The sequence below is a fragment of the Benincasa hispida genome, chromosome 4 (genome assembly GCF_027475165.1).
Source record: "Benincasa hispida cultivar pf3 chromosome 4, pf3_genome.v1.1, whole genome shotgun sequence".
In the NCBI taxonomy this organism is placed as follows: Eukaryota; Viridiplantae; Streptophyta; class Magnoliopsida; order Cucurbitales; family Cucurbitaceae; genus Benincasa; species Benincasa hispida.
Genome location: NC_143481.1, coordinates 42,059,430 through 42,131,518, shown reverse-complemented (window position 1 = coordinate 42,131,518; position 72,089 = coordinate 42,059,430). Strand labels below are relative to the sequence as shown.

Genomic DNA, 72,089 nt, shown 5'->3' with positions numbered 1-72,089 from the left:
CTAAAATATGGAAATTAGTGGACATGTCTCCTCGCTATAAAGAAGGGAATGTGATACATGGAGAGTGACCCTAAAGTTAAGGGTAGTAGGTAGTTAAACCCCAACTCCCCCACTAATTCCACAGTTTTTGCCTCCTCCCACCTATATAAATAATGATGGCCTTGGAGTGTCAAGAAAATCACATTCACTTTGCATTTTGAGAGCACAGATTGAATTACTCTCCACTTGTAAACTCTCCAAAAGTTGGTCTTGTAAGTAGTGCCCATGTATTGTGGATTTTATAATACTTATAGAATAAAAGAGTTATTTTCACAAAGTGTTTTCTCTCCATCTCTTCCATATGTGAGCTAGTTACACAACCTGCTCTTGGGTGTGTGCAACTTGGTAGGTTCTCGCTTGGAAAAAACTTGGGTCCAAATTGTAGGCTGGTCTAGAGTGTCTTTACATCGCACAAGAAAAATTTTGAATTATACGCACAACCGCACTTCTGCCATGTGATACCTCCCCAGGTAGTTAGTTAGGTTGTGTAGTATGAGTTTTTTCTTTGTTGTCTGCTTGGGCCTTTTATCGAGGGGATTCAAGTAGGTTCTCTTCGACCTGTTTCCTTGAGTTGTGTGCGTCTTTTATATAGATATATATTTTTATTCTTGTTCTTTTCTTAATTTCTGTAGCTATGTTTGTCTTGACCTCGACTCTGCAATTTCATACTTTGTAAAAAAAGCATGATAATAAGAAAAGAAAAGATCACTATAAATAATAAGTTTCGAACATCACAAAAATATATAGGAATAGATTTGTAACTTCACTCATCTATGATGTTCATGAAAAAGTCAATTAACAATGTTTAAAAAAAAAAGTTGGACATTTTTTATTTTCAACCTCCAAAATAGTCACAAGTGCAATTTTCTCTCCTTATCGTGTGGAGTTGGATTTCGTCTCTATAAATTTTCTCAGAAATCGGAACAAATATTGTTCCCTCCCTCGAACGTATTGGGTGAAAAGAATGTTCGGTCGCCAAGAAATTGTTCCCTTGTGATTTGTGATTTCGAAAACGGAAGCTTAAGCGAAGGAGTAACACAGACACGATCAATGGATCTTCAAAATCAACCTCCGAAGGTTTGAAAATTTTCTCAGTTTGATAATCCCTTTATCAGGTTTTCGTTGGATTTTTATTGCAATTTTTTTTTCAGATAACAATCCATACTCCTGTTCGATTTTTCGATTGGGTGAGTTAGTTCATGGGAATTGAAGGTTTCTGCTTGTTTATTGCGACTATTTAGTGCGAATCGATTTCGACGATTCTAGGGTATTATTCAGGGTTTTGTTAGGAGTAATTCAACTAATTACTTAAAGATGCAATGTCGAAGGGGTGATGATTTCTATGTTAGAGAGTCGGAAAATATGGAACTACATGCACAGGATCGGCTTCATCTTGATCATGGTCGATATGGTAAGCCCCGACGTGAGGCACTGGATCGAGCTCCGCGTCTTAGGAGAAGTTTGAGCGCTCACAGAATTGGTGGCTCCCGAGGCGAAGTGGGTTTGCTTCATAGGGTTGATGTCTCTGAAAGGAGGAACGGGGATTGGCATCTGAGAACTGGAAGGAACAATGAAATCGGGTCAAGTTCTCATTCTTATGGTCAAGCGAGGAAAATGCCCAACTACAAGGAAGTGTTTCTGCACAATGATCACGGGCAGCTTTCGGATTTGCAACAGACACATGTTTTACCCGAGCCAAGGAAATTTTCTGCCGACAACAAAGTGGTCAATTATAAGCATGATGTTCGGTATAGGCATGATGATTTGAGAATTAGGAAAGAGATGGAAATTATTGAAGGGAGATGGTCAGATGGCCGTGGACAGAGGATGATGGGTCAGAAACTTTTGGCTATGGAAGAGGGCACTGCGATGGGATTGTATAATTCACATCTTGATATTGGTCCCAAGTCAGTTTATAAAGACTTCTTACCATCTTCCCAGAGTTTGGATGTGCGAAGTCATGACAATGAAAGACTTAAATTTCAAAACCATGTAGTTTCTGATAAACCTCAGGTCACAGATTCACGTGAAGTTGAAGAAAGCCAAAGGTTTAATTCAAGGAATATTGGATATTCTGCAAGTTCAGGATTTTATTCTAGAGGAAATGAGAGCTCTTTGTCAGGACCATTGACAAGCAAGTGTTTGGAATCTTATCGTGATGGCCATTACTTTCAAATTTCAGATGAGTTTTCAACAAGGAGCCATGGAGACCTTGTGGACCCTATAGAATTTAATCCATATGGGAAAAGGACCCTTGTAGACTCAGCCATTGATCTTGTAAGCGGAAAAAGGAATCTTACTCCTCATCAACGAGGAACTAATAGTCCTAGGAGGGAACATGAGAGCTATTTTTATTCTAAACCTGAGAGAACAGTGAATATTTCAAATGAAGATCCATGTCGAGTAATGCAGAAAACTACTCAAACACATGACTATGTTGATTACGATGGTACAATTGTTTCTGATCCTGGAGACTTTTCAAGACCTAAAGTTACGAACACTAGTATGCTGAAACTACAAAATGCTGACGACTTATGTGTGAACTATAGAACTGGAATAGCACTCGACCATTATTGGCTTAGAAAACAGGCAGTTTTAGATTACCCTGATATAGGACCAAGCACAGAAGCAATAAACAATGACAATGAATATGCCGGTGAGGGATCCATCCATGTTGATGTGGGGAGGAGAGTAACTCAAGATTATGAAAGGTCACACATTAACCTTTCTCAGTATTGTCAAACATCGTATGCAAGATCAGATTATGGGTCCGAAAGAGAAGTAGGTTCATATTGTTTGAAAGAGAGGTTGCATAGGTCCTCCATGTCTAAGTGTGATGGAGTGGCTTACAGAAATACTGAAAGAGTGCAGAGAATGACAGAGGGCGTTCATACTTATAACTTGAGGGAGGGCCATGTGCCAAAAAGAAAGTACTTTGAGGAAGATATGAATTTACTTGATGATAGAATAGCTACTTCATGTGAAGATACACCCAGTAAGGTTGTGGATCTTTATGATAATGGTGAACAGTGGATGGATGATGAAAACAGTTGCAGATATATATCCAGGAAAGAAGAATTTGACCACAACAAATACAAGAAGCCAAATACAAAATTCAATCGTCAAAGTTTGTATGCTTCTGCTGATTCACATGAAAGCTATTTAGATCATGTTAAAAAATATAAACCTGGTCCAAAATATATGAAGGGCAATAGAAGGCATGGTCCTTCAAGCTGGATCAAGTCACAAAATGTTGGTCACAGAAATAGTTCTCACAGACCAGTTAAAAATTGGAAAAAAACTGAAGAGAATGATTATGCTTGTGTAAATGATGATGACTTGTCAGATGATTTGGTAATATCTACAGAATCTGAACCTCCTGAGGATTCTGAAGAGTTCAAACAATTGACTCATGAGGCCTTTTTGAAGTGCTCAAAAATGTTGAATATGAAGTCTAGTGTCCGGAAAAAGTACACGGAGCAAGGAAATGCTGGTAGTTTATATTGCATCATATGTCGCAGAAGGTCTGTCTTCTTCCCTATTTCCTAATCGTGGAGACTCCATTTCATATTTTGACTCGAGAGTTCCCTAATTGCTATAGTGCAACCGTATTCGAATAAGATTATAAGAACTAACCTTCAAGGTTTTGTTCTGTACGTTCCCTTGGGATGTAAGATTCCAATTGTATGGTATCTGTGCTTCTATTATTTTGTGTTTGTATCATTCTTTTTTGGGGGGTGGGGGGAGGAAGGGAGGGATGGGTGGTGAGGTATTAAAATCTTGGAGCTTTTGAGGGTTCCCTTTCACTGTGGCAAGGTGTGGATCATTAGAGCTCTACTTCAAATGACAGTGGCTTCTATTGTGTTGTTTGAGAATGATGGCTACCCACATACCTAAGCCTACTGCTTACAAACAGGTTCATCATTTGATTGAGTTTGGAGACTTGGAGTTGTTCAGAATAAGCTTTGAGATTGTATTTGCGTTGGTCACTTTTCCAGTTGTAGCAATGCCTCCTGTGAAATGTGCAATAATATCGTGGACTTCAACTACTAATGAAAGATATAGATGTTCAGATTAACCTTTACTGATGTATGTTTGTGTGTGCTTTTTAGTTTATCACTTGTTGATGGTGGTGGTGATCATATTCTATAAAGCACACATCAATGCTTGGATCTTAAGGAATTTCCTTGGACATACAACAAAGGTAGTCAGGTGAGATCATGGGGGGTTCTGGAAGGCCACCATGGTGCACAGATCAGCCCATTTTCAAAGTTTTAGAACTTCAAGAGCAGTATCAGCTCGTTGTATAGAGACCCAGCTACAGGGTGTTTCTTTCTAGATAAGAAACAATTTCATTAATGGCATGAAATTACAAAAGAAGGCCTTCATATGTGGGATTTACAAAAGACTTCTCCAATTAGGGAGGAGGGAAGAAAAGCTATAGTAATGGAGAAGAGGAGAGCATTTACACCAAGCCACAACCAAACTAACTGTAGCTTCAAAGAAATTCGGGTTATAGAGTATTTGATTTAGTTGTTATTTTCCTTGTGATGTTACTAATCTCATGTGTTCTGTTTACGCAAGTTGTGGATGTCTGTCCAGTCCACTTTAGCAAGTGTTAGTTTTGTGTGAAGATACGGTCTCTTTTGATATTTATAATCGTGCCAGAACTTTGCTTTCGGAAATGTTATTTTCCTAGCTCATTTTGCGGAATTTAGGAGAGTATATCAATAGCTTGTACTTTCTGCCACTACGATGCTTATGGTCTCCATTGCTGCCTGTCAACTTCGTCTTTAGTGATAACAGTCATTCTTTGACATGCGTATTAGTTTTAAATGGTAGTATGGCAGTGAACATTGTTGGAATGGCTGTAAAGTGGACCATCCCAAGTACCAGCATGACAAAATTGCTTGATAGATATTTTTCCCAGAGTGTTCTAGTGTTTAACTTTTGTTTTACTCAACAGGACAAATCCTTAGAAAGCAGAGTTTACCATTTGATCGGGCAGTTTTAGATGTTAACCTAAAACATTATTTGATGGTAGCTTGTTTTGTCATATTATCTTCATTTTGTACTGTTACGCCCATTTATTACTTGTTAGAGATGTATGTCGCATCTGACTGGAAGAGAATTGATGGTAAATGAGAGGACAATTAGGAGCTTGCATCTGAACTTTTTGTTTTGGTTCGTCCTCTAATTTCTTTATTTCAGCCCCATTGAAGTAGAGCCGTCTATTGCTTTAGGGGCTTTTGTTTTGTCCCATTTTTTGTACAACATATTTGCATTAAAAGTGGTTTCAGGTTCGTCATCCTTCAGAAGTTGAAAAAATCATGACTCACTTGTGTGGTCTTTGAAGAACCATGAGAATGTACAGGTTAACATGGTGGTTAAATGTTCATGGGTGTAGCTAAATTTAAGACTGCTTTGGTATTAATTTTCTTATGAAGTTTGTCGACTGCCAAGTATTGCAAGAACTTCTGATCCCCAATACTTCGACTCCATGAGAGTGACAGTGGAAAAAGTCTGGATGTTTTTTAATAAAAGAAAAATCATGATTATGAAATCATGGGGTTTAACTTCTTTGAATTAGATTTCCCGGGGTAGTTCTGAATGTTAATTGCTGAAGTTATGACGTGCGAGTATGATCATCTTTGTGATTCTGATAGTTCTTCACTTCTTTAAATACTATTCAGTTTGTTGTCGCCTACTGTCTTGACCTAAATCTAGTACCTTTTGTAGACGATGCTTCATTTTATTGACTATGTACCACTAATTCTAGCTTGCCTGTTTGTGCCTTTGCAGCCACTCAAAGGAATTTATGAATACTCAACGCCTGGTAAAGCATGCTTATATGTCCCACAAGGTTGGGTTGAGGGCTCTGCATTTAGGTCTTGCCAAAGCCATATGCGTTTTGATGGGGTGGAATAGTGTCCGTCCCCAAGACACTGTAACATGGGTTCCTGAGGTCTTGTCCAAGGAAGAAATTGTGGTTCAGAAGGAGGATCTTATTATCTGGCCTCCTGTTATTATTGTCCGCAACCTTTCTCTGTCATACAGCAGTCCTGATAAGTGGAGAGTTGTAACAATTAAAGCACTGGAGTCTTTCTTGAGAAGTAAGTGACGTTTTATACTTCAAACTTATGATGTTAAACAGTATTTGACCAGTTCCATCCACGATGAGGGAGGGCCATAAATCTGACGAATGTTGCTTAATCTCAGAGCATGTCTAGTGTTCTCGATCAGTACTAAGTTCTTTTTGTGGTGCCTGTAGACTTCGAATTAGCAGTATGGTATATGCATGGTTGTCTTTTGTCTAACCAACTTGACCACAATTCAATTAGTTAAGACATGCTATTGACCAAAAATGTGAGTTCAAATTCCCTGCATAGACTTCGAACTAGCAGGCAGTATGGTATATACTTGACATGCAAAGAGAGTTAGTTTGAATTCTCTGCCTCCTGAACTCAAAAAGATAATAATAGTATTTTATCATTCTCTGTTGAATGACAGGCAAAAATCTGCTGAAGGGAAGAGTGAAAATGAATTTGGGGTGTCCTGCAGATCAAAGTGTAATGGTGTTGAAGTTCCTGCCTACCTTTTCTGGTTTGACAGATGCAGAAAGACTCGACAAATTTTTCTCTGAAAACAGACGTGGAAGAGAGGATTTTGAGCTGGCAAAGTGCAAAAAGGGTGGAGTGGGAATGGAGGGAGACAAAATAGAAGAGGAAGTGCTTTATGGATACTTGGGAACTGCAGAGGATTTGGATGACGTTGAACTCAATGTAAGGAAGTTGAGTATGATAAAGAGCAAAAAGGAAATTTTGGAGTTGTAAGATATTAATTAGTATTTCTCAAAAAGTGTAATCAAAACTGTTGCTTTTCCTCCTTCGAGTTAACAGGTTCAACAATGTAACAATTTTGAGAATTACACCATGGAACAAAAAATGGTACTCCTATAACACTTTTGTGATGATGGATGAGTAAATTAGAGTAGAGAGAAGCATATGATTTATATAGAGGATATGAAAGTAGTACAAACTTGGGTATATCTTTGACCTGGGAAAAATCAGGACATCTCATTGTACATAATGGGTGCTAGAGAGATTCTTCTAATCATACACAAAATAGGAATGTACACATTAATGAAATACTATACAATATAATTAAAAACAATTAGGTATTCCAAAGAAAAGCAGGAATTCTCGAAAATAAAATCTCATTCGAGAAAACAAGCAGCAGTTGCAGATTCTGATGATGCTTGAATTGCTTCGGCAATTCTGAGTGCTAACATGGCTTTGTAAGCTGCTAAATCTGCGTTCTCCAACAGCAATTGTGCCCTTTGCCGCTTATTGACAGCGTTTTCAAAGCATTTTTCTGCTGCTGCCTTTGCTTCTTCATACTTTTGCATAGCATTCTGGTCCTCCATATCATCTCGTCTCGAAATTATGGCTGCACAACGACCCCAATCTAAAATCACTGAGAGACTAATTGATTGTTTGAAATGAATGTTCAAGTGCAAAGTTCAAGCTCCAAATAGACGACAAATACTGTGCTAAATATGCTCTTTTTGCCTCTTTACTACCAAGTATGGCATTCGTCGATTAAAAAAAGGGTTCGGTTTCATTTAAATATATAAATGTGTACAAACTCATCTCATCCTTATAAAATCCTTATAAAATGGGTAAAATTAAGCTTGTAAATACTATTCACTCACATGTTCCTTTGTTTTTGTATCTAGTTTTCATCATTGTTCACAAAATCCAAACCATGTTCTAGGAAAAAAAAATTTAAAAAAAAAAAAAATAGTTTTATTTATTTTTATTTTATTATTATTATTATTTTTTTTTTTTTTGTGAATTTGGTTACTAATCCAAGTAGGAAGAAAAAATTGTGACAACAAACACAATTTTCAAAAATAAAAAATCAGATAGTTATGAAGTGGAAGGTTGTGCAAGAATTTTACCTTCTAAAATACTTAATTGGGTAGTTCTACCATTTCCAGATTGGCTAGGTTGCCTTTTGAGTGATCGTCTTCTTCGCATGATTGGTTTAGGGACCACAGGAGGTTTCCTCTTTGATTGATGAGCCTGGGAAGGAAAGATCATCCAAATTTCCTCAATAAATCAAGTCAAGCTTTGATAGGTATGCATCCCCAGTAAACACACAAACAGATTAACTATAGAAAGGAAAAAATACCGTCTTAGAATGGACAAGTATTGTACGGGAAAAGGGATACCTGGAAAACCCTTATCAAGGATGATTTTCTTTGTTTTCGTTTCTTTGTCCAATAAGCATATAACGACTCTACTATCAGCCGGCTACCGAGATGCATGCATATATCAGCAGGTGCTTTCTCATCAGAGAAGGCATCGGGATTACAGAAAAATTCCTTCTCAAAAGCATCGATCATCAACTCAAAATTCTCCTCTGAGATACATTCCCGGTGCTTGTCTGTTGCAATAAGCCTATCATTAAACTCTATTAGCCATTCCTCGTCATCAGAATCCATGTCGTAGTTCGCGGTACTTTTTGTCATCGCTCTACATACCTCATCGTCGTTTACAGAGATGTATGTATCTGATCTTAGAAAAGGAACACCACTACTGTCAACATAATCTGAAACTTCAGACACTCTTGGCACAGGAATAGCTTTAGCAATAGAACATGGTATATTGCGATCAGAACACTCCTTGTATAAATCCTTGAAAATAAACCAATCCCTTCGATTAGGAAACTCTAGCTTCCAACCGTTATCTACTGACCACAATATTGCATGTGTAAAACGATTGCAAGAAGAGGGTTTCATAACTCTTTCTGCTTTATGGGTGTATCTAGTTGAACCATCTTTCTTGATTGCCAGAAGCCATTCACACGATGCAGACAACTCTAACACAATGCTGGCTCCCTCTTCTCTCGAACATTTATCAGATTCTATTATTAATATATTTGCATTGCAGCATGATGAGTCAACATCCATTGCTGATCCCAATGCAGTAGAACTCACTTCTCTGATGCGCCCAGCAGAGTCCCTCGGGGATGAGTTCTTGTGCCTGTTGCAAGATGCTCCAGAAGAAAAAGTGACACTGCGTTTTATATCATCAACTGCCAATGAGCCAATAGTTTTTTGCACAGCAGCAAGAGAATGGCTTCCAGGTCTCTTCATTCTCAGTGAACTTCTCCTTTTTCGTATACCACGAGAGCTGAAACCATTTCTGTATTGCATGGTCCGACTACCTAACCTTGAAGCTCTAACAGATGGATGTGAAACAGATCGGGTCTTAGGACGATCAAATCCAAAGGCCATGGGTTTGTGTTCCAAGGAACTTACAAGAGAACTGGAAACATGTAGCTCTTCAACACAGTCTTCTTCACTATCACTACTTATATCTACATCTAACTGGTTGTTATTATATACAAGACGAGCCTGAATCCAAGTCACTCTAAGAAACATCTCGGAGTGCAAAAACATAAAAGGGAGAGGAACAGCGGAAAAATCCAAATGAAACATTGGAATTGATTGCCTGGCTCCAAAAATCACAAACATGCCAGAACTTCCAGTAGGAGGATAACCCTGAAGGACAGGTTAAGTTCAAAACAATGAAATGCCTTCCTTAACAGGAAAAAAAACGTAATTCCAGGCATAAAACTAACAATATTTACTTAGATCAAGAAACAAGCGAACAAAATCTCTAAACCCATTTCATAAATTTCCAACAGAGTACCCAATTATATTGAAGCCTAAAATTTTATTGAAAATCCTGAAGGACAACCCTGAGGACACGTTAAGTTCAAAATAATGAAATGCCTAAACAGTAATGGAACTAACAGTATTTACTTAGATCAAGAAACAAGAGAACGAAATCTCTAAACCCATTTCATAAATTTTCAACAAAGTACTCAATTATACTGAAGCCTAAAATTTTATTAAAAAGAAAACAAGTGCATCTGAACACACAAGTATTAAGAAGGTAAAATACCTGTAAGAAACGCATTCCCTTCAAAGCAAAAACTCCATTGATTGGATTAGATAACAAAAATGCAGAAAACTTAGCCAGACTCAGGTCAGGACTCTTCAAATGTCTAAGAACCGAGAGTATAAAATCTGAAAAACAGCCACCATCAAGACTACTCCCGGCAAAAATAGTAAGAACCTGATCCCGGGGCCGCGAAATCCTCTGCCTTCGGAAATGCAGTTTAGTAGAACGGCCACCTGCAGTAGACTCCCAATGTTCAACATCAGTCTTCCTCGACCTCTGTCTTCGAATGAACCGGAGTCCAAACATCCTATCCCCTGACAGAACATTATCACTCTCCATTTCATCAAAAACCTCCCCATTTTCCAAACGACCCCTCTTCCTCTTCCTTGTATAAACTTTCCCAAACATTCTATCCCCATCACCAGACTTGCCATCGTTACTAATCCTAGGAAAAACCTTCACTGGCTCAGGCACTTTCACAACACAAGCATCATCATCCCCACGAAAGCTAACCACCACCCTCTTCGGCTTGACATTTCGAACTGGAGTCCACTTACCATGGAGCCTACCATGGCCATTTCCTCTGCTTTCAATAACAGGGTACCAATCATTAGCGTCTTTAGACTTCTTAACCTTCACCTCTCCCGATTCAGGCCAAAGCCGTCTTCCAGACCTTAGAACTCTAGCTCCATCAACACCCTTTACCAAACCAAAAACTCTCGTCCTTCTCATCCCAGACGGCATTGCCGTACGGCTATAAAGAATTAACACCACCCACCAATCAACCTTCTTGTTTCTTCGAATTGACTCGCAACCAGCGGCCGGAAAATTACAAACCGGCCAGTGTTTAACAAGCACCCATCTCGTCAAAATCAGTGTCTGTATACACGATGAGCCAGAATTTTCAAGAAATGGAGACTTGGCGCGAAAGATTTCAAAGAGGGGGAAAAATTAAAAATCAAACATCGGAAACAAACAAAGAGACATGCAACACCAAGAAGAAATTACAAAAATCTTTACCGATTCGCACACTAGCTCTACAATAATCAAGATTCAAATCCTTAAAAAAAAAGTTTTAAAATATACAAATATCAAAGATCCATTTACAGAGGCTGTGAAAAAACCCCGAAAAAGAAGTCGACAGAGGACCCAAAAAGGAATTCCAAAGATTAGATCCGAAAATTTGATGAAGAATCGGTGAGAGTGAGAGAGTCTCATGCAAACTGACAGAGAGAAGACGGCTAGGGTTTATGATAAAAACCACTGGGGGAAAAGGCGGTCGCCGACTGACTAGAACCGTTGGATGGAGAGAATCAACGGTCGGATTCACCCTACGGGGACGAAGAGAAATTTTGCGAACATTGGGGCGTTTTCGATGATTCAGCTTCTAGGGTTTTTTTTTTAATTTTTATTTTTATTAATTTTGAAAAATTGATATTTTTCTTTTTTGCAATTTTTAAGGAGAGGGGAAGAGAAAAGGCGGGTTTGATATTTTAGTATAAACGAATTTAGATGAAATTACTAAAGTGGGTCTCGACGTGGCCTTCAAGTCGGATGACAGCTGGCACTAATTTTTTTAAAAATATATATTAATTATTTGTGTCGTGTATGCAATTGCATGGTCGGAATTGGAAAGCCGAATTAAAAAAAGGAATGATAATAAATAATTTATTTTGATAAATGTCATAAATCATGCCATAACTTTTTCATACTTTATGGGGAAAAAAAAAGGTCAAAACATAATATTTGGTTTAATGATTAAGCATATAAATACTATAGTTTTACGATTATGGATTAGATTGAGTTTTAATAAGTGCTTCATTCATATCGATGAGTTCATAAATGTTTTTACATGTTCTAGTAGAAACTAAAATAAGTAGTTTCAAAATTTGTTTTAAAAATCAAGCAGTTCTACTCATATAAATTTAATCCAAACGAAAGTAAATAGTTTTCAAATTTTGAATTTTTTAAAAAATTTAACTAAAAATTCAAGTATTTATTTAACAAAGACAAAAACCATGATTGAAAATTTTAAGAGAAAACAAGCATAGATTTTAAAAAAATTAAAACAAAAATCTAAAATTAAAACAGTTATCAAACTGAGGTTAAAGTTTTTAATGTGATAGTTGTATAATAAATGGTTAGATTTTTCTTTTCAAGAAAAAATAAATAAGTGAATAGAAAATGGAAAAAATTCCTTATTTGTAATATGTCTAATAATATGTTTGGTTTTAATTTTAAAAAATTAAATACATATTTAAACCTGTTTTTGTTGATGAAAAAAAGGCAAGGATCTTTCTGAATCTATTATATTACCATCTTAAATCTTCGATTGATTTAAAAAAAATGAATTAATAGTGGAAAGTAAATTGAAATTATATCAGTTTAAAGTAATTTTTGGACTTTTTAAAATACAAGCCATAAACTTATGAAGAGGAAGAAATCCTTCACAATAAGAGAAAGGAAACGAAATCCTTTCCCGCAAGGGGAAAAATAGATATTTTCTAATTCTTACGAGAGAATTAAAAAAAACGAAGAAAATAGATTTTTTGAGACCACAAAAAGAAAAAAAAAATCACTTTTAAATAGAGATTTATCGTGGGAGATTTATTTGAAAATTTTATAAAAATATCTCTATATAAAACATAAGCTAGATTTACCGAAAATCCACTTTTTGCAAATTTTTTTATGAGGAATTCATATTCAATCTATGCAAATTTTATTTTTTTGTTTTATTTTTGTGAAGACGAAAAATTATATGGAAAGAAAAGCACATCTCTAACGGTAGAAAGGAAGGACATCTTGAATCCAACTGTTATAGTGTGCAGAGTGACAGAAATTTTTGTTCCCTAAATTAAATTTAAAGTGAAATATTAAAATGAGTAGAAAATTTTAAATAACAAGTTTAATTTATGAATGGTCAATTCTAATATTATAGACCAAATTTAAAAAACATTAATAAGTTTCTAAATTTTCAATTGATGTTTTGACATATACGATACTTTTAATAAAATAATTGACCTATTTTATTGAATTGAATTTATGTTGAATGAAATTTAAATTTCAATTTTTGGGACGATTCATATAATTGGTTTTTGAAAAATTTACAGCACCATTAAATGTGTTATCATGGTCAAATATAATAGTAGAAGAAAGACAAAATAATTTTTTTTAAAAAAAAGTGTGTACAGAAGAATTCAAACCTGGGTCTATTGAGAGGGGTTGGAGCATCCTAACACTAATGTGAGATTATAATGTCTTTGTTTCATATTAATAAAAAAAAAAAAAAAAAATGTATTGAAGTTGAGGGGAACATCTATGTGCATATGATGAATTCACCCCAAGGCGCTGCATGTGATTAAATAGTTTTAAAAAATTAAAGAAAAAACTATAAAATAACACTAACTTGATTTGCTAAATGAGAGTAAACAACATAATCAACAATATATATATATATATGAAAATGCAGATGCCTTGTTTTTTATATCTAGACAAATAATAGGAAATAAACTTTTTTGGATATGAATAAGAATAATGTTTGATTTGATTTTGTGTTTAAATATAAAATCTTTTTTATTGTTATTATAAACAAATTAGATTCCTATTTGTGTGGAAGATGAAATATGAAAATTTTCACAAAATGACCCAAAAATCAAAAACTTTTCTACCAATGACCTCTTCCTAAAAAACTTTCTACCACTGACCTTTTGTCCATGCGAAATTCTAAAATTACCTCCAATTTTAAAAAGCTTTTAGACCGTTTGGTATCTGCACGCCTCTACGAATACTTACAACGATAGGTCCCTTCATTTTCTTCTCAAAGAATTTCTCTTCGAAGAATTTTCTCTCAAATTTGCTCTCGTTTTCTCTTCGAATTTCAACTGAGAACTCCTTGCAGGTTTCTTGCCGATCGTCTCTACACACTTACCACTGTCGTAGTGATTTGAAAGGTATGAGACTTTTCTCCTTGAAGAATGCATGTTGATATTCAAGGTTTGACTATCTTTTAGGGTTTAATCGCGTATTCGTTCGTAATCGATCATAGAGAGAATATTAAGAAATCAGATAGAGAATACTAAGCAAGCGTTTAGAGAATATTAAGTGAGCAGATATTATTAAGCGGTCGAATAAAGACTACTAAGTGATCAAATAGAGAATACTAAGCGGTCATTTAGATATTTATTGTGTGATCGTTTAGGGTTATATCCTGCGATCGTTTAGCTAACTGTTACATGATCGTTTAGATATCTGTTATGCAATCATTTAGCTAACTGTTACGCAATCATTTAGATATCTATTATGCGATCGGTTAGTTTTGTTATGCGATCGTTTAGTTTTTATTACGCAATTGTTTAGTTTTTATTATGCGGTTGTTTAGATTTTGTAGACATCGTTTAGATTTTCTTGTAATGTACACGATTATCAAATTGGTAAGATGGTGATTGTTCACAAATAAGTAATGTACACGATTGTCAGATTGGTAAAATGGTCGTCCCAACTGAGAAATATTTCCCTGCTACAATTGCTTGCCAAGTCCACAAAATTGCCCTTGTAATTAAGAATAAGTTGACAGAATAACAGATGAGACTGTATAGGAAAATGGCCTTTGGTCCACTGTTGGATATAGATATTGTTTTTAATGGGCAACTTTTGCATCACTTTCTGTTAAGGGAGGTAGCAGATGCGAACCCAAACGTTATATCATTCAACATTCTAGAGAAAAAAGGTAACATTCTCCCAAGAGGATTTTAACTTGATAATTGGGTTGTAGTCGACCAGGAAAACAGTAGAAAGAGAAACAAGCAGTGAGGGACTGCGATAACTCATTCTTGGATTGAAGGATCCAAATGGAAAGGATAGTTCTTGCAAGAATGTGGAGACCACATTCAAGAAGTTCCATTTTGACTAATGAAGAAGATGTTATCAAGGTTTCATTGGCACTGTTTATTGAAACAGTGATGATTGAAAATACAAAAAAAACCTAGTTCGATGTGAATATATTTGGGATTGTCGATGACCACAATGTCTTCGTACATTATAACTAGTCTTCTCTCTTTTATCGACGTACATTGAATAGCATGAAGACTATCATGCGCGGGAAGAATGGGGCATATGATTCAAAGAAAGCAGAAGGTGATCACCATGCCTCGCATTCCTGTCTAAAGGGATTCGTACTTGCTTTCCTAGTATGTACTTTTGTTTCTTATTCACTTTAATATACATTAAACTTGTGTGTTATGTACGTGTAACAAAGTTTCCATGAAATTTTATCCACATCAACTAAATTCGTGGCTACCAAAGTTAACAAGGTTGAAATTCCTAGAATTCTTAGATAGACTTGTTCTCATACTCCATCTTATAAATCATTGAGCAATAAAGTTTTCCACCCAAAAAAAGTAAGGTACAAAGAGGACCGACTAGAAGGACTAAATGTGGTTCTTGTTATTGGAGCAAGAAAGATTGAAGGGGTTGAACACTCCATCGATACTCACGAGCCCTTTGAGGGGCACAAAGAGCATGAACCCCATGTTGAAAGCTCTGTAAATGTGCAAGGTATAGAGTCAGAACCACTTATGTCGGTTCAAGCTAACCCAATAAAGTCGGAACAACGTAGGCAACAGAAGTGTTCAAGACATCGTCATTCCAAATCATACAAGATTCTTAGGGAGGAAATTAAAGAAGTTCGCAAAGATTTGGTGAACTTGATTACCATGATCCGTCATATGGGAGATACATTTACTGTCCAACATCATCTAATCGGCCAACAATTGAACGAAATAAAGATGATGGTCTATCGTCTTAATGAGATATGCATTTTTGTACAATCGTTTAGATATTCTCAAATGGACGATCGTTTAAATAATCTAAACGATCGTTTAAGACTATCTAAACGATTGGTTATATTTTATAGACGATAAGTTAAATATTCTTTAACAATCGTTTAGATCATATTAAATAATATTTTTTATAGTTTTAAGCGATCGTTTAGATTTTCTAGATGATCGTTTACATATTCTTAAACGATCGATTACCTCCCTTGACATAATAGTTCATTTAATTTGTTTAGGATAGTAATAATACATGGACTCATTATGATGAAAGGTACAATAATGAGGGACTTCGTGATGATCATAATGGTGATGGTAACAATAATAAGGGACCTCGTAATAATGATGATCCCCCTCAGATCGATGTAGAAGAACATGTCAATGAACATGTCTGTGAACAACTGATGGCGGGAAATTGGAAGTCAATTTTACTCGAAAACCAAAATCCCATGGACGTGGTATGCGATGCATATTCCTAAGATATGCGTCGATAGTCATGCGTCGATGGTCATACGTTAGAATGAATATGCGTTAATAAATGTATGCGATGACCATGCGTCTTGCCACAAGTTTTCTTGCATTCACGGCAAGTATAACATGGACGCAAGTTTCTTGGGTAATCCAAGGTCGAACATAGGGACTTGTAGCTATATGTTTGCGGTGATGTGCATACGGCGGTTGAATAAGAGAATGGAGGGGATGTTACTGAGTTAATCCTACTCCTACTCCTATCTAACAGACAACACAATGAGAATATGCATGAAAGGTAGAGATACGACAAACCTTGACATGAAATAAATGTATGGAAAATAGATAAAATGCGGAGATGTTTTCATTGCAACCCTTAAGAGTGACTGCGAGGGCAACCCTAGTCAACACAAGCCAATGCGCTCATGCTACACTCATGCACGACAAATCATTTTCCAATGGAAATGCAGTGCTTCTAAGTCTAGGACGCATGTGTTGAATGCAAAAGTGTCCATAGAGCTTATTCCTAAGTCTCTACTCTTTTCCTATGCGATGATGCAAAATGCACACAACGCTGCAGTGACCGCACTCAATTGTATCCTATCTCTAGGATGCATGTGATGGGTTAATAGCAAACAGTGATTATTCCTAAGCTCCTATCTCTTGTATTATGTGTTCTAATCTAACTCTCCCGAGCCTAGATTCTGACCTGACCTTCCCAAGTCTAGATCCTGTCCTTAGACTACCTTCTCGAATATCCCTAATGGATTAATGAAGCATACATACTACAAGACAATTGCATGAACTTGGTTGACGCAAGATTGTTACTATCCCTAGTGAACAACGCAAACCTTGCTTAATGAGTCCAACCACTTACCCTCCCGCCCAGTTGGTTGTTGCTGACTTCACTCATAGACAAGCAATGCATTAGCCTATAGACAGGCGTTGCAGCAGCTTTACACTAAGCAAATAAGGTTTTCTCACACACTCACGCAACGGACACCTCTCGGTGGTTTGCTACATGCTTCATATCCCTAATCCACATGACTAAGTATGCAATACCCAAGTAATCCCACTAAGTGTTGCAATGAAAGTAATGATGTTAAGCAAGAAGATAGAGATGGAGTCAAAGGAACAGAGAAATGCATTAAAAATATATTGTATTAATTATTTAATTTAAAATGTCATACAACACAATATAGAAAAAGAAAGGAAAAAGAAATGACTGGTTTTTCTTCCAATGGATGTGCGTCAAGGCTGCCGGTGGTGCCATGGATGGACGGAGGAGCTGACTCTCTCGAGATCTAACTCCGGTCGAAGGCTCCAATCGTCACTCGGAATGGATGAAGGAGGTGAAGAACTCTCAACCGTCTTCTCACGCGTTTGTCTGGATCGCAAGGATCTTCCATAGGCGAACCTCAGGCGAAAACCTTGGATAAAATGAATTTCAGCTCATCAGCTTCTATTTATAAAGCTTGGATCACCGACAACATTAATTGGACTGCTCTGAGTCTGACATTCGGCGCGTTAGTCCTTTTCTGAACCTCTGCCACTAATAGCGTGGTAGGTGAAATGTCAACATCATCTTTTTAGATTTTCTCGATGTAGATGCATTCATTCCACCTACCTTGCGTTGATCCTATCAGTTTGCGTTTTCGTGCAGCCGCGATCATTTAATGACCGCATTCACTTAATACCGCAACTCTACACAATGACTGCAATCGCTTGACGAGCGCAACTCCCATGCGATGGACGCATACGGCTGATTACCGCAACATCCATGAGTTGATCGATGCGTTTGCCTTTGCGATGGAGTGTTTCTCCGCATGCGGTGGTCCGATTTCCACATTTGCGTTCATTTCCTGCATTAGCTACAAAGATAGGACATTGAACGTATAATTAACGCAAAATAACAGGTTATCTGAGATTCAACATGCTGATCGACGCAAGCTCATATTCTTGTGAATTCCCATCATGATCGATGCATATTCTACCTAACAACCTTCATAATTCTAAGTAAAAGGCCTAAGATGACATGCATTTCTGCATGTCATCAACAACCAGTCAATGAACAACCAGTTGAGACGATCAGTGAAGTCAATGAACTCTCCACTCAAGCGTTCAATTTTAAGGGCCATTTCATTACGGATTCAACCAAGGTTGTGAGGACATCAACTCAGAAGGATCCTACTGAAGTTGAGGTACGGTTATTACATGAATTAGTCTTCTTAATAATTTATTTTCACTGACTTATAATTTAAATATAGAGAAAAAATGACCGAGAGCGCCGAAAAAGGAAAAAACCAGCCAAGTTCACACCTGAGTATTTGAAAAGGGGGAAAAAGGAGATTCTCAGCCCTAATCGGCCCCAATCAATCCCAACCCCTTAGTCCCTATACCTAACTTCCCCATAAGAACCGCTAGTTCCTATGACCCATGCTTCGCAATCCCAGATGTTACATGGAATGCATACAAAAGTGATGGGATTGGTGTCCTAATTATCCTGGAGTCTCGTTGTTTGTAATGATACACATTGTTTGATGAATAAAAATAATTGTTATTTCATTCTGGCATTTACTCATATCCAATAAATAAATCTCCATGGTTATATTATGTAAACTTAATCATGTATATGTGATATACAAATGGATCATGCCTTAAGTGATAACCTAAATAGGTCTGTAGTATAAGGATTAAGGTAGGATACCTGATCCTAGTGACACTACGGATACGACCCGCTTTGTAGAGGTTTGCAAGTGTTGTAAACTACTACAGATGGTAAATTCTGACCATTCATGTGGAGACGTACGAGCGGGGGTGTCCTATACAAAGAGTTTGTATAAGATCGGACCACGAGATGACTAAACTCTGTATATAACGTCGTTGATACTAGAGACATACATCTCACCTAAACGACCATAGATGACACGATCTCAATCCTGAGTGTTTTGGGAACTTCTACCTTTGAGGGCGGTCTTTTGATTAGTATGGGTGAGAGTGGTCAGATTGCCAACTCAACATGTCTACCTTTTTGGGGACTTGTCTGATCTAGGAGCTGGGAACTCACTTACACAAGATGGAATTCACTCCTTTCCCGAAGTAGGGGTAAATAGAGAGATTGCTCTCTTAAGGGCTGATTTCGGGGCTTGAACATAGTGGTCACAGCTTCTTTTTGGAAGAGAGGACTCAGTCATAGTAGGACTATGACTTATGTTCATTAGAGGGATCAGTGGTACTTAAGGAGTTAGATGTAACTACAGGGGTATAACGGTTATTGGTCGAACTTACTTACGAGCGATCTGTGAAGGATTATGAGATACATCTAGTGGAGGATTAATGTAAATGAGATTTACATTAAATACCATGGAATAGAAAAAGAGCTATGGTTTATATGTTTCATGAGATGAAATATTAAAACTATAGGTTATAAATATATCATGGTAAGTTAGTTATCATTTATATTCATAATAATATTAGTTATTGGATAATTAACTCCTTTTCTCTAATAACCAATTGAGTGGGAGGTTATTGGTGGTTTGGTAACCATGAGATAAAAAGAAAAATTGTTTTCCTAATTTTAGTAAGTTTTTGCAAAATTATTTTTGAGATTTTTCTCTCTCAGAATCTCACAGAAGTTGTCAAGTAAATAGGATTTATTAAGCGACTATTTGGATAAGGTAAACGATCATATAGTGTTTAGAGGCGACAGACACGTAGCTAAGCGATGACCTAAACGATTGCTAAGCTTTTGCTAGACGATCGCTTAGCTTTTGCTAAACGATTGGGCATCGACCTATACGATAGGTTCTACCATCTCCCACTTGCTCAATCATTTACATGATTGTTGTTTTTTCCGTCTTCAGCCTTGAACCAAGTCCACACAGAGCCAACCCTCTGGATTCTCACACCGAGAATACCAAGGTAGCCTTCTTGGTGGTGTCATACTCAACTTGACATCGTCGAGGTTCTGTGGAGGTTGTTCGTGTTGTTGGGGTGTTCGTGATCGAGGTGATCGCTGAGTTCGAGTGCACGGTGTTCGTGCTATGTAGCGGTCGCGTTGGATGAGTGTTCGAGGTTGCTGTGTTGTTGTGCTGCTGTGTTTGAGCATTCGTGATCAAGAAGCTTGGCGATGAGTCTACAAATGTGTGTAGCGATTTTCCTTGATCATTTGTATTATCATGTTGTAATTTCTGTAATTAATGCATAACCATATGCTTTTGTTTATGACTGTAATTGTAAAGTTCATATATGATTGTAATTTGTAATGATCTTTTCACTGCTCATGGAAATCTTCATGTTTGATTTCCTTCAATTGGTATCAGAGCCAGGTTGTTCTGATATTCCAAATTACAAGTTTGTTTTGAACTTCATTTTACAGTCTTGGTGGGTTTCTGCATTTGTATTTAATTGTTAAGTGCATTTGTGGATGGAGTTAATGAATGTTTCGGGTTTAATTACCTTTAGTTACAGCTTTGTTTAATTACAAAATGTTAATTTGTAAGGGCCCCTGTATTTTTTGGGCATAATTAACTTGCAATCGAGTCTGTAATTCAAAGAGTTTGAGTTAGTCAAGTTGTTCGTGATGAAGTTTGGAATCATGAAGATGCGGTTCTCAACAAGGAAGAAGACCAAGCGTTGGTCGTATCGTGTAGCCTAAGGTAAACGATCGTTGGGATTTATCTAAGTGATAGTGTAGATTTTTCTATACGATTGTGTAGTATTTACTAAACGATCATTTAGCTAATGCTAAGCAATGGGGTAAATCATTTACTCTATCGCGTAGGCGCTAGAGGTAGACGATCGTAGTGGGAACATGTGATGCTCATCGTTTAGTAAAAGGTGCGCGCTTGACGATCATGTAGTTAATAAGCCTCACGCTTAGTTACTACCTACACGATCGCGTGGTGTACAATACTAAGGCGTTCGCTAAGCGATTGTTTAGGTGATGGTGCTTTGCTGCATCGTAATCGTTTAGACGATCGCGGAAGGCGTGCATTGTGCGGAGTGCGCTAAGCAATTGCGTACCTCAAGCTTCATTGCTTAGTAAAAGGTACACGATCGTGTAGTATTTTTTAAACAATCGTTTAGCTTTGGAAGCGTTGGTAAGCAATAGAGCAAAGGTTTGTTTTATCGTGTAGACAATCGTGGGGAGTTTAGTACATGATGGTTGGAGACGCCTTACTTCGCCTGGACGGTCCAAGACCCAATTCGCTTGTTTGAACCAGAGACTCCTTGTTTTTGTAATAGTTAAATTTAATTTCGTGAATTTAAAGCAATTTTACCCGGTTCATCAACATTTATTTATTATACATGTGATGTATGGTGCTTATATGGCAAAGTGTTTGACATATAGTTTAAAACCCACCTTAGGTTGTGCAATTACTCATGCATCATGTATTATAAATGTCATAATCTAGTATAAAGAAATTACTTGAAAGCATGCTCATGCATCATGAAATATAAGAGTTATATTTTGCATGCAGTGAGCATAATCATGCATCATCCTTTATAGTCTAAGGGTGAATGGAAGCATGTTTTGCTTGTTTCATTGTTGTTTTGTATAAGTGTTATATAAAAGAAGTAGCAATGAAAGAACAATGCATTGAGCATGACACTTAGGTTGTTTATAATCGTTATGACCGCCTTGCATGTGTTAGCTTATCATTGTAGTTTTGGTGTCTGTTTATAGGTGTTATAAAGGATATTAGACCTAAACTCAATAAGAAAGAGTTGCATGCGGACTTAGGGTGAACTCAAGATTTTTACAAGGGTTTTAAAATTGGATTGAGATAGACCTAAGTTCAAATGGTTCTAAAGAGTTTAATAACCTAGATTAATCTTTTAAAATCGATTTAATAAGAGTAAATTGGTGGGCATAAAAGATTAAATTTGTTGTAAATCTATCTATAAGGGATATTTTGTCTAAGGTGGGTTTTAGCTAGGCTGGGGTTCTTAAGTTGATAGAAAAGTAGCAACCCTACCTGGGAACCTATCTGGAAAGGTGAATTAGATAGATTTTCAACAAGCATGCGACAATTTGGTCAAAGACTCCGTTAAAGAGTTTAACGGATGATGATCAAAAAGTTGTTTAACTATCCAAGGTAAAAGTTACTCTTGGGCAAACCTAAAAGTCACTTAATTAAAATCCTTAGCCGTGTTTTTTCTAAGTAAGCTAAACCCTAAGTTATAAAATACTCGATGGGAGGAAGAGATGTATCTGATATGTCTATGATTCCACTCACATTTCTCCCTGTATATTCACACCGTGAGTTTCATGCTTGGCCTCGTGGTGCCCTGAGAGCATCCCCCTTCAGATGGTGTTTTCTTGAGTCAATATCAAGGTGGACGGAGAGAGTGTTTATAGTAAGTTGGTGAAGGGTGTTTGTCAACATGTCCTATGGTTTCTGTCATTGGTTCACACCGTGAGTTCATTCTATACTCCCTCGTGATGCCTTTGAGCGTCTCCCTTCAGATGGGTTTTGTGCAGTTGGTCAAAATCAAGGTAAACTCCAGAAATGGATGGGTCACTTTAGGTTTTGCCCCAATCGGATTTTTTCCTTTCAGATTGGCTTTTTGGGGCGGATCTCTAGGGCCTAAAATGGTGGATCACACTTATGGGAGATTGTTAAGTAAGTTAATGATCTCTTGGACAAATCAATGATGGTTAGTCGTTATAGGAACAAGATTTGTTATGGTATTAATGACTAGTTGAGAACTTCTCAATTCAAAGGAGGGATAATCGAACTCCTTTCGACGGCTTTTGTCCTAAACCTTTGAAGCGTCATTGCGAAACTAGATGTCACACGGGGTTCATATTAGTTTTACTAAAACCTTATTGAATGTTGTTTTGTTTTACAACAGGTATCTACTTAAAACCTAACGTAGTTCAATGTGTTTTTTCTTTTTGGAAACTTGGCTAACATACCTGATGTTTTAGCCAAAAGGGTTGAAAACATGGTCATTGCACACGAGATCATGGACTCAATACAAGATTTGTTTGAACGTCAATTCTTACTTTTCGAGCATAAAGGGATTGATGACAAAACCAGTAGTGTCATATGTTTTGACACTGATCCCACTACTCTCCAAAAAAGGAGACAAGACAGTAAATCTGATTTATTGGTATTAGAGACGTGTTTGGTAGAGAATGATGATTCTGCCTATATTCTTGATTCGAGTGCTACCAATCATGTCAGTTCCTCTTACCAAGGATTCAGTTCCTGGTAAACGTTGCTACAGGGAGAGATGACTCTGTGAGTTGGCACTGGAGAGGTTGTTTCAGCTGTTGCTATAGGCAGGCTGAAGTTATTTGTTGACAAGAAACGTTATCTGTTACTGGATAATATTTTCATAGTTCCTCATATTAAAAAGAACTTAATCTCGGTTTCTTGTCTCATTGAACAAGGCTATACCATTTTTTTTTCTAAGAATAAAGTGTTTATTTTTAAGAATGGAATGGAGATTGCTTATGGTTCAATGGAAAGTAACTTATTGATAACGGGTAGAAATGCATGTTATTACAGTGCAAGTAAGTAAAACAATGAGGGAATGCAGCGGTAAAAATATACAATATCATGTCCAAATGCGTTAAACTGAGAAAATTGCAACCGCATGCGTCCATCGCATAAAAGCAGCCAATTTACTTATTTTGTGCAGGAAAAATGCGTTGGCACAAGTAAAATTGCGATCCAAGGAATTAGGCGTCCGCACGCATTGAAAGATTGCGATCAATGCAATCGTGAGAAGTTACTCAAGAAGGTGGCTGCATAAAGACTATGCATCAAGGTGACAACATAATAAATCATGATGGGAAGGAAAGCTGATGACGATCGAATCCGAATTTAGTTGACAAGTCGTTAAAAACACATTATAGCAAGTACACTCAACTTTCGGTGACCATTAATCGACGCATCAGAGCAGGAGATTTAATGACCACCCATCATTGCAATCATTAGAGAGAAAGACTGCTTCACCTTGAGCTTTATAAATACTAGAGGTCACCATTGTAAAAGGGGGTTAACAAGTTAGATCAGATACAAAATAGAGAGTCGTTAGTCTGTTCATAGTCAAACTTATACTTAGAAGACGGAGACGAGCCAAGATAAGAAGACGCTCAGAGATCATTCCCGGAAAGCTCGAAAGACTGCTGGGAAGCACTACAAAAGGAAAGAGGGCCAACTTGCGAAAGCAAGGATATTCATCTAGGCAGAGTTGGAGTGAAAAGACAGTGTAAAAGGCCATGGGAAGAAAGACATTACTACTGGGACTTTATCTCTACATTCTATTGCTATTCTGTATTCTACATTTAATTTATAGACAATGGAAATCTCATTTCAACTTATGTTCAATCTCTCCATACTTCACATGAGTAGCTAACTTTTCGAATGGGTTGAGAAGTACTTAGCTAGCATGACGTAAGATTTACACTTTATGCGATCATTTTGTCTTATGTATGCATCATTCACCCTTTAGAGATACTTGAGAGAGTAGTCTAAAGAAAGAATTTAGACTTGAGAGAGTCAGATTATAATCTAGGCTTGAGAGAGTCAAATTAAAACTGCATAAGCAAGAGATAGAAACTTAGACATAAGTTCTATTTGCTATCACGCATCGCATGCACCCTAGAAATAGGATATGATAGTATACGGTCACCTTGTGTATGTGTGCATCATTCATCATCACATAGACAAGAATAGAGGCTTAGACATAAGTCCTATTGACATTTTCGTATACATCGCATGCGTCCTAGAAATAGGAATTATGACATTTGCTTTGAGAGATGACATGTTGTTGTTTGTGTGTAGCATGATCGCATAACTTGAACGCAATCTTAGGAAGTGTTAAACCCCTTCTCAACTCGTTCATCGCATACTCATTGTAATTCTCGATTTCATCAACTCTTTATTCGAAATATACTTAATCAAAACACCATCCAACTTATTTGTTTTCACCACCGAAAGGGATTCAAAATTTATTGTCGCATATTAACTCAGTAGTCCCTGTGTTCGACCCTGGACTTACCAGGAAACCTAGTGAGGCTTATACTTGGGTTTTATTAGGAAAACTTGCATGTGCAATGCATAACACATCACCGCAACTCATACCATAATCGCATTACCATTTACAACGCATCAAGTTCTTGACACCGTTGCCGGGGACTACGGCAGTACATATTGCGCTAACAGTAAACCTTTTGATTTTCTTTACAGCTTTTGACCTCTGTGCACTGCCACTCCTTTGGTAAGGGAAGAAGCAGGTGTTGCATGAGCGAAGGACGTTCCTGAGCCTAACTATGACCCAGAGATTGAAAGAACGTTCTGAAGAAGATACAAAGCGGGTATTTTTGGCCGACTCTTTTCAAGAATGCAAGAGACTATTTCATGAGATGCGACAAGTGCCAACGCATAGGAAACATTTCATGGAAGAATGCGATGCCAATGAATATTATATTAGAATTGGAACTCTTTGACGTGTGGGGCATAGACTTCATGGGACCATTTCCACCATCAAATGGTCACAAGTACATTCTGTTGGCCGTCGATTATGTCTCCAAGTGGGTCGAAGCGGTATCATGCGTCGCAAGCGATGCGACGATAGTCTCTAGATTCTTGTGAAGAAATATCTTCACTCGTTTTGGCACCCCACGTGCCATAATAAGTGATGAAGGCTCCCACTTTTTCAATGGCATCATCAACAAACTATTGCTCAAGTACAATATCCACCATAAGGTCACCACCGCATATCATCCACAGACAAACGGCCAAGCCGAGGTGTCTAGTAGGGAAATCAAACTTATCCTAGAGAAGGTGGTGAATCCTTCACGCACAGATTGATCCATGAAGTTGGACTATACTTTGTGGGCATACAAGACCGTCTATAAAACACCTATAGGAATGTCCTCGTATGCGCTGATGTTTGGGAAGGCTTGTCACTTACTGCTGGAATTTGGAGCACAAAGCATTGTGGGCAGTGAAGAAGCTCAATTTTGATTTGAAGACTGCATGGGAGGAAAGAAAACTTCAGTTGCTCGAGCTAGATGAATGAAGAATTCAAGTATATGAAAATGCCAAGATCTACAAGGAACATGCAAAACGTTGGCATGACAAACGACTATGCGAAAAGAATATCCAGGTTGGACAGAAGGTCTTGTTATACAACTATAGGCTACGACTCTTTCCCGAAAAATTAAAGTCACGCTGGTCCGGACCATTTATAATTAAAAAAGTATTCCCACACGGTGCGGTCGAATTAACTAATGAAGAAGGGACCATTGCATTCAAGTTCAACGGGCAAAGAGACAAGATGTATCACGGAGGAGACTTTCATCGCGAAAAAACCTCCGTGAACTTGAGGAATCCTGACTAAAGAGCAGTCCCTGCGCTAATATACGATACAAGCTCATCAGGGACGCAATTTTTTGAAGTATCCTTTTGATATCTTTATTTCATGAACTTACTTTACCTTTTTGTACAAACACTACTCTTTAAAATTATCAACTCTATCTTTCATACTTTTTTTACCCTCTTGATTTTTAGCAACGATTATAGTGAACGATTATGGTGAAGCTACGCAATAACATTAAGAATGCGAGCAGTTTGTTCAATCTATCGCAATCGAGGAATCAACCTACCGCAAAGAAGGATGCAATCACAGATGATGCGGGCAATAGAGCAAATTTGGGGGTTGTATCTTTCTTTGACCTTTTTTTCCAAATTTTGCACTCTCGCATCTCATTTCAATATTGCTAATTTTATCATCGCATCCTCTTTAGTTTTGTGCAATCAGTAAATTTTGATTACTTTATTTAGTCACCGCATTCTTCCCCATAACAATTATGATTTCAATGATGCAACTCAAGCCTTTATTTCTGACCGCATGTACTAAAGTCAACTTAATTTCCTGACAGTCAATTCATAAAACATTTCTAAAAGTTAGTGGTTCACCAGCTTTCTTTCACAACAAATTTTATGAAATTTCCTAAGAGCATCACATAAGTTATTTCAGTCTATCAGCAATGAGGACATTGCTGTGTATAAATTTAGGGGTGCCAGTATTTATTTTCAACCTTGCTACTTTAAAAAAAAATATATATATATAATAACGTTGAGATTGGATCCTACTCATAGTTGAATGTCCGCATGAAACCCGTAGGGGCAAGCCAAAACGAAGGTGGGATCGTGATCAACGCATAAATCAAGTGATCGCAACTCTACTGCCAAATAAAATGGGCATGAATTTAGACTAAGAAAGAGCGCCTTGCTCATAGTTGGATGCTCGCATGACACCCGTGAGGACAAGCCAAAATGAAGGCTAGGCACTTAGATCAGCGCAAGGTCACAAAAAGAATATCTAAACCGTGCAAGGATAAAAATCATTTGGAAGTACCCCGGTTGAAATTTTTTTGAAATAAATCATGCGATGTCCTAGAAACAAGTAAAGTCTTTTTGAAAGTTAACCTTGCGGTCCCTAAGTATTAGAAATATTTTAGGAAGAGTCCAGGATAGAAATTAAGAAGATTTTGATTCATAAAATTTGAATAAGGCACCTCGAGAAATCTAGGTAGAGAAAAGGCAGTTGACTCTTTAAACAAAATCTCTAGTTTATGCTTGGGCGGTTGACTCTTTAAAGAAAATCTCTAGTTTATGCTTGAGGACAAGCATTGTTTTAAATTTAGGGGTGTAATAACGGGTAGAAATGCACGTTATTATAGCGCAAATAAGTAAAACAATGAGGGAATGCGGCGGTAAAAATATACAATATCATATCAAATTGCGATCGCATGTGCCCATCGCATAAAAGCAGCTAATTTACTTATTTTGTGTAGGAAAAATGCATTGGCGCAAGTAAAATTGCGATCCAAGGAATTAAGCATCCGCACACATTGAAAGATTGCGATCGCAAAGTCATGCGATTGTATGCGATTGTAAGAAGTTGCTCAAGAAGGTGGCCGTATAAAGACTACGCATCAAGGTGACAATATAATAAATCATGATAGGATGGAAAGCTGATGACGGTCGAATCCGAATTTAGTTGACAAGTCGTTAAAAACACACTATAGCAAGTACATTCAACTTTCGGTGACCATTAATCGACGCATCAGAGCAGGAGATTTAATGACCACCCATCATTGCAATCATTAGAGAGAAAGACTGCTTCACCTTGAGCTTTATAAATACCAGAGGCCACCATTGTAAAAGGGGGTTAACAAGTTAGATCAGATACAAAATAGAGAGTCGTTAGTCTGTTCATAGTCAAACTTATACTTAGAAGAAGGAAACGAGCCAAGAGAAGAAGACGCTCAGAGATCATTCCCGGAAAGCTCGAAAGACTGCTGGAAAGCACTACAAAAAGAGAGAGGGCCAACTTGCGAAAGCAAGGATATTCATCTAGGCAGAGTTGGAGTGAAAAGACAGTGTAAAAGGCCACGGGAAGAAAGACATTACTACTAGGACTTTATCTCTACATTCTATTGCTATTCTGTATTCTGCATTTAATTTATAGACAATGGAAATCTCATTTCAACTTATGTTCAATCTCTCCATACTTCACATGAGTAGCTAACTTTTCGAATGAGTTGAGAAGTACTTAGCTAGCATGACGTAAGATTTACACTTTATGCGATCATTTTGTCTTATGTATGCATCATTCACCCTTTAGAGATACTTGAGAGAGTAATCTAAAGAAAGAATTTAGACTTGAGAGAGTCAGATTATAATCTAGGCTTGAGAGAGTCAAATGAGAACTGCATAAACAAGAGATAGAAACTTAGACATAAGTTCTATTTACTATCACGCATCGCATGCACCCTAGAAATAGGATATGATAGTATACGACCACCTTGTGTATGTTTGCATCATTCATCATCCCATAGACAAGAATAGAGGCTTAGACATAAGTCCTATCGACATTTTTGTATACATCGCATGCGTCCTAGAAATAGGAATTATGACATTTGCATTGAAAGATGACATGTTGTTGTTTGTGTGTAGCATGATCGCATAACTTGAACGCAATCTTAGGAAGTGTTAGCTAAACCCTTTCTCAACTCGTTCATCGCATACTCATTGTAATTCTCGATTTCATTAACTTAGAAAATTCGACTACTAATTTTAACTAAGTGGTTTGTTTAATTTGCTAAAACAACACTTGCTTTCGATGATTAAACAAGTTTGATTCAAGTCTTATTAAACACTTTAACAAACTTTCATTAAATTTGTATGCATGTAACAAATCTATCTAATTCACCTTTTCAGGTAGGTTCCCAGGTAGGGGTGCGACCATCGACTTAAGTACCCCAACCTAGCCAGAACTAGCCTTAGCCAAAAGGTCCCTTATAAATACATTTGTTATATATTTAATCTTTTATTAGTCAATTTAATCCTATTAAACTGAATTAAAAGATTAAACTTAGATTTCTAATCTCATTAGAAATGTGATCTTAGGTCTATCTCAATCAAATTTTAAAACATTTTTAAAAGATGGTTTTTTATAAATCCAATAAACCTAAAGTCCCTTGACTATTACATGAGTACTTGAACTTTATGTAAAGACATAAAGTGGATCAGATTCGAATAAATAGTCAAAATGATCTATAGTATATGAATAAGGTTGGGTGTCTTATTCTGGTAACACTATTGGATGCGGCCTACTTTGTAGTTGTTACAAAGAGTTGTAAAGTGCTACAAACGAAGTGATCCTAATTCGTTCATGTTGGGACATAGGAGTGGGGGTGTCCTGTGCAAATGAGGTTTTTGCAAGATCGGACCACGAAACTAGTCATTCTTACTTTATAACGTTGTTTACTGTTTAAGATTGACTATTTCTAAGTGATGACCTAGGTAACTTGACCTTAATCCTGAGCTAACTATGAACTCCTGTTTGTTCGGGATTATCCTTTGATTTGCAAACGGTGAGAGTAGACCACCGTCTCTGCTCAATAAGTCTCCCATTTTGGGGATAAGACCGGATGAATAGCTGAGGACATAAGATGCAAGACGGAATTCACTCCTACCCGGTTAGGGTTAGTAGAGAGGTTGTTCCCTTTAAGTGATGATTATGGATCTTGAACAAGAGGTCTCACCCTCTCATTGGCCTGAGAGGGATTCAATTTGTTGATTGGATCACAAATCAATTGTTCATTAGGGGATCAATGAGACTTAAGGAACAAGAGGTAATTTTGGGGATAAAACAAAAATTCAACCCAACCGTTATTACAAACAACCTGTGAAGGGTTAACTTATTAATCATGGTTATATCGAGTGGACATAATATATCTACAGTGAGGGGAGTTCAACCATGGGCTTTAGTGGAATCACCCATTAGTTAACGAATGGGGGTTAGTTCAGTCTAATGAGTTTAGCCGATTAATCTTGGATCGTTGGAGCCCATGATCTGTGGTCCGCGAGGTCCCCCTACTAGCTTGTAAATGGATTAGCTCTAGAATAGCGTGATAAGTTAATTTGAAATGTTCAAATTAAAATTAAATGGAATTAGAGAAATAATACTTAAATATGATTTAAATATTTGAAGATGGAATTATGTAAAATTAATTTAATATTTGATATTAAATTAATTAAAATTATTTAAATTGTTTAAATAATAATTTATTAATTTTATTAAGAAAAATAAATTATGAAATTAATTTTGTAAAATTAATAATATTTTCAATTTTATTAAATGAATTGATTTATGAAATCAATATTTAAAAAATTGAAAAAGAAGAAAAAAACACAAAAATGGAAAATAGTCTTTTTCCATTATTTCTTCAAGTAGCTCACGAACAACCCACCATCTTCAAGCTTCATTAACTTCAAGCATGAGCTGCATCTCATGCAGCTAATCTCTTTACATGATGGTCTGCAATATATTGAAGAGATCAGAGGGATTTTGAGGAAATGCAACCGAAAGAATTTTTCTGAAAAATTCATGAGAAGAAGGGTGTTCTTTCTTTTTGGGTTGCTACTGTGAGTTTGTCTCCAAATTCCCTTAATTCAGGCTTATTTTGAGTCTCACTACTCAATCTAGAGCACCAAGAAGATAGTAGGGAAGATCTTGGGGTGGTTTACAACAAGATTCATAGGAGATTAGCAGCTGGAATCAAGCTTTAAGGAAGTTCTACAAAGGTATGTCACGAAACCCATTTATTTTTGCTGAAGCATGCTTTCATTTATACCAAAAATAATGAATTAGAATGCTTATGGATCCTGATCACTTCCACTGTGTGATGGTATGTTCCAACACATGCTTCATGCTATGTTCATTCATTACTAATATATAACTTTTATATAATAAAGTAATGAACTAAGAATACATTCCATGCTAACATACAACCCTATATTATAACATTTATAATATAAATGACGCATGAAAAAATGTATAACCTATGGTGGGTTTTAAAACTATATGACATACATTATGGCATATAATATAAACATACATCACATGCACATTTAATAAAAGTTGATGGATCAGGATAGTTGATCTCAAAATTTGGAAAAGAAATGCTAAACTATTACAAAAGTTTAAGTCAACCGATTCGAACAGGTGAACCGGGTCTTGAACTGCCCGTCTTGAAGCCTCGTGACTTAATCGTGTAGCAATCCTTCTGATCGTCGAGCAACAAACGTCGAGTGTAAATGATCGTGTAGCAATGATTGCATAGCTTAGGACTATGCGATGAGCATGAAGTCCACACGATCGTGTAGCGCGCTTCGAGTAACACATACCATGAGATCGTGTAGGTAAACGACTATGCGATGAGCATGATAGTCTACACGATTGAGTAGAAATCTCTGAATATCATATACTATGCGATCGTGTAGCTAATGACTATGCGAAGAGCATGATAACCTACATGATCGTTTAACATGCATGCCTTGCGTCGAGTATCAAATACCGCACGATCGCTTACCCTCAAACATCTATGTGATTATGCAGCCAACGCAACATGATCGAGTAAACACTTTACACGATCGCTTAACATTAACTACGCGATCGTTTAGCAAATGCTACACAATTGAGTAGAACAATTCTACACGAATACATAGTCTAATCTAAATGATTGTCTAGCTTAAGCTACAAGATGCGACCACCGATTCGACTTCTCCATTGAAGTGAACGACAACTCTTGCCACTGAAGCTTCTTCACGAACAACTCAAAAACTCTAAATGAATACAAACTCGATTGTAAGAAATTATGCCAAAAAACGTAGGGGCCCTTACAATTAACTTTTGTAAAAGCAAACAGAAAGCAATAAATAGAGATAACTATCCCGAAACATCCATCAAGAACATCCACATACATTCAACATTTAAACGCATTACAAAAACTTAAAACCCACCAAAACTATAAATGAAATTCAATATAGAAAATGAAATTTGGAAATTAGAACAACCTGGCTCTGATACCAATTGAAGGAACTCTTTTTACAAAGAACCTATGAGCGGAAGCAAATTGTCCAAATCCCATTTCGATTGAATGCATACATTTACAGTCAACAAAAAAAAATTATGCATAAAACTACATTACAACATGCTATCGAATAATAAACAAAGGTTTAAGAGATTATAACTTTGAAGAACTGTACATCAAGTTAATCCCTCGATCTAACTCATTCACGAATGCGTTGAACAAGTCACGAACTCTCCTTGAACAGCAGCAAACAACAATGGGAAACTCGAACCAAACAGGGACACTACCACTTGGTGACCTTGGTATTCTAGGTGTAAGAATCCAGGAGCGGTAGGCTCTGGCTAATTTTGATTAGAGGGAAGTTGGGAGTTGAAGGAGGAGGACGATCAAGAAGGGAACAAGGCTGTCATGTAGACGATCAAGTCTATCGCATAGACTATATTACTCGATCGTTTAGTCTCTTGAGGAATCGTGTAGAAGACTTTCTTTTACTCGATCATGAAAGCTTGTCTGTCGGAATAATAAAACCACCTTTTCATTTATTCCACATTTGCCATAAAAAAAACTAGTTAACTTCCCACTAAGGGCGGTTATAGAGAAAAAGGGTTAATTATCAAATAATTAATAAATTATAAATAAATATGATAACTAATTTATCATATTATAATTATAATCTATAGTTTTAATATTGCATCATATACAATATATAAACCATAGTTCTTTTTCTCTATTTTATGGCATTTAATATAAATCATATTTATATTAAATTTAATAACTATGAATCTTATTCATAGAAAATATATTTGAATCATATTCAAATATTTGTTCCTCCAATCAAACTATAATGTATCATATACATTATGACAATTATATCATATATAATTGAATTAATTTAACTATATCATATATAATCAAATTCCTTTGTTAATTTGAACATTTCAAATTAACCCAAAAACTGATTCTCAACTTAAATCCATTGCGCTACCAAGGGGACCTCATGGATCAGTAGCTTGAAGCTTCAACGGTACGTGAAATAACTGATTAAATTCTTTAATCAAATTATCCGTTATCCGTTAACTATCAGGCACTTCACTAAAGACTGGCAGCTGCACTCTTCGCACTACAAATATATTTCTGTGTCCATTGGATATAACCAATCAATAGTATGATGACCCTTCACAAATTGCTCGTAAGTACAACTGGGCCAAATTATCACTTTGCCTCTGTAGTTACATCTAACTTCTCAAGTATCACACGATCCCTCTAATGAACAATAGATCATAGTCCCACTATATCTAAATCCCTTTCGGGCTAAGAGAGGGTGTGACACCACATTGTTCAAGACCTGGAATCAGCCCTTAAGAGAGCAATTTATCTACTTACCTTTACTTCGGGGAATGAGTGAATTCCATATTGTGTAGCTGAGTTCCCAACTCCCCAATCAGACGAATCCCTAAAATGGTAAGCTTGTTCAGTCAACGATCTGGCCACTCTCACCCATACAAATCAAAGGACCGTCCTCATAGGCAAAAGTTCACAACTCATTCAGGATTAAGGTCATATGATCATCCTAGTGAAATGAAAGTCTTAATTATGAACAACGTTATATAACAAGACTATTTCGTGGTCCAGTCTTATACAAGCTTCTTTGTATAGAATATCTCCACTCACATGTCTAATACATGAATTATCAGGATCAGATCATTTGTAGCACTCTACAACATTTGTAACACCTACAAAACGGGTTATACTCGTAGTGTCACTAGGATAGAGTATCCAACCTTATTCATATACTACAGACCATTTAGATTATCACTTAAACATAATCCACCTGTATGTCTTCATATACATGTTTAAGTTACAACGATAATCATAGATGTTAGTTTATTGGTTTATGGTTAACGCAACTAAAATATCATATATTTCATAGATAGAGTGAATACAATATTGAATATTATAAATCACTGAAATGTTTGTTCATACATGGTTTACAAACTACAAGACTCTACGAGATTTAGGGCACCAACCCCAACAATTTAAGCATGGCAACAAGTGAGAAAATCTCCTCATAGTCAACTCCCTTAATGTGGGTATAACCCTTTACCACTAATCTAGCTTTGAAGGTTTGCACCTTCCCATCAACACCTCATTTCCTTTTGTAGATCCATTAACAACCTATAGGTTTAACCCCATCAGGTTGATCTACAAAATCTCATATAGAATTGAAGTATATAGACTCCATTTCGAGATCCATCGCTTTGATCCATTCATCTTTGTCAACATCTTCCATTGCCTTCCTATAAGACAATGGATCCTCAACTTCCCCATCAGCTACCATACCTAGGATTTCTGTTAAATCCATATAGCGAACAGGTGGGTTCACAACCCTCCCACTACGTCGAGGTTCCCTCAACACTTGAGGTGGATTTGACCTTCTGGAAGATCCTACTTCAACAAATCTTGTTGAGGTACTAGGTTCTTCAACAACTCTTGTTGAAGATTCAGTAGTTTCTTTGGAAATTTCATTCAATACAATTTTACTTTTGGGCTTGTACTCCCTTATGTGGTCTTCTTCAAGAAAAGTAGCATTTGTCAATACAAGCACTTTGTTTTCTTTAGGATCGAAGAAGTAACCTCCTCTCGTTCCTTTGGGGTAGCCTACAAATAGGCACAGTTTTGAACGTGATTCCAATTTCTTAGGATTAGCCTCTAGCACGTGTGCTGGGCAACCTCAGATTCTGAAATGATGTAAACTAGTTTTACAACCATTCCATAACTCCAAAGGTGTTCTAGCAACACACTTGGATGGAACGTAGTTTAGGATGTATGTTGCAGTCTCTACTGTATAACCCCAAAACGAATCAAGTAAGGAAGTGCAATTCATCATAGACCGAACCATGTCTAACTGGGTTCGATTTCTTCTCTCTGATACACCATTTACTGAGGTGTATCAGGTGCTGAGAGTTAGGATACTATTCCATGCTCTATCAAATAGTTCTGGAATGTTAAATTCATACACTCTTCACCTCGATCAGATTGAAATGTTTTAATCGTTCTGTTTAATGCATTTTCAAATTCAGTCTTGAATTCTTTGAACTTTTCAAAAGATTCATACCTATGTTGCATTAAATAAACATACCCATATCTTAAATAATCATCAGTAAATGTGATGATATATTCATAATCTCCCCTTGCTTTGACATTCATTGGACCACAGAGGTCTGAATGTATTAGCTCTAGAGGTTCTTTGGCCCTGTGACCTTTTCTAGTAAAAGGTCTTTTAGTCATTTTTCCTTCAAAGTAAGACTTACACACAGGTAAAGAATTTTCCTCTAACTCACATAGAAGTCCATTCTTCACCAATCTCTCAATTCTATTGAGATTGATGTGTCCTAGTCTTAGATGCCAAAGATGAGCATTTTCTTTAAGAGAAATTCTAAGCCTTTTATTTTGAGTTATTGTAGTCTTACACATTTCTGTGTTATGGAGGGCATTAGTTTCTAACGATCTCAGCACATAAAGATTGTTTTCCAATTTTGCAGAATAAATATCAACATAATTCTTAGAAATAAATACTTTATTGAAAAGAAAGTTGATACGATAACTTTATTTAATTAAACACTTTACAAAAACTAGGTTCCTTTTTAAATCAGGAACTATAAATACATTCTTTAAAATAATAAATTTGTTACGTAAATTCAACCGAAGACCTCCCACTGCCACAGCCGAAACGACGTTTCCAATTCCAATCTGCATTGTCATCTCACCAGCATCTAGTTGCCGTCAGGAACTAATTCCCTGAAATGAAGAACAAACATGATTAGTAGCCCATAATCTATAATCTAGGCAGAATCATAATTCTCCACTAAGCAAGTTTCCAAAACAAGTAAATCAAATTTACCTTGCTTGGCCTTCTTCTTTTCTGCCAAGTATTTGAGGCAATTCTTCTTTCAATGCCCATCTTGGTTGCAACAGAAACAAATTTCCTTTGCAGCCTTGATCGGTTTTCTGCCCCTTTAAGCAGCAACTATAGGGTCAGCTTTCCCCTTTCCACCCTTCTTCTTCTTCCACTTTTTGGTACCAAAGGAAGAAGGTACAAACTTAGTCCCAGAGGTCGAACCTCTATGGAATTTCTTAGAAGATGAAGCAATATTTTCTTTACCCTTCTGTTCTTTGCTTTTCATCAAGGATTGAAAAGTCTGTAGCTCATTGAGCAGAGTGGTCAGGTTGTAGTCAATCCTGTTCAAAACAACATTGCTACGGAAATGTAGGAAACTTTCTGGTAAAGATTCCAAAATGAAGTTAACCCGACTGGCTTCATCGATGTTTGACCCATTCATCTCTGCCACATTGAAGTGGACCATCATGTTGAGAACATGTTCTCGAACAGATTCCCCTTCTTGCATACGGGCATTGAAGATGTGTTTCAAAGCGTCATGCCTGAGCTGTGCGGATGGTTGTTCGAATATTCCCCTCAAGAACTCCATGATCTCACAAGCTGTGAGCATTGGCTCATGCTTCTTAGCCAAGACTTCGTTAAGACTTGCCAAGATATACGTTCAGGCCTTATCGTTTTCCCGTGTTCAACGCTCATAAGCTTCCCAGACGTTTCGAGGAGCATTAGGAGCTGGAATGGGAGGACAATCCTCCATGAGGACAAAACGAAGATCATCGATGATCAGTATTGTGATGATGGTGTTTTTCCAAATAGCATAACTTTCACCTGTTAATTTATCTGTGATAAGCAAATTTAATACAGCATTAGCCATAATAAAATAATTGTTGAAATTGAACTAACTATTTACAATTAGTTTACTTTGCATTAAACCACTCATACAACCATTCAGTTTTAGCAAAATTCTAATGTACCCTAAGTGACATCTAATTTTTCTATGATGTTTCAGTGAGATAAGACAAAAGTCATCGTAGGGTGATCAGGTATTCTTTCACTGAAATGAGACATTCTCAACCATTAGACAGAAACAACACCTCGTTACTGTGACTAACAGTCACCATTGTTCGGTCTAGAATTTGTTAACTTGCTTAACAATTCTTGTAAGTATAACCCCTTATTTTAGGTTCTAAAGTTCTGCCCCAATGAATCAATCGTAGGGAAAAACTGATTGGGATATGAAACTAAAGCAACCATATCAATTTCTAGAGATTGAATAAAGCGTCATGCAATATTGCCATCCTTTTAAGGGAATGCCCACGATGCCACAAGGCGATGCATGAAACTTTATTTCAACATAATGAGAGAGACCGAGGGATGTGTTGTCACACATCCCGCTCCCTAATAACTTGTAGAAATACAAGTTATTTATTCCACCTTATCTAGATATTGCGGCCAAAAGTTAGTAATTATGTGCCAATTGTATGAAAATTAGTCTAGTATTGCAATAATTATAAATGTTTGTGATTACACTCACTAACACCAAAAAGATGGAAGACAAGCCGAACTTTACTCTATTTTGCAGGACACCAAGTCACTGCTTGCGCTCAAGGCTCACGAGAGACTAATCAATGCATCTCTGTCACATTGCGCCCGTCAATCAACAATGAAGAGACGATTACCACAATGGCGGCACAATGTGACATTCGATCCGAGAGTTGTGTTTCAATCGCATGCGGTAATAAATACAAAGACTGCATACGAACCTGATCGAAAGATGTAGCTGAGCAATGCAAGAGCGAAGGATTGAGACACGTTACAACTAACGGTTGTGCAGAATTGACGGTCTGATTGCATAACAAAAGGAATAATATCCCTCCATCTTCGGAATTACCATAACCATGAGTGGGGACCACAAGGCTGGAGCCAAAGATCTGCACCTATAAATACCCCATTGATTTCAGAGAAAAACATGCTACTTGATACGGGGCTAAGTGCTGCTAGATTATAGAGAGAAGGTTAAGCTGGGTGCTTAAGAGAAGAAATCCGGGAAGAAGACGAGATAAGGTCGAGAGGTGAATCTCAGATCCAACCTATCAAACACCCGATCGGAAGCTCTGTGCAAAGATCCCTGCTACCGGTAGAGCAAGCCTGGGAGGGAAGCTCTTCCTACTATCAAATCCATCCTATCTGGCAAGCAGATCTCCATCGAATCTGTGTCAGGACATTGGCACTTATTTGTATCTGTTCTATCTCTCTTTCATTGTGTAATTCATGTTTTCTTTATCTCTTCATTCACACACCATGTATCAAACGCTTAGTAGACATATTAAATATTTCGATAAATTCCATTTACCATTTTCTGTCTATTTTCGTTCACCCACCAATTACTTTCTCCATGATGTCTTCTTAATCCCTTGATGAGCAATATGAATCACTACGAACTTAATCTGTATTAAAGATATAAAATACGTTTAGCTAAAGCATGCTAGACAATATCTTCACCTGTGAGAACAAAAGTGAAGGTGTCATTCTGATCTAACGAGAGAAGGTCTAGAGAACGCGTTAACTAAAGCGAGTAGTACTTCCAGACATGGAAGCAACCTTGCGTTCATTATGTTAGTCTCTATTTCACCACAGACATGTGGGAGCGCGGCCAATCACTGAGAGGTGTATGCCAAGAGAAGAGCAAAACAGTATTTGTACCTTCCATCCAATTAAGAAGTTGCGTTGTTTATATTATTTGTCTTTCTCTTTCTATTCTGTTCATAAGACTTGTCACCGCATCCCATGTCTTTGCATAACTTTCACAGCCAGCCTTAATCCTAGCATCTTGTACATGAAGTCTGTATCTTGTATCATCTAGCTTAGATTTATTGTATTTTTATGTTTTTATCACATATTTACTGCTTTCCTTTATTTTATTGCAATTTATATACTTGTACAAACATACTTTTAAAGATTGAAAACCTGGTCGCATGTATCATGAACGTACCGCAATAACCTAAACCAGTCCCCGTGTTCGACCTCAGATCACACCGAGAAACTTGCAGTGGAATTACACTTGGTTCCATCGTAAGGAAACTTGACAACGCATGGCATACTACATGAACATCCATAATTAACGCATAATTAGACGTAGTATCGCATTATTGTGAGCAATTTATATCAGCCATCTAAACCCATTACACTCTCACTTACTATAAACACTCTCTCTGTTCACCTTAATATTGATCTACCCAAATGCCATCCATAGAGGGACACCCATGGTGCCTCAAGCCGAGTGTAGATCTCATAGTATGAATTTACAGAGAGAAACGTGTAGAGAAAAAAAATGAAGTATCAAATACCCCATTTTCCTCCCACTAAGTGTTTTACCTAGGGTTAATTAACTTAGGAAATATCCGACTACTGATTTTAACCAAGTGAATGTTTCATTTACTAAAAAAACAATTGTCTTTGATGATTAAACAATTTTGATTGAAGTCTTATTAAACTCTTTAATAGACTTTAATCAAACTTGTATGCATGTAACACATCAATCTAATTCACCTTTCTAGGTGGGTTCCTAGGTAGGGGTACAACATTTCCATCATCTTAAATACCCCAGCCTAGACAGAAGCCGCTTTAGACAAAAGGTCCCTTATAGATACATTTATTACATATTTAATCTTTTATTTAGAATTTTATTAAACCGATTAAAAGATTAAACTAAGATTTCTAATCCCATTAGAAAAGTGATCTTAGGTCCATCTCAATCATATTTTAAAACATTTTTAAAATTTGATTATAACCTAAGGTTTGCATGCAACTCTTTATTATTGATTTTAATTCTAATTTCATTTAATTATAACGATTATAAATAAATGAAACAATTAAAACATTTATTGCGTGCTTGACATACTTTAGTTAATCATAACATTTATAAATTAACCTAAGGTAAAGTCATGCTTCATGCAATCTCAATTCTTTACTAACAAATATATATAACAATTATATAACAAGGTAATGAATTATACTAGCATACATCCATACAATCATTTAACTATATATTATAAGAATTATAATATAAATGGTGCATGGATATGCTATAAATGCATGCATACATATACTATAATATTTATATTATATGATGCATGAGCATGCTATGTAATTTAATTCATGCATATACATATATTATAACACTTATAAATCTTGATGCATGAATATGCTATAAATGCATAACCTATGGTGGGATTTTTAAATCTATATGACATACAATATGACAAATAAATTAATAAAACATACATCATATGCATATTTAAAACTAAAAAGTTGATGGACCAGGATAGGACACTAATAAAATAATAAAATCGTTAACTATTACATTAATAAAAGTCATCCAGTTCAATACAAGTGAATCGGGCCCTGAACCGCTCGAACCAAACTGTAAACCGATCCAACCGTCAACTGAACTACCCTCGAACCACTCGAACCGGACGAACCACGAGCAAACAAGAGAAGTTTTTCCGCATCGCAACGTCGAGATGCTGTGCCTAGCATCATGACACTACGGAAAAATTTCTCTGTTTGCTACTTGGAGCGTCACGATGCTGCGATGAAGTCTGCTATTGCACAACATCGATCTTCTTCGATCCGACGTCCAAAACCAGCCCCGAAATGCCAGAAAACCTCTGGGAACATCACAAAAAACTCGATATATAATGAAACAGACTCTATAGTAATTAAATGCCCCAAAACATGGGCCCTTACAGCCAAAATTTAAAGATTAAAGCTATAAATCTATGCCCTATTCCAAAAACATCAATCAACCAAAAACCACATTCAATAACAACCATTTATCAAATGAATTCTAAATAGAGTGCAGTGAAATAAAAACCCACCATCACTGTAAAAATTAATTCAAGAAAAATGGAATTTGGGATCTAAACTAACGCTCTGATACCAGTTGAAGGATCCCATTGAAGGAAAATCTTGAGCGAAAGCGGGATCGTCCCAAATCGCATCTTTACACAGAACTAAATTTTACAGAAAAGAAATATAGTTTATGCGTTTACAAAATTACAACATGCTCATTAACAAAAAAAATTTAGGGTTCCAGAAACTCTTACCTTTGAAGGCTGATCTTTGATTGAAAAAGCCCTCGAATTGGAATTGGGTACTAACATGAAGGAGTCCTTGGTATTCTGATGCATGGAAAATGGAGTAAATAAATATGCTTTTATCGTTCATCTCCATGCGTCGCTGATCATGCGTTGGACTAAGGGATATGCAATATGCGTCTAAGAATCTATGTGATGACCATGCGTTCCTACTAGTTTTCTTGCACTCTCGCCAAGTGTAACGAGATCGCAAGTTTCTTGGGGTGATCCAAGGTCGAACTCAGGGACTTGTAGCTAAATGTTATGAAGGAATGTGTTACGGCGAAGAATAAAAGAATATTGAAGGTTAAGGGCTATGCGCTACTCCTAAGGGCTATGCGCTACTCCTACTCCTAACTAAACAAATTAAGCAATAGAAGTATGACTATGAGAGTTAGACACATGGCAACTGTTAACGCGTAATAAGATGCATGAAAAAATAGATAAGATGGCGGGGATGACTTCACCGCATCAATAAGCTTGATCGTAAGGGTAACCCCAACCAACGTAAGTTATGCGATTATGCTATACACACTTGACAAAGACGCATGTGATGCATATGTGATAGTGTCGATAGAACTTATGTCTAAGTCTCTATTCTTGCTCACGTGCTCCCACACATAAACAAGGTGACCGCATACCACCGTATCCTACTTCTGGACGCATGCGATGTGACCGCATACTTTCATATCTTATCTATAGAGTGCATACGTTGTGTAATAGCAAACAAAACTTATTCCTAAGCTTCTATTCTTACTTATGCGTTCCAATTTGACTCTCTCAAGCCTAGATTTGGTTTTTAGACTACTCTCCCAAGTATGCCCAAATGATGAATGATGCGCTCATAAGACAAGGTAATCACATAAAGCATGGTTGACATAAGATTATTCCTATCTCTAGGAATGCTACTTACTTTGCTTAATGCGTTCAACTACTTACCCTCTCGGGCAGTTAATCGCTGCTGATTTTGCTTATAGACAAGCATTGCGACCGCTCATAGACAAGCGTTGCTACAACCTCATACAAAGCAAAGAGAATTTTCTCACAACACTTGAGCAACGCACACCTCTCGGTGGTTTGCTACATGCTTGATATGTCTATGCCGCATGATTAAGTATGCGATACTCTAGCAATCTTACTTAGTTGAGCAATGAAAGTAATGGATGATAAGAAGAGGTAAATGAAGATGGAATCGAAGGAAGTAGAGAAATGTATTGATCACAAAATGGTTTAATCTCTTAAGCCACAATGTAATACAATACAGAGATAAAAGAGATATGGAGGGCCAGATGGGCAATGTCTTGCTTCCATCAGATGTGTGTCAAGGCTGTCGGTGGTGCCATGGATGGGCGGTAGAGTAGTCTCTCTCGAGATCTATCTCCGGCGGAGCTCCAATCGTCATTCGAAATGGTTGGAAGGATGAAGAACTCTCAAGAATATCTTCTCACGCTTTCGTCTGGATCATAAGGATCTGCCCTAAGGTAGAAGCTCGGATGATTTCAAGTTGTGCTCTACGGCTTCTATTTATAGAGCTCGATCGCCGCTAGCATTAATGGTCCTTCTCTGAAATTCTATAGCTAACGGCGTGATGGACCTACTCTTAATCTTTGCTACTAACAACGTGGTAGGTGAAATTTCAACATCACCTTTTGATACTCTCGAGATATGTGTTCATGCTTGATTTCCGAAGTACCAACACATTCCATCACTCTTGCGTTCATCCCTCTATTATGGTTATTACTTTGTAGCCGTAACTTCTATGCGATGGACGCATGTGGTTAATGGCCGCAACATCCATGCGTCGAACTTATGTGATCGCCTTTGCGATAGTGAGATTCTCTAATGCGATCGATTCCTGTGTTAGCTACAAAAATGGACAATTGGACGCAAAATAACGCATAATAATGGGTTAGTCGAGATTTTCATTGCTGACCAACGCAAGCTCACTTTCTCATGAATTTTTAGTACAATCACCGCATATTCTACTTAACAGCCCTCATAATTCTAGATAAAAGGCCTATACTAACGTACATTTCTGCCTGTCGTCACACCCCCAAACTTAGAATCATGCTTGTCCTCAAGCATGCCTTATACTCAAGAAATTCATAATTCACCCTCTGGCTTTCCTTTGCGATGACCAGCCTCTCAGAATATAATTTACTCATACCTCTAACCATGGCAACAACGCTCTCCTCAACTTCGGCTACTTCTTCAAAGAGATCTTTTCTAAGCTTAAATTCGGCAAGCCTCTACTCAAAAACTTTTTACTCATGCTTTGCAACTTTGCTTTTAGCTTTTAACAATGCGTTCGTTTAAAACAATTCAAAGCTTTGTGATTTATTATTAGAATGCGGCGTTGAACCTGGTTACGCTCTTCGTTTTGGCTTGCCCCCACGGGTGTCATGCAGACAGTCAATCTCGGTTGCATGCTATATTCAACTTAACTCTTGCCTTGGCTTAATTTGGGCTTGCGCCAGACAGAGGAGTTGCTCTTATGCGTTGATCATGGCCACTTACTTTAGTTTTGGCTTACCTGCACGGGTGTCATGCGAAGTATCCAACTGCGGGTAAGTGCCTTTCACAATTTAACTCTTATCAGCTTGAGTTTCCCCTTTGCGCTGACAGTGGAGTTTTTATTCTCGAACATATATATATATATATATATATATATATATATATATATACATATAATAGCATCGCAATGTGATAGACACATTTTTCCGGGACCATTGCCACCCCCAAACTTAGAGAGCTGCAGCGCTTTAGCCGAAAAGCTAAAGACAAATTCATCAAGAATGCGGTAACAAATGTTTGAGCAGAGGTTTACACATAATAAAACTTAGACTGTCAAACCTTAAAGAAGCTATCAAAAGTGAGGTGAGCCTTATGATGTAAGTACCATCATGGATGCTAAATTATCAACGGAAAGGTAGGCAAGTGGACAAAAGAGAATTTCAAAAGGATAATGCATAAAAGATAACAAGAAAAGAACCTTTAAGTAGAATAACACTTGTGACCATGCCTTAGAATTCATGCAGTCAAAGCCATGCGTTGAATGATGGAGAAGATTCTTCCTTTGTAACTGCACACCGAGGAGAATTATTGTCGCATCTACAAGGAGCGAACGCAGCACATCCAAGAAAGCAGTCGCATATCCAAAATAACAGTAATGAAATTAATAAACTAAACTAGGAAAACAAGGTAAAGATAGAGTAGAAGACGTCCCTGGAGAAATTGGAGTGAGGCCATCGCAAGGAGTCTTCCATGCAAGAGGTTAATCTCAACTGCTTGGGTCAAGAGGCTCGTCCTGACCATTGGAACTTCCAGCAATTGTTGGATGCATGTTGGTCGTCACACGCTTATAACTGTTGTCAGCTCATGCGATTGATTGCCTTTTTATCTCGGGGTCAATACTGGCTTTCGGCGCATCGCCTACACTTCAAATATTGTTTGCAACTTGGTCGCACAAGCTACAATACTCCCAAGGTAAAAAGGTTGCCTGCAAAAACACAAAACTCAACAAACTATTAGCTGCCAAGTCTCCGGCAATGGCGCCAAAAACTTAATGCGTGGAAAATGGAGTAAATAAATATGCATTTATCATTCGTTCTCCATGTGTCGCTCATCATGCGTTGGACTAAGGGATATGCAATATACGTCTAAGAATCTATGCGATGACCATGCGTTCCTGCCACAAGTTTTCTACGACTTCTATTTGTAGAGCTCGATCGCCGCCAGCATTAATAGTCCTTCTCTGAAATTCTGCAGCTAACGGCGTGATGGACCTACTCTGAATCTCTGCTACTAACAGCATAGTAGGTGAAATGTCAACATCACCTTTTGATACTCCCGAGGTATGCGTTCATGCTTGATTTCCGAAGTACCAACACATTCCACCACCCTTGCATTCATCCCTCTATTATGGTTATTACTCTATAGCCGTAACTTCTATGCGATGGACGCATGCAGTTAATGGCCGCAACATCCATGCGTCGAACGTATGCGATCGCCTCTACGATGGTGAGATTCTCCGCATGAGATCGATTCCTGCGTTAGCTACAAAAATAGACAATTGGACACAAAATAATGCATAATAGTGGGTTAGCCGAGATTTTCATTGCTGACCGACGCAAGCTCACTTTCTCATGAATTCTTAGTGCAATCACCGCATATTCTACTTAACAGCCCTCATAATTCTAAATAAAAAACCTATAATAACGTACATTTCTGCCTGACATCATATTCTCAAGCTGAGAACCCATAAGGTGTGGGCTCTGGTGGTTTTGGTGAGGGAATGAAGGTGATTGAGAGGAAGGAAGAGATAAGAGCAATCAAAATTTTCTTTTTCTTAGAGAAGTCAGAGAATTGTTTTGTGTTCTATCAGAATAATAAAGAAAAAGAGAATCCACATCTGCCAACCACCCACATTATACGTGGGTGGAGAGAAAAGTGGTGAGGGAAGTTAATTCCCTACCATCAATTCAAATAAATAAAAAAAAATAATTTAAATTAATATAATATAATTATATATATAATTATATGTTATATCATATATAACATATAACCTATAGTTTCAATATTGTATCATATACAATATAACCTATAGTTTCTTTTCTCTCACAAATGGTATTTAATATAAATCACATTTACATTAAATTCAATTATATGAATCGAATTCACATAATTAATATTTGAATCATATTCAAATATTTATTTCTCTCATAGATGGTATTTAATATAAATCACATTTACATTAAATTCAATTATATGAATCCAATTCACATAATTAATATTTGAATCATATTCAAATATTTATTCCTTTCATAAATAATATAATATATCAAATACTTTATAACAATTATATCATATATAATTAATTTCCTCAATTAATTTGAACAATTCAAACTAATCCAAAAACTAATTCTCATTTAGTCATATTGAGCTACCAAAGGGACCTCATGGACCTGTAACTTGAAGCTCTAACGATACGTGAATAATTAATCAAACACTTTAATTAAATTATTCATTATTAGTTAACTATTGGGCACTCCATTAAAGACCGACAGCTGCACTCTTCGCACTACAGATATTTCTCTGTCCATTGGATATAATCAATCAACAGTATAATGACCCTTCACAAATTGCTCGTAAGTACAGCTTAGCCAAAATTACCGTTTTGCCTTTGTAGTTACATCTTATTCCTTAAGTACCATTAATTCCTCTAATGAACAATAGATCATAGTCCAATTATGACTAAACCCCTCTCGAGCCAGGAAAGGTTGTGGCACCACATTGTTCAAGTCCCGGAATTAGCTCTTAAGGGAGCAATTTATCCACTTACCCCGACCTCAGGGAAGGAGTGAATTTCTTCTTGTAGCTGCATTCCCAACTCTCCAATCAGACAAATCTCCAAAATGGTAGGTTTATTGAGTCGGCGATTTGGTCACTCTCATCCATACAAATTAAAGAACTGCTTTAATAGGCCGGAGTTCACAACTCACTTAGGATTCAGGTCATGTTATTTATGGTCATTTTGGTGAAATGTAAGTCTTTATTATAGACAGTGTTATATAATGAGACTAAACATTTCGTGGTCCGGTCTTATACAAACTCCTTTGTATAAAATATCATCGCTCGCATGTCTATACATGAATAATCAAGATCAGATTATTTATAACACTTTACTACAATTGTAACACCTACAAAGTGGGTCATACTCGTAGTGTCACAAAGATAAGATACCCAACCTTATCCATCTACTACAGACCATTTAGGTTATCACTTAAACATGATCCACCCATATATCTCTACATACATGTTTAAGCTACAAAATAACCTTGGATGTTCTTTATTGGTTTGTGGTTAATGCAACTGAAAATAGAATAAAATATCATATATTTCATTAAATAAACAATGAGTTTGTACAAAACATTTACAAATCATATGACCTTACTAGATTTAGGGCATCAACCTCACCAATGTTCACTCTATAATCTCGTCGAACATCCTCAATTATATCCCTCAGGCGGTATGTTCGACCAACTTGTTTGTATTTGGACTTGATTAAGTATCCAATAACCCAACTTTTTGTTTGTTGATGATTACACATTCTCATTTCAAAAGAACATGTGTGTTCGCTCGGATATTTCGTCACTTTGAATGAACACTTTCTTTCATTTTTTCGCAAAGACCCTCCACTTGCATTCCTTCACTGAACACCGGATAGTTAAAAACCTTTTTTTTGACTTTTTTACACGATAGTCAAAGTTCTTTCTTATTGCAAGCATCGATAATTTAATTGACAAATCATATTTCAAAAAGAAAATTTGACCGACCTTTATATCCTCGTTATTCAGACAGTCATGAGGTATTGTGATGAGGTCGTTATACCATAGGCTCTCTGATGGTCTTGGTATATCTACAAATGGTTGGGTTAGAATGGTGAAATGCATTTGAACCGAAGGCATCACAACTGGTAGGACAGAAGAAGGTGGGGTTGGAACATGGATATAAGGTGTTGGAGAAGTTTGTGGTCCTGAAGATTGTCCATATCCATGTTCAGTATTGAACTGTGAAGTACATTTGGATTCACTATTGTGACCAAACCAAGCTTCACTTCAATCATCCTCCAAGTTACATGGTTCAATATGATCATCTAGTGAATACGTGGTGTGAATATTACGTATTGGGATGGTTGCAAACCCACAGTTTTGACTGGTTGAAATAGGTTGATCGATTGGATTGCAATGCTGGTACATATTGTCTATGTGTACTTCATGACTTTCACAAAGTGTAACTGATACAAACAACGACATTCAGGATACATCACTGCCTTCTAAAAAAAAAAAAGTTAAAGTCTTCATCGTTGATTATGTCGATCTGGGGAGCTAGGACCAATAAACTGTAACAACATTTGGGGTGTATATCAAACATATTCATATCGATATTCAGTCGTTGGTGCATCATACTCACTAATTCACTGACTGTTATATAATTTTTTTACTTTCAGACCTTTCATATGACCCCCAACATAATTTCTTCCGAACTCATCCCAATCCCCACGAAATTGTACAAAGATGCAAAGTAGCATCATTGATCTAAAATGGGATAAGCAAATCTTAAGTAATGTCCCATAAAAGTTTAAGAAATCATGCAGTAATTGATAAGTGATCGTCCAACTATTTATAAGTATTCGCTTAATATTGTATATATGATCGTATATAAATTTTTGAATGATCGTTTATACAATACTACAGGATCGTGTAGTAATTTATAAACGATTGTGTAGTATTGTATAAATGATTGTTCAGAAATTTATATACGATCGCATATACAATACTTAGTATACAATCGTTTATAAACTACTACACGATTATTTATAAATTAGTATATGATCGTTTAGTAATTTATGATCGGTCGTTTATATTGTAATGAACGATTGTGTATATATTACTATACGCTTGTTCATTTAATGCTAAACGACACTTATTATGAAAGCGATATGGGACAAGAAATATTGTAGAATAACACTTACATTCTCTCCATTTCTGAATCTGAGGATGAAAGTGATCAACGAAGATGATGAGCTGAAACTCTGTGAGAACACTCTAAGAGAACAATGAGAGAATTTCATGGGAAGTTCAACAAAAAGTGAATACTAAGAGTGACCTTCCATTCTGTTCATACCAATGTTATCCAATGCTATTGGTAGAATACTAGTTGGGAATAAATGTTTTGGTGGAATGTTGGTGTTGTATTGAATACACATTGAATGGTTGAAGGAAGAAGATGGAAGACTTTAGTTTGAAGGATTTTTAAAACTGGGAGTAATTTGAAATTTCGCATGTGCAAAATGTCAATGGTAAAAAAATTTTAGGAAGAGGTCATTGGTAAAAAAGTTTTTGGTCTTTGGGTCATTTTGTGAAATTTTCCCATGAAATATTGACAGATATAAAAACAAGATTAAGTGGGCCACTTGAGTTTAAAAAAAAAAATTAAAATATTGGTTTTAGATAATAAATTTAAATGTAGGTTTGAAATAATAATAATAATAATAAATTTAAATTATTGTTTTAAAATTTGAAAGAAAAGTTTATGTCTCTTTTGGTAACTATTTTGTTTTTTTTGTTTTTTTAAAAGTAAGTCTATATCATCCACATTTCTTATCATGATTTGCATCTTTCTTAAATATAATGGTTGAATTCTTAACCAAATTCTAAATTCCAAAAATTTCTTTTTGAAAGCTACTTTTTTTAGTTCTCAAAATTTGACATTGTTTTTTAAACCATTGATGAAAAGTAAATAACAAAGAAAAAGTAGATAATAAAGAAAGAAATTTGGAGGTGGAAGTAGTCTCCATGGACTTAATTTTAAAAAAACAAAATGGTTACCGCCTTAGTTGTTCGTGTGAGGTCAATAAACTTTCAGTTTTATTAATAAAAAATCTAAAAACTTTTAGGCCTCGTTTGGTAATATTTGGGCTCAATTTGGTAACCATTTAGTTTTTTATTTTTGTTTTTAAAAATTAAGCCTATAAATATTACTTTCACCTCTAAAAAACCAAACTAAAATTTGAAAACTAAAAAAAATATAGTTTTTAAAATTTTGCTTTTGTTTTTTAAATTTAGCTAAGAATTCAACCATAGTAAATCATGGTAGAAAAGGGAGGAAATATACTTATTTTTCAAAAAACAAAAAATGAAATGGTTACCAAATGGAGCTTTGGTTTTTTTTTTTTTTTTTTTTTTTTTTTTTTTATAATTAAACCTATAGACACTAATTTCACCTCCAAATTCTTCTTTTGTTATCTACTCTTTTACCAATGTTTTAAAAAACAAGCCAAATTTTGAAAACTAAAAAATTAGCTTTTAAAAACTTGTTTTTGTTTTTGAATTTTAACTAAGAATTCAACCATTATAACAAATAGGGAGAGAATAGGCTTAATTTTCAAAAGAAAAAAAAAATAAAGAAACAAAGTGATTAACCAAATGGACTCTTAATTTTTTTTTCTTCTCAAAGATTAAAAACTTTTAAAATTAAAAGAATCTACACCATTTTAATTTCTCAAATGCCCCTTTCCAGATTCAAATATTCTTTCAAAGCTGACTTCTTTTTTTCTTTTTTCTTTTTTAAATTACAAGGTGAACACCATTGATATTGATAGCACTAAGCTATGTTTTAATTAGTATTGCTAAAGGGATTAAGTTTTTCGATTATTTCTTTTAGGATTATATATTTTTTAAAGACTAGATATTTCACTCTCACCTCCATATTAAAAAGATTTTTTTCTTAAATATGTTTGTTAAAAATAAAACCTAAAACTCAAGGCCCCATTTGGGTTTAATTCTTAAATATGTTAGTAATGACTATTTTAATCCTTAAATATGTTAGCAATAACTATTTTAATTTTTACGCAATAAAGTAAAGAATTATATTTTCATTTTTATTTTTGGGTTTCAAAATCTCTTTTTTTCCTCTATCCTTAATTTTATTTAATGTCAACCACTTGATATAAAAAAAAAACGTTAATATTTTTTATTGGGTTTAATGTTAATGTGGCAAAAAAATTACAATATTTTAGGGAAGATGTAGTAAATTTTACTCTTTTTAATTCTTTTATATATGTATATATTAATTTTAATTTCACCTAAAAATCCATAATTCTTCTCTTGCCTCAAATTGGTACTGAGCTGAATAACTGGCTCTCAAGTCTCAAGGCTCAAACATTGTGAGCTAAACTTGTAAGTTCTAACTAACTACTCAAATTTCGACGTCGAAGTAGACAAATAGGTGCCTTTTTTGACCTATGGTCGGGAGCGGTTTCCACCGTATCTTCGAGGGCTAGGCTTGGCAACATCGACAACTATCATCCAGCCATTGATGATCTGCATCAACCACAGAAAGTATATATGACATGAAGCAGAAAAGAAAGAAACAAGGGGAAAGGGAGAGAGAGAGAGAGAGATAGAACTCATTTTTATTCACCTTGCCATTCATCTCTTTGAGGGCAGCACTAGCAGCCTCCTCTGTTGTATACTCTATAAATGCATAGCCCTTGGACCTTTTTGAAATTTTGTCCATTATGATTTTAACTGTTTAGTAAAGCAATCAATAACACCATGATTTCACCTCATGAGAACTTCGTGTTAGAGTTTTAAATGACGTGATCAAATGCAACATACCTTCAACGAGCTCGCCGAAGCTTTCAAATGCAGCACGTAAGGTTTTCTCTGATGTATAAAATGAAAGTCCTGTCTCATATTGAAAGTAATAACCAGTGTCAAATAAGAGGGTAAGAAATTGCAACAAAGAACATGTTATGGTACTTAATTTTGTGCTAGACATATTTTTTAAAAGCAAAATATGGCTAGATCAGAAATGGCCTCAACCATTCTCATGAGATAACTGTCTTACCCTACTACATTTGATTGCCAAGAAAATTTGTACATTATCAAATTCTAGTTATGTGACTACTATGATTTGAACTCATTCCCATTCCCATTAAGTTTTGTATGTTTACATTGGCCTTATTGACCATATAGAGTGGTTAGAATCAAAAGATTCTGACTTTAGGAGAAGTGGTCAATCATTGCTTCCACCCAAAAAGTGCGTTCTCATTTAAAAGTGCTTTTTTCAAAAGCCATTTCAGAGTGATAAAACATTATCTGTTTGCTTTTTTAAAAAATTGGGTCAAATATCCTTATGTTGCAAATTGGCTCATACTGAGTAAAATCCTTTTATAAGATATCCCAGCCCCAGCCCCAGCCCCTTTTCATCCCATGATGAAGTTACTAAAGAGCCTTTGCATTCATTTATTAAGAACATCAAACAGAACAATGATATTTGGCTCACTAAGATGTTCATAGTCAAAAGCTACCCCTGAAATGAGGAATAATATCAGTGATAGTGATCATACAGGTGAATATAAAAATCTTAAAAGCTAGCATGTTTTGAATTGCCAATACCAGTTATAAATAGTTTCTTTGTTTTCACAGGAGTAGTTTGATTTGTTCCTGAAGAATCTGGTAGATCCAAAGGATTCTTGGCAATATTACCTGAAAAATGCAGGTAATTAATTGAAAGGAACTACTGGAAATAAATTGAGTTAATAATTACGAATAGATCAAATTACAATTCTAGAAAATATATTTTGCTATTTAAAGATTACATCCCCTATAGTTTCATTTTCAATTACAATCACAGTCCAGTACATTATGAATTACTTGGTTAAGAATTAACATGTAAATTTAACAAAAGTTCCGTGTTTTTTTAAAGCTGCTATCTCTCCAATTTCTAGCTACTTCCTTTTCTATTTTATTCAGTCATTCATCCTTGTCAAGAAACAAAAATATTGGCATACGAGAGGCTCTTATCTTTTTACTGTCAGAGATTTCACCTTGTCAGTAACAAAAATGCTGACATAAAAGAGACAGAAATTGGCAAAATGCTATCACCTGTCCTTGATCAACAACAAACCAAATACAGTAATAGTAATTTCAGATAACTTCATTGCCCCATTAAAGCTAAAGAGGATTTTAATTTTGGGGGGTGGGGGAGAGGAAAGCAATTAGCCATAACAAGAAGGGTGAGATTACAGAAAACCATTTGCCATTGTAAGGCCAACCTATTTTGCACATATTCTTCCCTATTATAGTATCTTATTTTAGCTTATGCTTCAAAACGAATGAACTAAGTTCCTGCAAGTTTTTCCTCTAAAAATATATTGGGCATTTATCAACAATTTATCCTAATAATTATGCCTTTTGGTTAATTTTTGTCAATCCAACCTATAAGTGACATCCCACTCGACTATCATATATTACCACGCAATTTTGAGTCATCTATCTAAGAAGCCAGCATCACACAGTCCAAAAGGTAATATTTTGAAATATAGGAAATCATCAAGTATGGTAGGATCAACCAAAGCAAAAAGGAACTGGAATCCTTCAAGTTGAAAAGAATGAGTAAAACTATAGTCCATCTCAAGCAATGCAACCACAACTAAGAATTGGAATTGAAAGATTTATTCAAGGTTATAACAGTTAACCTCCATAATCCTTATTCTCGGCCTCAAAGTTTGCATCTAGCTGAACAGATTTAACACCAGGAACACCTGCATCTTGTGAGAATTAGCATCAAACAACATAGAACTATCACTCACAGAATAAAGTATAAAAGTGTCATAGGAAACTGGAGATTACCGGCTAGTTCTTGTGCACATTCCTCATCCAATTCACAACAAAAGCCAAAGCTAGACTGCCAGGAAATATGATATATACACATTTGTGCATCCTTGTCACTACAGATAATTGGCATAACCATTCTTGAGAACAATGAAAATATCATAAACGAAATGAAGCAAGTGCTTTCCATACAATACAACAGAACACTTACTTTCCTAGAACTTTGGTCAATATCTCAACATAATAATCAACCATTTGTGCCTTGGTAACCACCCCAATACCTGGCTTGTCTATTCGAACAAGCCAATGCTTGGTATTCCCTGAAGGAAACAAGAGCCTACCGCCATTTTGCAAATATGATTTTGGATTCAATGGGGGAGTTGAAGAACCATTATCCATGTCTCTGGAGCTGAAGTTTGGGTCTGGCTTAACGGATAAAACCCCAGGTACTCCTGTAACACACACATGAAAATCAACAAAAATTGCAATGCCTGGTGAAAATTTTCATTGTCTTTAAGTGAAAGTTTGGAAGACGATCAGTTCAAACCAATAAAATAAGCAATGAATCTATCAAAAGGGTAAGTTCAGAACCACCTTGCCCATTAAAAACACTTTCAAAATCAATCTCCAAAACTTTCCTAGTGTGGTTAGATAACAAAAAAAGGTCTTCAAAATTCTTAAAACACTAAAATGCACTAAGGTGATTCTAGGAGAACTACTTACTAATTCTTTTTTTGAATGGTGCTTAAGAATACTTTCATTTAAGTGCTGTTTTCAAACGCAAAGATCCATAATCAAACGAGCGAACATTCATTTTTACTTACGGGCAAGCTCAATGGAAGTTTGTTCATCAATGTCACAACAAAATCCAAAGTGAGTATCCCAGGAAGCATCATAAATACACATCTGAGCATCCTTCTCACTGGCCATATAATCCCAATTAAAAAAAAATCGGCGGGAATAAGAAAAAAGGATGCAGAACAATCAAACTATAAAACACGACGAACACTCACCTGCCCAAAACTCTTTCCAAGGCTTTGACGTAATAATCAATGACTTCTGGTTTTGAATTGAGCCCTGATGGAGGTCTCTCCATGAGGACCCTCCAATGGCGGTTTTCGCCGAAAGTCGGAGACCAGACAGGAGAAGTAGAAGGAGTAGATGTTGAAGCTAAATTAACTGTAACAGAACAGCGAAGCGGAAGAGTGGAGTATAGATAAGAAGAAGAAGAAGAAGAAAGTAGGAATTTGTTCCTTTTACTTAGCGATGGAGGGAAATTGACGTTGATGGCGGAGGATTGGAAATGGGGTTTGAGGGAATGGAATGAGAAATTCCTGGATGTGTTAACTGTGGCTGAGGGAGAGAGTAGCTCCATTGGAGCACGCTTCAATGGCGGACACGCGCGGTTTGGGTTTGCTTGCTTGGTAAAATGAAACGATGATAACAATCAAGCAACACCTCACCGGTAATTGGGGTTACTCGAAAAAACGGCCTCATCACATTAATAATTTCCTGACATAATTCAATCGCCATTTGAGTGTATTTAGTAACTACGAGATTGGCATCTATTATTCATAAAATATAGAGTTAAAAAGGTTATGATCATTTATTTTTCAAAATTCAATAATCATAAAAGTGGGGGATGGATGAAACCTCAATACCTTGATCACAAATGGAAGGTTCGTTTTTTTCTTTTTTAAATTCAAAGTGGTTTGTTTCACATGTATCCGTATTTGTTTTACATAATTTTACTTTTTAAAATCTATGATATTATTTTTTAAACAACTATAGAATTCTGACATGAATTTTTTAATATCTTCCATAGTTGTGAAATTTTTATATTTGGAAGATGAATAAATTCTAATTAATTAATAAATTAATATAAATTAATTATTATATTAAATTTAATTAATTATTAAATATAAATATAATATTTAGACTTAATAAATTTCATCTAATACATTTTTAATTGATATTTTATGTTATCTTAACTATTTCATATAAAAATTTATTATTAATTATTAATATTCTTATTAATTAATATTTATGGGATTTTTCAAAAATAGAAAAATAAGAGGAAAAAATAGCCAAATTTATTTATCTTCCCCCTTCTCTGTCTTCTTCTTCTTCTTCAATCTGAACTCAGTCTCTTTCTCTAACCTACGCACTCTAATGTCCAGCAGTCACTGTACTCATACCCAACCGTCGATCCACTGCATTTGTATTTACATCGCAGATTTGGTTGTACATCACTGTCGGTGAGCTGATTTTTCTCTCTACCTGATTCACTCTCTCTCTTCCTCTAACTCTTAGATCCATACAACCCAATCTTGGTCACCACCAACGCTAGAGTTCGTCGGATTTTTTGCCATTAGAGGTAAGATTTTGAGTTTTTTTTTTTTTTATTAATTTTGTTTGGTTCTTGAACACCCATTAAGTTTTGGTGTTAAAATTGATTTACCATGAAGTTAAATGCTAGATTTGAGTTTTGTTACTTTTAGATAGTTGTGATAGACATTGATACAATGTCTGTCACAGATAGACGAGGATAAAAGTCTATCAATGTCTATCAGTAATAGAAACTGATACAAGTCTATCACTTATATATGTTGATAGTTTATCAGTGTTTATTAATGATAGAAACTGATAGAAGTCTATCATTGATAAAGGCTGATAGAAGTTTATCAGTGATACAAACTGATAGCAGTCTATCATTGATACTATCAAAGATAGAAACTAATATGAGTCTATCATCGATAGACGTTGATAAAAGTTTATCCATGTCTATCAGTGATAGAAAATAATAAAAGTCTATCATTGATATAAGCTGTAAAAAGTCTATCAGTGCCTATAGGTAATAAAAACTGATAGAAGTCTACCATTGATACTATAGTAATTGAAACCGATGCAAGTTATCATTAATAGATGCTGAAAGAAGCCTTTCAATGTCTATCAGTGTTCTTTTTGCTATTTTTGTGAATAGTTAACATTTTGGGTTTTTTTAAATATAGAAAAATAAACCAAAATATTTACAAGATATGACAAAATTTTAGAACTATCCATGATAGACACTGATGGACATTGATAGACTTTATCTATCAATATCACTGATAGAAGTCTATCAGTGTCTATCATTGATAGTTCTAAAATTTTGTTATATTTTGTAAATATTTTCAACAGTTTTACCATTTGAAATAATTTCCCTAACATTTTTTTTCTATCAGTAAAAATTTTCCTAATATTTATTTAATATTTTTATTAAATAAAAATTGATTGAAATAATGTTTAATTAAAAAATATTCAATACGTATTGGTATTTTAAGTGTTAAATAATTAATCAATATAATAATATATTAAAAAATTAAATTTAATTATGACTACATTACTTATTCTCTTACATTTGTTTAAATAATTACTTAGTTTTATTTTCTATATATAAAATTAGTAAATAAAAAACATTCATTTAACTTCAAACATTAATTATTCTGTAAATCTAAACACAGTTATTAATTATCCCAAATGTTTAAAATCCAGACATTTAAATTTGAAGCATTTAATACCCATATTCATGAAGTAATATATGCGATCCAAACGACCTCAAGAGTCGAAAAATCGAACAATAGATATTGAAAATGGTAGTTCTTATCCATTAAGTTAGGTGATCATCTCATGTGTTATTGTACTCTAATCAACAACAAAATTTTAATAAATACATAGACACATTTACGAATAAAGTTCAACTTGTATATAATATGTATTAGCGACTAACGAGATTGTGATTTGAATCCTATACCCTTTTTTAGTATATTGGACTAAAAATTCTCAATCAAACCATTATGATGTTAATATTTAATGGGACATTAAATAAACATGTAGGTGTTTCTAAGATTTAAAAAATAATTTGAGTATAATTCAAATATTAAACTTTTAATCGATATTATAATGTTTTAACTAACTAAAATATGAGTCTAGATGATTATAGTTCAACTAGTATAAAGAACGTATTATAAACCTTGAAATTAGAGGTTTAATTCCTTTTATATAATAAAAAAGAGGAGGGAAAAAAACTCACTAATATAAAGACCATTGATTAAATCTATATATACACTTCACTTTTTTTATTGAAAGGTTTTATTTGATTTTTCTAACATACCAAGATAAAATTGTGACTATTTATCCTAAAACCAAATTTGTCATGATCATTGATCATTATAGACCAATTTTATTATACCTTTTTTGACCCATAGTCCAATCATAGTCTAATTTTATTTTCTCAAAGAACTTTATCACTTCCCAAATTTCCACAATCAAACAATGAACTTCACACACAATTTTTTTTAAAGCCGTTCCATAGATTGATTGCTTCCGAGCAATCTGATTCAACAATAATTTTGAAAAAACCGAGTTTCAGTGATAATCTTACTCCTGCCAGAATCACAACAAATAATTCCAAGACCGAGCAACGAATGATATTTAAATTTGAGGATGTTTCTATTATTTACATAAAAATTAATATAACAGAGAATTAATATTCTCCAATTTGTTGGTATAAAGCTATTTATTGTTATATCAATAAACATTTAAGCATCGTTCAAAAGTGGTTCCTCAATGTCATCCTCCTCGTTTTCACGTCCTTTGGCCTTCAGTAGGCAACAACCATGCCACAAAGATATCACCTGTGCAACACCAAAACCCACATCACTCCCTACCATAAAATGTTCGGGTTGATTTGATTCAACATAAATGAATATTATGTTTAAATATCATCTTGATCGCTTTGCTAGAGCTTTCAAACTTGTTTCACATTTAGTTTGTAACTTTCATTATGTCCATTTTGATCCTTGAACTATTTTAGTTTGTTTCATAAATTTTCAAAAGATCTATTTTGGTTCCAAACTTGGAACAAAAAAATTATTTGGATCCTAGTTTTATTACTTATCCAATTAATATTCACTCATCAAATGCTTGCCTCTAACTTATATGACTTAAAATCATGCTCATATTAACATGCTAGTGCATATACTTAAAACCATGCTTTTAGTCAGTTGAGAACAAAATAAAGGTGAGGACTAAATAACTTGATTAATCCGAACCCTAATTGTAGGGTTAGATTGGGTTAATCAAGTTACTTTTAACATGCTTAAGAGAGAGAGAGAGGTGTTTTACCAAGCATATGGAGGCACAAACAATGCTAAAGCCTTTACAATCAAAAGGGGCATCACTAGAAATGAACCATGCTGAAATATCAGAACAGAAAAAGGGAAAAAAAATCAGTAAGCAAAAATAATTGAACGATCAGTTACAATTCCAACAAGTAGTGAAAAGAGGAGCAATGAATGAAAGCAACTCACAGGTTAAGGGACTCATCGCAAGTGGTGACAATAAACTTGCTATTGACTCCACGCCAGCAACAAATCCTTGGGCCTTCCCCTGTCATCAGTAAGTTAACACAATCAACACCAATCAGCACCAATTGCCAAAACCTCCTTTTTCTTTGTATTCCTACCAACAATGGAAGGTTATTAAGGCCATTTCACAGCGTTTTGTTTCTTGTTTCTTATTTTTCATTTTCTGTTCCCTCCTTTTTTTTTTTTTTTTTTTTTGAGAAAGAGTAATGTTTCCGATTTCTTTGTTCTTTGTACATTTTTACAACATAAAAAAGAATAAAAAAAGAAAATAAAAAGAAATGTTTCATTATCCTTTCTTATTTCCTGTTCTCCAGATGAAGTTTTCATTAGAGAGAGGAGAAATGGGGAAGTCTTCAATGGTCTTTAATTCAAAACTGAAAAAAGAAAAGTATCTTGGACCTGTTTGATAACCATTTAGTTTTTAGTTTTTAGTTTTTGAAAATCAAGTTTATTTCATCTCGATTTTTTACAATAGTTTTCATATTTTTTAAGTAAAAGAGTTGAATTGTTAGTCAAATTTAAAAACAAAAACCACTTTTTTCTTGAGGTAGATAGAATGTTTGTAGGATTAATTTTCAAAAACTAAAAAAACCATATGGGACCTTGTTGTTTCCAAAATCAACAAAATTTTGGGAATGTTTATTAAAAAAAAAAAAAAAAAAAAATGAAACAACCATCAAACACTTGTGTTTCTAAAGGAACGGAAAATAAGAAAAAGAAACCAAAGACAGAAAGTTATCAAACTGGCCTTTAGATCTCTTTTTCATACAGATAGAGTATTCAGATATGACAATAGAATGGACAACTTTGCCAACCTGATTGCTTGAGCTCGAAGCTTTGGAGACAATTGCATAAATCTGTATGACAATGGGAATGAACATGTAAGTCGATTGATGTTATTACAAAATGATTGCAAGAATTCAATTTTTTTCCTTTGATACTTACTGCAGGTCTTGCTAAAACATATACGACTTTAAATGAAGCAGCCAAGAATGCTACCTGAGAGAGGGCAAAAACATCTATTACCAATTTCAAAGACTCAAAAGATATCGCACTACTTTAGTAAAGCAAAGTTAAGTAATTTGTTTGAGTTCTAAAGTTCATATAGAATATGATGCATACCCAAGCTGCCCATGCCAAGCCATAGAACAATGCCTGTACAGCCAAAACAAAAGAAGAAACTTTAGGATTGAATTATTTTTCTTCAGAAGCTTCTCAATCCCTCTTTTTACTTCATTTTCTTGAGGATGGAGCTAACAGGAGAAATTTAACAGAAAGGGAGGTTAAAAATGCAAGATGAAATGACTCACATAAGCTACTGATGCAAGTATTGCCAAGCATAATATAGCTTCCTCCCCAATCAGTGGATTTATAAGTGGTAGCACCAACATCTGGAAGCAAATTTGAACAGTTTTCTTTCATTAAGCATTGAATTGACCAATCTAACTGATATGAGGGCGACAATATTCGTTGGAGAAATCTATGGGGAATCAGACTGATGCTATATTTGTATTTGTTGTATATTAGTTTGTTCTATGAGTAATTGGATTTGATTGAGTTTATTACAGAAGGAGGGGCCGGAAAGGAGTTTACCTGAGTGAAAATCGAACCTATACCGACGAGCATCAAGATTTCTGAGTTTTGGTTTTTATCAAATCCAAAAACTGCCTTCAAATAGAACTGCAGAACTTTTAAATTAGTAGCTAAAGATTAAAGTCCAATTCCATTGCTAAGCATCTCACTTTTGCAATTCAATGAACTACATATTTTTTATGGATAATAAAATTTACTTGATTAAAACTTACCATTAGGACGCTAGTGATGCCTGTCATTCCCAACTCTTGGAAGAAAGAAACATAAGTTATGCTCCTAAGTGTTGGACTGCAAAACAGAATGGAGCTCTTCAACAATGGACATGAAGGAACTTTGAATAGAAAATAGAGTCCATGAAACTTTGCAAACGTGACAGAAAAATAAATAAACTAGAAAGAAAGTACTTGTTGATGACTATTTCGGCTGCATCTCTCATAGTTCTGAATCGTCTATTGAGAACATTGATCATCCTTGATAAGCAATTGAGTTGTTCATCACTCCTTGGCACTGGTTTTACCGTTTCGTGCAGGAAGAAATACATGTAGATAGGACAAAAGATCAGAAGAACTATTGAGACCTGAACAGAGAAGTGAATTCCTGATGTGATAAATGGAAAATGAAATTATGAGAGTTAAATATGAACAGAGGTGCAGTTAGTACCACAAAAATGTACTTTTCGGGAAGAAACCGTGCTAGCATATTCCCAATAACATGGGAAGCAGAACAAAGGCCAGTGATCCAACCAAATACTGCAGCTCTCCTACTTTCTTGTACAAGATCCGCCTATAAGATGGAAAAGCTTTAAAAGACTGATTGATCTTAAATTTTTCTTCCAAAACTTCAGGTTAAGACCATGACTAATTGCATTTCAAACAGATTTTGTTCTGGTTTTCTGTTTCTAAAATTTGAGCTTGTTTACTACAAATCTTTTTTCTAAAACATTGTAAATTTTAAGAATAGTTTCCAAAACCTTTGTGTTTGTTTAAGATCTAAAAGTAGTATTGGAGTGGCCCATCAGTATTGAGCAAAGAAATTGCTTATAAAGAAAGGGAGATTCAAGTTATTGTATTTCTTTCTTTAAGTACAAAAAGTGTGGATGGATAACCTCCGACCTTAGTTGGATGAGTAAAATATCTTCACTGTCGAGCTATGCTTAAGTTGACATTATTGTATTTCTTTATCCAACAAAATAATAAAAATTAGAATCCAATTAAACAGTATTACAATAATAATTTTGATATAAAATTATCCTTACGGCATATGCAACAGAAATGAAGAATATGCTGCCTTGACTCAGTATCTTTGATATTGCACGAAGCACATAGTAAGCATATATAAAACCCTTGGATTGATCCCAAACAAGCAATGCTGAAACCAAAATGCATAAACAAAACTTCAAAATTTGGAAAGGAAAAAAAAAAGAATAATGCATCTGCTTTTCAGATTAGATACAGCAATTAGAAACATACCAAAAGGAAATATGCTAGTTGATACTGTTAGTAGTAGTAAAGGTTTTCGACCATACTCGTCCGCAAGCTGACCAAGCAGTGGAAGAACTACCATTTTGAAAATTCCAACAACCTGTAATTCAAAAGAGAAAGCTAAAACAACATTATTTTTTTAAACCTCATTATCAGTTCTACGGCATTAGGATATGGATAATCTAGTGCATTTTTCTTTCTAAGTCTTGAAGATAGGAACAGAGAGGGATTAAAAAACTAGTTAAAATCAACAAGTATAGTTAAGTCAGAACAGTTGAATGTGTAACTGTTGCAAAAAAGAATTTAAGTATGGCCAAACCAATGGAATAGTATTTTACTAATATAGAATTATTCATTACCAATGTAACTAAAGTTTCCACTAAAAAATGGAGAAATATTGGCCACAAAATTTATTAGGTTCTTCTTTATTGAAAGAAATATTTGTGGGTCCATTCAAAGAGTACAAAAGCATCAGTCTGGTTTAGTGATCTTGATGATTCCTGAACGGTGATATTGTGAATGTACTAAACCTTGTTTTTCTCATGAAATACTGGGAAGGAAATAGAAATGGCAAAGCGAGTAGTCAAAAATGAAAACAAAAAATTAACAAGCCGTTTGATAACCATTTAGTTTTTTATTTTTGATTTTTGAAAATTAAGTCTAAAGTAAAAGATTTGTATTCTTAGCGAATTCCAAAAACAAAAACAAATTTTTAAAAACTACTTTTTTTTAGTTTTCAAAATTTTAGTCTGATTTTTTAAAACATTGTTATAAAGTAGATAAAAAAAACAAGAAATTTAAAGGTACAAGGGATATTTATAGGCTTAATTTTCAAAAACTAAAAACCAAAACCAAAAAAGTTATCAAATGGACCAAAATTATTTACAAACTTGGAAAAGAAAAAATGGGAGAAGCATGCAGCATCACTGAAAAACAAACTTTTTGACTTTGGTGTAAAAATGGAAGCAAATGGTTTGCTGGCTTAGTTTGCTCTAAAACAGTGGCTCAAACAATGATGGAGGTTTGTAACGAGTTAGTCTCTTTAATTCTAATTTTGTAATAATTTAGTCTTTGAACTTTATTACGTAACAATTTAGCTTTTGTACTTTAAAATTTGTAAAGACAACAACTTAGTCTAATGAAAATTCTTTATGAATAAACTAATAAACTAATTAGATATTCAATATTTTTACAAAAATACAAAGTCCTCATTAAATAAAAGAAAATGGAGATCTAATTTTGATAAAAAAATTTATTTTAGAAACTAAATTATTACAAATTTAAAAGTAGAAGAACTAAATTATTACAAAACAAATTCCATTGACTAAATTGTTACTTTCTTATAAACTAAAAGTATTTTTCAACAAACTAAAAACATCAGAAATACCCATAATTACAGAATTGAACACAGAAAATAAACTAAAAACATCATAAACAAGAACAGAGAAGCAGAAACAGAAAAAAATTCAACAGCCCAAGTATCAAAACAGATGCAAAAATAAAAAAATAAAAAACCTACCGTTTGCTCAGTTCCATTGAAGTAAATAGCTTGAGGGCAAGTGGGGTTTCCAGGACAAAGAGCATTAGTGATAACATCAACAAGAACAGAAACAGTCATTTCTTCAGCAATCCAATGAACACATAAAGGCAATAACAAGTGAATCAAAGGCCTCAGCTCTCCAAACCCACTTTTCCATGTCGCAAAATGCATCTTCAAACCCAAAAATCTTGCCGTCTGAGCATCAATAAAGATAAATCAATACAAATATCTTAGGCGATTTTTGCAGAAAAGGAAATAGTGTGTGTTGAGTATTGTTCTGAAAAAAGAGATAAAATGGCTGTTCGATAAGAACAAAAACTAACTGATACCCAAGTTTACAGTGAAAGGGAAAGAGATGAATAAAATGAATTATTTGAGGTCGAAAGCTAAATTTAAAGGAGTGGGGAAGAAGAAGATAAAAGAAGAAGGGTGGGGCTGATGCAATATCCAAACAAATGCCACGTGCGTCCACGGTGGAATTTATGGGAAAACAATGTCACGGCAAAAAGGTAATATATAAACATCTCACTTGAGATATCATTTTAGTTGTTATATTTTAAAATTGGTTTAATTTTAACCCATATATTTCTATTTGTTTAAATTTAATAATTATATTTTCAATGAATCTTAAAATTAGTCCTCAATTTTAATTTATTATTGACTTTTCTTTCGATTGTGTCTGATCCTCTGAGGATTGAAGCTGCTCAAGATGGTGGTGAAATTTGAGATAGATAAATTCGATGAAAGCGGAGATTTCAGTTTGTTGAAGCGAAAGATGAAAGCTCTTCTCGTCCAACAAAAGGTTGCGAAAGCACTCCTCGATCCAAGTAAGTTATCTACTACTATGATTGAAGATAAAAACGCTGAGATGTATGAAATAACATATAGCATTGTTATTCTATCTCTCTGATAGCGTTTCGAGAAAAGTTGTTGATATTGATAATGTCTCTAACCTATGGAAGAAATTAGATGAAATGTATATGTCAAAATCGATAACTAATAAGATCTATTTGAAAGAAAAATTGTTTGAATACAAAATGGATCTAGTTAAAGATCTTGAAAAGAATATTGATGAATTTAATGAGATCTGCTTAGTAGTAGTAGATAGAGGGGAAAAAATATCAGGTGAGAATCATGCAATGATTCTTCTAACTTCGTACCTAAAAAATATAAGGAAATGAAGGTAGCTATCAAATACGGAAGAGAAACCTTGACTCTTGATATTGTTTTAGATTCTCTCGACTCGAAAGAGCTTAAGCTAAAATCTGGAAAAAAAAAAAACTCGAAGCATTGTTTTCTAAAGAGAAACAATCGAAGAAGCAATAATAGAAATCAAACAAACAGTAAGCAAAATCATCAAAAAAATCTGTAAATAAGAAGAGGGAGAAAATTACTTGTAATTGTTACAAGAAAGAAGGTCATACAAAACTTGAATGCCTTTGTTTGAGGCGTAAGGGAAAACTTCCTATTAGAGAGGAAAACTTCCTATTAGAGGTGAAAACAAGATATCAACAAATGCTGAGGGCTATGAAATAGTTGAAGTCCTAATGGTATCCCAGTCTGAAATGGATGGAGAGTGTATTTTGGTCACTGGTTGCAATTTTCATATGACTTCTTATAAGGTTATTTCACTGATATGAAGGAATTTGATGGTGGTGAAGTGATAGTTGGTGGCAACCACTTGTGTAGAATTAAAGGGATAGGGTTTGTTACTTTAAAATTAAGCAATGGATCCCTTAAAATCCTTAGCTCAACGAGATTTATACCTAACGTTAAAAGAAACTTGATCTCCCTTGGGAGCTTTGATAAAGTTGGTTACACTTGGAAGGCTCAACAAGGTGTGATGTCTGTATACAAGTCATCCATTTTGAAGATGACATGTTATCTAAAAAGAGGTTTGTACGTATTGTCAGGAAGTACCTATATAGCAGAGACAAATTTGGCCTCTCATAAATCTAAGAATAAGGCTCAGCTTTGGCATGGGAGATTTGCACATATCAGTCCAACTGGATTAAACCATCTCTTTAAGTAAGGCTCTTGGATAAAAGGCAGACGACAAACCTTGGTTTTTATGACCACTATGTAATAGGAAAATCTGTTGGGATTGGTATCCTAATTCTTTTGTGAGTCTCGCTAGTTTGTAAACACTTTGTGAACGTATTGTTATTAATAAAATAAGTGTTATTTTATAAGCATTTACTCAATCCAATAAACTAAGATCCGAGGTTATTTTATATAACTTAAGCATGTATGTGGAGACATACAAGTGTATCATGCCTTAAGTAACAACTTAAATGGTTTGTAGTATAAGGATAATGGAGAGATACCTTGTCCTAGTGACACTACGAATACGGCCCGCTTTGTAGATGTTACAAGTGTTGTAAAGTACTGCAAATGGTCTGATCCTGACCATTCATGTGGAGACATGCGAGCTGGGGTATTCTATACAAAGAGTTTGTATAAGACCGGACCACGAAATGATTAGTCTCTTTATATAACATCGTTGATAATTGAGACTTATATTTCACTAGGATGACCATAAGTGACATGACCTTAATCCTGAGTGAGTTAAAAACTCCTGCTTATGAGGGTGATCTTTTGATTTGTATGGGTGAGAGTGGCCAGATTGCCAACTCAACAAGCCTACCATTTTGGGAATTCGTCTGATTAAGGAGCTGGAAACTCAGCTACACAAGACGGAATTCACTCCTTCCCCGAAGTAGGGGTAAGTAGATAAATTGCTCCCTTAAGGGCTGATTCCGAGTCTTGAACATAGTGGTCACACTTTCTCTTGGGAAGAGAGAACTCAGTCATAGTAGGACTATGATTTATTGTTCATTAGAGGAATCAGTGGTACTTAAGGAGTTAGGTGTAACTACAGGGGAAAAATGGTAATTTGGTCCAACTGTACTTATGAGCGATTTGTGAAGGGGCATTGCACTGTTAACTGGTTATATCCAATGGACACAAAAATATATTTGTAGTGTGAAGAGTGTAGCTGTTGATCTTTAGTGGAGTGACCAACAGTTAATGAATGGTGGATCTTGTGGTTAAAGAGATTAGTTAGTTATTCACGTATCGTTGGAGTTTCAAGCTACAAGTCTATAAGTTCTCTTTGGTAGCTCAATAGGTTCAAGTTGAGAATCAGATTTTGGGTTAGTTTGAAGTGTTCAAATAAACAAGAGGAAATTTAATTATATGTGATATAATTAAATAAATTCAATTATATGTGATATAATTAACATGATGTATGAGATACATTAATTGGAGAAATTAATATAAATATGATTTATATTAAATACCATAACATAGAAAAAGAACTATAGTTTATATGTTTCATATGATGAAATATTAAAACTATAGGTTATAAATATAATATGATAAGTTGGTTATCATATTTATTTATAATATTTTAATTATATGATAATTATCCTTTTTCTTTAATAACCAAATTGAGTGGGAGTTATTAAAACAGTTGTGGTAACTGTGAGATAAAAGGAAAATGGTTTTCCAAAAATCAGGATGATTGATCATTTGTGTCATTTGACAAAAGAATTAACTATTGAGTAAAAGCGTCACACTAAACGATAGTGTCTTACAGCCTAAACGATCGAGTACCAAATTTACTATATGGTAGTTACTCATTTATTCGTTGCTACACGATCGAGTAGATATGATAGACATCTTCCATCTCCCACTTACTTAATCGTCTACATCTTTCATTCCTCTATCCAAAGTCATACAGAGCCCACAACTCCTAGATTCTCATATCGAGAATACCAAGGTAACTCTTGTTGTGGTGTTCTTGTTCCGTTCGAGGGTTGAGGATCCAATTGCACTCGATAGTGATCGAGGATTCATCAGTTCATACTCTTGGCTATGCTAGTCGTAGTGTTCGAGTTCATGTTGACTTGAACCAATTGCTGAACAATCGAGGGATACTTGAAGAAAGGTTCTTCAAAGGTTTGCATACTTTATCCTTTGTTTGTTCATTTATAAGAAGCATGTTGTAATTTATAGTATATGCATAATCGTTTCCGTTTAGATTGTAATTGTTTGAGTTCTTTAACAATGAAATTTGGAACGATCCATCGCTCATTGGATCTATGTTTAGATTTCCTTTAAAATCCACAAGGAAAAGTTTCACTCAGTCTAAATAAACGACTATTGATAAACTTGATTATATACACTCTGACTTGTGAGGACTAGCAAGAGTGTCCACTCATGGAGGAGCTAGATATTTTCTAACTCTGATTGACGACTTTTCAAGGAAAGTTTGAGTCTATTTTCTTAAATCCAAAGACCAAATCTACGAGAAGTTGGTTGAATGGAAGATCTATATTGAGAACCAATGTGGGAAGAAAATTAAAAAGCTAAGAACAGATAATGGGCTGGACCTAAATAGACAATTCATAGATTTATGTAAATTATCAAGAATTGGAAGGCATTTGACTATTCCAGGCACTCCACAACAGAATGACCTAGCTGAAAGGTCTAATAGGACAATCCTTGAAAAAGTAAGGTGTATGCTCTCAAATGCATCACTTCCCAAGGTATTTTGGGGAGAGGCAGTCAACATAACTGTCTGTGTTATAAGCAGATCTCCCTCATCTGCACTTGGTTTTCAAACACCTCAAGAGTTGTGGACAGGTAGTCCTTTTAGCCTAAACCACACGAGGACATTTGGTTTGCAGCCTCCGCACATATTAAACAAGGGAAATTGGAACCAAGAGCCAATAAATTCCTTTTTCTTGGTTATCCTCATGGAATTAAAGGGTATAGACTTTGGTCTCTCAAACCTGAAGGTAAAAAATGCATTATAAGAAAGGATGTCATATTCAATGAAACCTTGATGCCCTGGAAGGATCAAAAGTCCATAGAAGAAGATGCCAAAAAAGTGACATTTGAGATTGAGCTTGCTTCAAATAACTTACATTATGATGTTAGTACCGGATCTATTCCACATACTGATGAGTTTCGATCTCAATCTCCTTCAGTCTCTCATTCTTAACATGAGACCTTGGAAGAAGATGGTGTTTCTCTTTATCTTCTTCTTCTTCCAATCTGCCTCAAAACACAACTCATCATTTTGATGATTATTAACTGGCAAAAGATAGAGAAAGAAGGTCAATTAGACCTCCTTCACGGTTTGAATTCTCTAATCTAATTGGTTTGGCTTTGAGCTGTGTAGAATTTGGGAATATTACAAAATCAAATAGCTACAAGGAAACATTAAAGTCTGAGAATGCTGAAAAATGGTGTGAAGCAATGCAATTGGAAATAAACTCTTTACATAAGAACGACACTTGGGTGCTTGTGGATAAGCCCTTAAATAAAAAATTTGTTGACTACAAGTGGATCTTTAAACTAAAGCTAAGAATTAAAATTAATGATAAACCCATATATAAAGCTAGGTTGGTTGCTAAGGGGTACACATAAGAAGAGGGTATTGATTAAAATGATATCCTCTCTCCCGTGGTAAGGCATACATCAGTTAGAGTTCTTTTGTCAATAGTTACTCATTATCAGCTTGAGCTTGAATAGATGGATGTTACCACTACGTTCTTATATGGCACTCTTGATGAGAAGATATACATGAGACAACCTCCAGACTTTAAAGAAATAGGGAAGGAAGATCAAGTTTGTTACTTGAGAAGGTCTATCTATAGCTTAAACAATCCCCAAGAAAGTGGAATAAACAGTTTAATATCTTTATTACTTCTAATGGCTTCATTAAGAGTAAATTTGACAGTTGTGTTTATAGGAAGCCAATCAGTAAAGGAAGGTTTGCTCTTCTTCTTTTATATGTTGACGATATGCTAATTGCTTATCAGAGTCTACAGGAAATTGGAAGGCTTAAGAAACTATTGGGAAGTGAATTGGAAATGAAGGACCTAGGAAATGTGAAGAAGATTATTGGCATGAAGTTAACAAAAGATAAACCAAGAAATATCTTGACCATCTCTCAACCTAAATATTTCACCAACGTCTTATCCAAATTCCATATGGAATCCTCCAAGCCAGTGAAGACTCCTCTTGCACAACATTTCAAGCTTTCTTCATCTCAGTGTCCTGAAACTCCTGAAGATATTGAAACTATAAGGTCAATTCCTTATGAAAACTTGGTTAGGAGTCTATGTTTGGAATGATTTGTTGCATGTCTGACTTAGCACACTGTATGTGTGTTATTAGCCATTTCATGAGTAATCATGGTAAAGCTCATTAGGAAGCTTCAAAGTGGGCACTTAGATATTTGAAGACACTGTTAATCTTGGTATGATCTATAACTCTACTCATGAAAAATAAATCTTATTGGTTGGTTTTGTAGACTAAGACTATGTTGCTGATTCGAAAAAGAGGAGATCTCTAACCAAGTATGTCTTCACCTTGTTTGGGAATGTTGTAAGTTGGAAATCTGTACTGCAATCAGTGGTGGCCTTATCCTCTACAGAAGTAGAGTACATTGTCTTGTCTGATTCTGTGAAAGAAGGTTTGTGGCTCAAGGACCTTGTCTTTAAGATGCTTGATTCTACTTGTGATGTCACTATAAATTGTGACGGTCAAAGTGTCATCTCATTATCAAAGAATCATACCTTCCATGATAGAACCAAACACATAGATGTAAAGTTCCATTTTGTGAGAGATGCCATCAATGAAGGTAAGATAACAGTTGATAAAATTCACACTTCATGCAACCCAGCAGACATGTTGACAAAGGTTTTTGGGAGACAAATTCACTTACTTAGGTGACCTATTGAAGCTTGATGTTGCTAAAAATAAAGCCAGCTTGATTGTTTCAGAGGTGTGGCAGCTCTTACTTCAAATGGTTTGTTGTTTCTGAGTTCGTTAAGAGGGTGAAATGTTGAAATATTTGTGACTCTCTTAGCTCACTTTTGTTTGTTATAACTTCTTCTCCTAGTTCAACTCCTCCAACGATGGTTAATAATTTGTTAGTTAGCTAACTACAGTTTATTAATTTTTGTGATGGTGGTTAAGGGGTATTTGATCATCTCTTTCTTGGGGGATTAATTCGGTGAGCTAGTTTTGAAAAGCAGAGAGAGAAGAGTATTTTCAATATATCTCTGATTGGTTGTATTTCTTTTCTCTCTGATTATTTCTTATTTGAATATTGAATAATAAAGTTGTTGCTTTTTGATTCAAGTGGATGTAGACTTTTGTAGTTGAACCAATATAATTCCTTGTCTTCTCATTCTTCTTCTTACTCACTAACTCCTTTTATTTACTTAGTTTTGTTTTTTATTTCCATTTCGATTCCGCTCGCATTACTATAGGCCAAATGTTTTACAACAAGTGACCATTTGATTTTTAAAATGTAACTCTATTTTCTCCTAATTTTTTATAATGGTTTTCATCTTTACTACGTAAAAGAGTTAAACTTGCAGCCAAATTCCAAAAATAAAACAAGTTTTTAAAGACTACTTTTTTGTTTTTAAAAATTGCCTTGGTTATTGTAAACATTGGTACAAAATAGATAATAAACCAAGAAATATAGGCTTGTTTTTCAAAAACTAAATACAGAAAACCAAATAATTATCAAATGATGCCTTAACTTTCAATTTCATCTTAACACATCCTTAAATTTTCAATCTTGTGTCCAATAAATCTTTAACTCATTTAATCATTTTAATAAATTCATAGTTTTATTAGAGACAATAAAGAAATACTAAAGACTTATTAGACATAAACCCAAATTATATATCTAATAAACCAATTAAGTTATAAAAGTTCAAAGACTTATTAAATATTTAGACACAAACTTATATTTTGAAAGGCCTAAGATCAAATAAGTTCATAATTTAAATGCCAAAGTGAGTTTAGCTCAATGATAATTGACATGATCGTCTTCTCTTCAAGTTAAATTCGGTTCCCACCCTACAATTGTCATACTAAAAAAATCAAAACTTAACTTACAATCACCTTTTACACAATAAATAATAAATAATAAAATTAATAATAATAAGATTTATATATTATTTTGATCCCTGTACTTTTAGTATTTGTTCATTTTGGTCTTTATACTTTCAAAATGTTCATTTTAGTTCCTATATTTCAACTTTGGTTTATTTTGGTCACTGTACTTTCAAAACATTCGTTTTGGTCCTTGATGA

The 72,089-nt window shown here is 35.2% G+C and overlaps 4 protein-coding genes across 6 annotated transcripts; 1 reads left to right on the top strand and 3 right to left on the bottom strand.

Moving 5' to 3' along the window:
- The first annotated feature begins 921 nt into the window (after nt 1-921).
- On the top strand, nt 922-7,009 carry LOC120075393 (uncharacterized). 2 transcript variants are annotated; one of them, XM_039028747.2, is made up of 4 exons: nt 922-1,116; nt 1,191-3,563; nt 5,842-6,152; nt 6,550-7,009. In XM_039028747.2, the coding sequence occupies exons 2-4, from the start codon at nt 1,354-1,356 to the stop codon at nt 6,870-6,872; spliced, it is 2,844 nt and encodes a 947-aa protein (XP_038884675.1). In that variant the 5' UTR covers nt 922-1,116; nt 1,191-1,353; the 3' UTR covers nt 6,873-7,009. The 2 variants fall into 2 exon arrangements, with proteins under 2 accessions (XP_038884675.1, XP_090168993.1); XM_090312867.1 differs by having other exon boundaries at nt 977-1,116; nt 1,236-3,563.
- A 21-nt stretch (nt 7,010-7,030) lies between these two features.
- Nucleotides 7,031-11,486, bottom strand: LOC120075394 (Enhancer of polycomb-like transcription factor protein). The gene is made up of 4 exons (XM_039028749.2): nt 10,017-11,486; nt 8,276-9,610; nt 8,003-8,126; nt 7,031-7,488 (listed from the first exon to the last, which is right to left on the bottom strand). Exons 1-4 carry the CDS (start codon nt 10,758-10,760, stop codon nt 7,256-7,258), a joined length of 2,436 nt encoding a protein of 811 aa, XP_038884677.1. The 5' UTR covers nt 10,761-11,486; the 3' UTR covers nt 7,031-7,255.
- Nucleotides 11,487-51,344: 39,858 nt separating this feature from the next.
- On the bottom strand, nt 51,345-55,542 carry LOC120075061 (RNA-binding (RRM/RBD/RNP motifs) family protein). The gene is made up of 9 exons (XM_039028214.2): nt 54,952-55,542; nt 54,763-54,860; nt 54,150-54,390; nt 53,957-54,054; nt 53,803-53,868; nt 52,721-52,810; nt 51,938-52,006; nt 51,741-51,847; nt 51,345-51,640 (listed from the first exon to the last, which is right to left on the bottom strand). The coding sequence occupies exons 1-9, from the start codon at nt 55,311-55,313 to the stop codon at nt 51,560-51,562; spliced, it is 1,212 nt and encodes a 403-aa protein (XP_038884142.1). The 5' UTR covers nt 55,314-55,542; the 3' UTR covers nt 51,345-51,559.
- A 2,840-nt stretch (nt 55,543-58,382) lies between these two features.
- LOC120075091 (uncharacterized) lies at nt 58,383-64,427 on the bottom strand. 2 transcript variants are annotated; one of them, XM_039028255.2, is made up of 15 exons: nt 64,290-64,427; nt 63,940-64,155; nt 62,409-62,520; nt 62,195-62,307; nt 61,600-61,722; nt 61,344-61,516; nt 61,152-61,227; nt 60,940-61,026; nt 60,657-60,737; nt 60,469-60,501; nt 60,292-60,345; nt 60,162-60,203; nt 59,290-59,368; nt 59,105-59,175; nt 58,383-58,614 (listed from the first exon to the last, which is right to left on the bottom strand). In XM_039028255.2, exons 2-15 carry the CDS (start codon nt 64,129-64,131, stop codon nt 58,519-58,521), a joined length of 1,332 nt encoding a protein of 443 aa, XP_038884183.1. In that variant the 5' UTR covers nt 64,132-64,155; nt 64,290-64,427; the 3' UTR covers nt 58,383-58,518. The 2 variants fall into 2 exon arrangements, with proteins under 2 accessions (XP_038884183.1, XP_038884182.1); XM_039028254.2 differs by having other exon boundaries at nt 63,940-64,346.
- Nucleotides 64,428-72,089: the final 7,662 nt, after the last annotated feature.

Bases quoted from the DNA above. Each gene is read 5' to 3' on its own strand.
- LOC120075061 (XM_039028214.2), bottom strand. From the start codon at position 55,313: ATGGAGCTACTCTCTCCCTCAGCCACAGTTAACACATCCAGGAATTTC. The intron at 53,869-53,956 runs GTAATCTCCAGT...CACAAGATGCAG, and splicing joins ATGTGCACAAGAACTAGCCG to GTGTTCCTGGTGTTAAATCT. The intron at 51,641-51,740 runs GTGAATAAAAAT...TGGTTGATGCAG, and splicing joins TCAAAGAGATGAATGGCAAG to ATCATCAATGGCTGGATGAT.
- LOC120075393 (XM_039028747.2), top strand. From the start codon at position 1,354: ATGCAATGTCGAAGGGGTGATGATTTCTATGTTAGAGAGTCGGAAAAT. The intron at 3,564-5,841 runs GTCTGTCTTCTT...GTGCCTTTGCAG, and splicing joins TGCATCATATGTCGCAGAAG to CCACTCAAAGGAATTTATGA. The intron at 6,153-6,549 runs GTAAGTGACGTT...GTTGAATGACAG, and splicing joins ACTGGAGTCTTTCTTGAGAA to GCAAAAATCTGCTGAAGGGA.
- LOC120075091 (XM_039028255.2), bottom strand. From the start codon at position 64,131: ATGCATTTTGCGACATGGAAAAGTGGGTTTGGAGAGCTGAGGCCTTTG. The intron at 61,723-62,194 runs GTAAGGATAATT...TCCATCTTATAG, and splicing joins TCATTTCTGTTGCATATGCC to GCGGATCTTGTACAAGAAAG. The intron at 58,615-59,104 runs GTAAAACACCTC...GGTGTTGCACAG, and splicing joins TTTGTGCCTCCATATGCTTG to GTGATATCTTTGTGGCATGG.
- LOC120075394 (XM_039028749.2), bottom strand. From the start codon at position 10,760: ATGCCGTCTGGGATGAGAAGGACGAGAGTTTTTGGTTTGGTAAAGGGT. The intron at 8,127-8,275 runs GTATCCCTTTTC...TTTCCTTCCCAG, and splicing joins CCTTGATAAGGGTTTTCCAG to GCTCATCAATCAAAGAGGAA. The intron at 7,489-8,002 runs GTAAAATTCTTG...GTCGTTGTGCAG, and splicing joins CCAATTAAGTATTTTAGAAG to CCATAATTTCGAGACGAGAT.